This window comes from Ricinus communis, chromosome 5 (genome assembly GCF_019578655.1).
Source record: "Ricinus communis isolate WT05 ecotype wild-type chromosome 5, ASM1957865v1, whole genome shotgun sequence".
NCBI lineage: Eukaryota > Viridiplantae > Streptophyta > Magnoliopsida > Malpighiales > Euphorbiaceae > Ricinus > Ricinus communis.
This window is the reverse complement of record NC_063260.1, coordinates 20,340,880-20,397,892: the sequence shown is the minus strand read 5'-3', so window position 1 is coordinate 20,397,892 and position 57,013 is coordinate 20,340,880. Positions and strand designations below refer to the sequence as shown.

The 57,013-nt window shown below is 32.7% G+C and overlaps 3 protein-coding genes across 5 annotated transcripts; all 3 read left to right on the top strand.

Annotated features, from left to right (window-relative positions):
- The first annotated feature begins 19,922 nt into the window (after nucleotides 1-19,922).
- LOC8276585 (putative hydrolase C777.06c) lies at nucleotides 19,923-23,864 on the top strand. The gene is made up of 10 exons (XM_015727697.3): nucleotides 19,923-20,273; nucleotides 20,360-20,498; nucleotides 20,577-20,704; nucleotides 21,625-21,772; nucleotides 21,886-21,991; nucleotides 22,196-22,254; nucleotides 22,519-22,554; nucleotides 22,626-22,735; nucleotides 23,249-23,310; nucleotides 23,504-23,864. The coding sequence occupies exons 1-9, from the start codon at nucleotides 20,089-20,091 to the stop codon at nucleotides 23,304-23,306; spliced, it is 969 nt and encodes a 322-aa protein (XP_015583183.1). The 5' UTR covers nucleotides 19,923-20,088; the 3' UTR covers nucleotides 23,307-23,310; nucleotides 23,504-23,864.
- Nucleotides 23,865-34,507: 10,643 nt separating this feature from the next.
- LOC8276586 lies at nucleotides 34,508-36,101 on the top strand. Its single transcript, XM_015727699.3, has 3 exons — nucleotides 34,508-35,001; nucleotides 35,261-35,326; nucleotides 35,488-36,101. The coding sequence occupies exons 1-3, from the start codon at nucleotides 34,828-34,830 to the stop codon at nucleotides 36,004-36,006; spliced, it is 759 nt and encodes a 252-aa protein (XP_015583185.1). The 5' UTR covers nucleotides 34,508-34,827; the 3' UTR covers nucleotides 36,007-36,101.
- A 14,063-nt stretch (nucleotides 36,102-50,164) lies between these two features.
- LOC8276587 lies at nucleotides 50,165-54,213 on the top strand. Of its 3 annotated transcripts, none has more exons than XM_015727695.3 (6): nucleotides 50,165-50,609; nucleotides 51,174-51,336; nucleotides 51,543-52,217; nucleotides 52,906-53,350; nucleotides 53,469-53,550; nucleotides 53,823-54,213. In XM_015727695.3, the coding sequence occupies exons 1-6, from the start codon at nucleotides 50,580-50,582 to the stop codon at nucleotides 54,027-54,029; spliced, it is 1,602 nt and encodes a 533-aa protein (XP_015583181.1). In that variant the 5' UTR covers nucleotides 50,165-50,579; the 3' UTR covers nucleotides 54,030-54,213. The 3 variants fall into 3 exon arrangements, with proteins under 3 accessions (XP_015583181.1, XP_015583182.1, XP_002532982.1); XM_015727696.3 differs by having other exon boundaries at nucleotides 50,166-50,609; nucleotides 51,579-52,217; XM_002532936.4 differs by having other exon boundaries at nucleotides 50,166-50,609; nucleotides 51,537-52,217.
- The last annotated feature ends 2,800 nt before the right edge of the window (nucleotides 54,214-57,013 follow it).

Here is a 57,013-nt window from a genome sequence, read left to right as displayed (position 1 = left end):
AAATTAAAATATAAGTATTTATTTAGAAGTATAAAGTTGAGAATTTAATTAGTAATTAGATCTTTTATAAACTAAAGTTTATTTTTCTAAAAGCATATTTAAAATAATTATATTATTATGTAATCTATCACTACACTTTAAGAATAAAAATATTTATATTAAATTAAAAAATATACAAAATATTTCGAGCAATTATTGCTCGTTCAAATAATTAAATATGATATATTCAAAATAGTAAAAAACTTTTCAAATATTTCAAAAAATAATAACTAAAATATAAATATAAAGTCAACTCGAGCATAAAAAAAAATTAAAAAGTTTCCTTACACTTAGTCATAAGAAATTTATTAATCAAAATGCTCGTAAAATTGGTCCAAATATAACCTAATGTAATATCTTAAAAACCAGAAAGATTATTAAATTGTAGATTAAGAGTATTAGTTTAAGCAGATGGAGGATTTGATTTTCATGATCAATTTGAAAGCACATATGAAGTCCACTTTTAGACTCGGAAGGGGAAATAGTTGAAATGTTCCGAAAGCTATATAAAAAGAAATATGATGTTTTTCTTTTTTAAGATGAAATCAGAAAGTTTGTGAGCATAAGAGGGACGTCAGATGAAATGAGAAAAATCATGGAACGGTATTGGTGGAAAGGAAGAGTGTATAATAGATACAATACACTGAATCCTAAGTTAGAATGTATATTGAAAGAAGAGATGATGATGGTGAACGGAGTGGAAAATCATCATGAAAGTTGGCACTCCCATGCTTAACTGGAAAGCTTTTTTTGGATGGACGGAGGGATTTTAGTCCCCACAACAAAATTATTATGCTATATATATTCCTTTTTTTTTTTTTTTGGGCATTCATTCTATCCTTTGTATATATAAATTTTAATAAAAATATTTTGAAAAAAACAGTAATAAAAACTAATAATATTGACTGAAAAAATCTATATTTTCTAATCGCGTGAAGACTGAAAATGAACTGTTTTTTTTTTAAAAAACGGAGGGAATAGTTCACTTTGTTATTTTGCTAAAGATCATGAGGGGGAGGAAAAGTAAAAGAGAGAACAAAAGGAGGAAAAAAAAGATTTGATAAAAGTTGTAAAATCTGAAAAAGAAAATAAACATCAGTAAAAAGCAGAAGATTCATTGGTTAACTAAGGTTGTTGGATAAGTAACCCTTTATGATGATGAAGCCTGAGATTTAGATGATAATTAAGGTTGTAAACTGTGGAATTAACCAAGATGCCAACATACACTTGTATAATATAACATTAATAATTATGAGAGAGAAAGAGAGGTGGAGGAGTATTATTTAGTCCAAGACATCCAACTTACACAACAGTTAAGGTCTCTACTTATTTAGTGGATGGTAATGAAAAGATAAAAGACGAGAGAAAAAAGAAAGGAAGAAATAAATAGGGGAAAGGGATGTTTGATTAAAGTTGAAAAGGAAGTCAAGAAAGAAATTTCATGTCTTCTTCTTTATCCGTTTCAGCTTTTAACTTTTCTATATTATCCTTCGAATTCTTCCTTAAAATGATTTTTGTTTTCTCGTTTTATTCATTTTTATGTCAGGTTTGCATAAACATATTAACTCTACTTTCTTCTAAGAAATAAATAATTCTTATACTAAATTTTACTCTCTTTTTTTATTAGATAAGATCTTAACAATCATTCAACCAAAAAATTTAAATTATTAATTGAAATTTTAAAGTTAATTTTATATTTTTATAAACTGGTCGAAACAAGAAGTAATTATAAAAATATCATGTATAAGAAAAAAAAGCTATATGATATAAATATCCAGGAATTGAGATTAAGGGAATAGAAAACAGGGAGAAACAATAAAATCTGCAGAGACAAGACGACAATAAGTAGATCAATCTGCAAATCAAGCCGCTAAAATTTGGTTGCTTACTGCCAGTTTCCGCTGTAGAATTGGGCCCATGATTAATTCTAGGTCAAGAATGCGCCATTTGCTTGTGTTTTTCTATGCCTGTGACCTTCAATAGTATACATAATAATTGGAGCATGTTTTTTCCTTATGATATCCAGTTCTGTTAGTTCATTTCTTGGATGAGTCGAGTTCTGTACTACTTCAGAAAGAGGGCGAGTTGGATAAATTTGTTTCCCGGAGTTCCATAATTACCCTTGTTATTGTATCCGATATTAGTGGAAAGAGTTGGAAACGGTGGGTGCTAAAAGGAAATTTTTTTGTTTTATGAAACTATTTTAAGATGAATTGATTCAATATATCCATATACTAATTTCTGAGATATAAAATTCTTTTATATAGGTGTTTTTACTTTGATACGTATGTATATTTATTTTCAACACATGAAATTGAAATTTATGTGTAATTTTATGATTTTATTAATAAATAAATTATATTTCTAATTAAATAATATTCCGATACTAAAAAATAACATTTTAATTATATTTTAATACTATATACATTAATAGATCAATTTCCTAATCAGATAATGTTTTGAATTCTAAAAAATAAATATTTTTAATATTATAATTTTGAAATATAATAATATCAATTATACTGATAATATTAATTTATATAATATTAAAATCAATTAGTAATTATTTTAATTTTATATTATCACACTAATAAAATTTTGAAATATTAAAAATATTTTAAAATATTTAATCTTGAAATTATTCTAAAATATTATAAATAAATATTAAAAATTATTAAATTTTATCTATAAATTTAATTTTATAAATAAAATAACAGCAATGGTCATGTAACGCACGCAGAAATTACTAATTTTAAATAAATTTATCAACTAGAATAAAAGTATTTTAAGTTTCTACTATCCAATTCATTCCTGTAATATTGTATTTAAAATCAGTTGTGTAACATATCAAGATTCATACAAAAAATTATTTGTAATGAATGAAAAAAGGTATAAAAAGAGGAGATTCATGAGATGGAGGATATGGTTGATAACCGAAGAGGGGACAGTGCATGCCCTAAGTTGATTGTCAGCAAAAGCTTTATGCCTCACCCTTATACTTTCCAACAAAGATAATCATTAATAGCAAAGATTATCATCAATCAACATAAACACCAAGTCACTAACTCATGCCAAAGAAAAGGTGAGTGAATATAAAATCAACAAAAGGAAAGTGAGAGCATACCTTGTTAATGATTACAGATTAAGAGATAATCCACCATAAACATCTCTTAGTCTGTCAGGGCATTGTGGTCTATAAAACTAACCAAAGGCAATACATATGTGTTACTATGCTGCTTAATGTGGTAGGATTGGGGAACATTCTCAACTAAAAAATTAGTATGAAAAATCATAAAAGGAAGTAATAATCATTTTCTCTGGCCTCCAAATTCAATTTTAATGGATCTATGAAATACTTGTTCTGTTTCTGCACTACAATACAGACATCCAATCATTGGCCAGCTACATTCATAGTCAGACTTAATTTTAAGAATGTCAAAATACTTAAGTTACATTTTATCTACTTGTCCCTTCACATCATATAAATGTTTTTATGGTTGAAGAATAAATGCATAGTCATGCCTAATTTTTATATCTATTTTTTAATTTAAAATTTTATTTTTAATTTAGTTCAATAGATATCTGATTTTTATTTTTTTTTAAGGTTTAATTACTAATTTAATCTTTAACATTACACTTTTTAATATTTTTTATTTTAAAATTCTAAAATAAATATTCATGTTCTCAATTTATTCTTAAAGATACTTTTCGATAATAATTTTTAAAATTTTACAATAAGAAAAATCACATGGCAAGTCAATTTTTCTTATTAAAATAAAAATTAGTGAGTTAACAAAAGATTTATTGCGTTTCAAGGTAAGATGTGGGAAATGATACACATATGTGAGACTTTTAATGGCTATCTGGTTAAGTTTAGGATAAATTACTTTTACTGACTCACAATAATTATTCATTTACTAAGTGTAGTTAATTTTTCACGTCATCTTTTTACTGTAAAATTTAAAAAATTATTATAGTTAAAAATAAATTGAAAGCATAGGTATTTTTTAAAATAATTTTAAAACAATTAGATCAATTATTAAGAAGTGTAAAAATTTAGAATTCAATTGGCAATTAAGCGATTTTTTTAAATATTTAATAGCTTTAACTTTCATTTTAATCTAACATACTTGTGAAATTTATTATTTTGATATATTTAAACACTTTTATGCAATACAAGTTGATGTATTGAATGAAGACAAATATTAAAAAAATTTAAATATCGAAAACAATAAAAATAAAAAATAAATTTAAATATTTATTAAATTAAATTTAAAGTTAAAATGTTAAACCGATTAAATAGTCAAGTTCATTGTATAAATATATATATTTCATCATATTATATATATATATAAACTTATTTATTCATGTACAAGTGGAACATAATTGGTCATGTTTGTATAATCTTGATTATTGATTTAAAATTAATGGTTGAGATTTTTTATTTAATAAAAGAAGCTATCTATTTTCTAAATTTTAAACTCAAATTTTTTTAATAAAATTTGAACTGCTAGATTTCAAATGAAGATGTCATATCTAACTTGAGTATGAGAGGATCTCAATCCAAACTCAAATAATTAAAGTGTATTCTATTAATTCAATTAATTGTGGAAATTCAATATTAGTTCATCCAATATATTGTAAGGTCTATATAGAAGTTTCTTAATTTAGATCTAAAAGAGAGGATAGTTACAAAATGTGATGTACATCATCTATAATTGAGCTACACATATTCGGACAAGAATTTACAGTAACATGCATGTTTTTTAATTATCAAATCAAGACTACAATCTATAGCTACCATGTCTCGTATAAATTTACACTTTTTTTGGAATTGATTGAACTAATCATTTTGAAAAGGATTTAGAATGACTTTATATGTTTTTATCATAAAGACCTAATGTAGATACCATATCTTATATTTAAATATTTCTTATACTAATTGAATTGAGAACAACTCTTTATGATTGTCAAAGACTTTAACTCAAACAGGTAAAAAAAGTGTAATTTACTAATTCAATTGATTGTGAGAATTTAATATTATTAATTCTTCTATTATGTATAAAGTCTATCATGTGGAGTGGATCCACCCAAGAAATTCTTAATTTAGACGTAACAAAATGTGATATACAATGCATCAAAAGAAAAAAGTGACACTCAAATCATTTATAATTGAGGTATACATATTCAACCAAGAATTGGAAGTACCATGTTTATATCCAATTAATTGATTCAAGAAGGACAACAATAGATACCCATCTACCAAATGTTATTATTTTTGGCCTTATAAGGACAAAGATAGTTATCATGTCTCACGTAAATTACACTTAATTTTTGAAATTAATTGACCTAATCATTTTGAAAAGGATTTTAAAGGACTGTAGCAAATATGTTTTCATCCAGTTGTAATAAAACACTACTACTGTAGCTACCATGTTTTGTATTTAAATACTTATACTAATTTTCTTTCAGAAAAGAAATAGTCGAGCTAATCATTTTCAAAAATATTCTAAAAGAAAGAAGGCCTCCATTAACAAAGAGGGACAGGTGTACTACATTGGCCCAATAATGAAGGTTATGGGACGAAGAATGTCTATATATTATTTATGAAATGCACTGACAGTGATATGGAACATGAATTTGGACCTTTGCCCGTCGATAAAGATTCATGTACACTGTACATAAAATGAAACACAAAGACATCCATACGAGTTGAATCCAAACCGTTCATATACATGTTAAATGAACAATAACTTGTTCCCACTTTTATTTTATTTTATTTTTTTCTTTTCTTTTCTTCTTTGAAAAAGATGTTTAAGAAAGACTTAGAGGAAGACATCGATAATCTGCCAAAAAATTGCATTACTTGGAAGTCTCCCTTGTGTGAACAATATCATAGGAAGGTTTTATAGAGAGAACCATATACAATGAATCCATATATTTTTTGTTATTTATTGCGGGGTTCTTGCCACATATGATTTGTGAGCTTTTATATGAGAGAGTTCGTTCATGTGGTCATTATTAAGGCTCCTATTTTTAATACGTAATTCACTGTCTGTTTTTAGGATTTTTGCACCTTAACAAGCAAAGAAAATTGGTGGAAAAAGAAATGCACGTGACTAGTGATTATTATGTCCGTTAATTTATTTAGTATGGAAAGAAGAAATGCAATTCTGAAGAGGACATCAACGGTTACACTTGGAGATATTTACATGGAAATCACAATTATGAAATGGACATTTTATGTTTGCATAAAAGAGTTTATATAGTTAGGCAATGAACGATGTCTTCGATATATCAATGAAAAGAAAATATCTCTTTGCAAATCTGAGAGCCTGTAGTTGCTATAATTAGAGGTATTATTGTTAATATCTTTTAACACACTTTGCACTTAAATATTTATTAGACTTAAAAACACGAATTGTGCCGAAATGTTTAATTGATAAAAAGAGATTGACAAATTATCAGATTTTAAAATCTTATGATTATAAAAGCTAACTCTAATACCTTGTCAAAATATTATACCATCTAAAGACTTAAATTGTTAAATGGGACTCCTGAATAATCTTAATATCTCTAATTAGACATCACCAACAAATGGACTGACTACAATTTATGGGGATTCAACTAATTGAATTGTGTTTTGCTCTTTGGTGTATGATTTCACATAAGAAATAATATCAATAGAGATAAACAAAAGAATCCCCATAATGAAATTCATATATATCTTGCACCAAAAGAAATAATAATTGTAAATAATCAACATTACAATCTTTTGGCAATCGTCGGGTCGGCCATAAGGCAGACAAGGTTGAAGGTTTCTATATGTAACTTTCAATATAAGATACCCTTTCCTTTTCTATATCTTCAAAATTAAAAGCCAAAACAAGTAGAGAGCCCCAGCCAAGCCATTTCCTCATGCAAATTGCTCCACTTTCCCTTCCTCTTTTTTTCCTTTTCTCTCCAGATGATTCGACTCCTTTACACTTGTGAGTGCGTGAGTGAGTGAGTGAGATGCCTCTCTCATTATCAATAGGAAAGCGCTGCAGAAAATCTCATCGCAATATTACGGGACACTTCAAAGTGCTTTACATGGCCAAGTTAATTGATCTTGATTAGTGATTTTGGTTATTTTCATTGAATTTATCTGAATAATTAGTAGCAACAGCTAGAGAACATTCTCACTCAACATTAATTGTCAGTTGTTACAGAATTAAAAAACTCCAAAATAACAATTAACTACAAGAGATAAAATGAATATGCTTTATTTACAATCTCCATTATTGATTGAGAGAAAATTTTGAGCCTTTTAGACCTAATATCTTCATCTTGTCTGCCAGTGCTGATGCAGACCCTTTTCTTGAAAATCTTTAGCAGCTTTCCGTAACATGCAAAAAAGAACAAGAAATTTCTGGCACATTACTCCTTGTGTAGACCCAAAGCTCATGGAAAAGAGATTTATTCATAATCACATTATAGTTAAGTTTTGTTTGCAGACATGCTGGATTCCTGATCATGCAGAAACGTAGCTCAACTACCACTTTATCCTGTCATTCTATGCAAGGACACAAGTCTCTTCCTGCATGCCAAAATTCAATTTAATTACATGGAAGCAATCAGTTTTTGGTGATTAGCAGTCTGAAAAGAGACACAATTAATTCCCTCTGTCTCACCACGTTCAATTACATTGGAAGTTGATATTGTGTTTTCCTTTCTTACCAAGGACCCACAACATAAAGCAAAGCCGAAAGGTATCTGTTCCAATCTAAAGCATAACAATAATGGAGGGCTTGATGGAGTAAAACATGGAAGCAGCTGGAACCACGACGACTACCTTGACACTCATATATATTACAGATATATATTAGAACGATAACCTAAGAAAATGTGAAAGTTAACCTTTCTAAGCTCTCCATCATATCGAACCCGACAAGCTCAATCGCTGCTCTCAAATTATAGAAACCAGATGAGATGATTGCCTTCTAACGGTGTTGACTCTGTCAAAGAGGCCCCATCTTCTAATTCTCCAAGTAGATCAGAGAAACAATTAATCTACCTTATAACGTAAATAATTTTATGAATTTCTATTATCTATGTCATAAGCTAGCAATTTGCTCATATTATTACATGATTATTTTATTTATTTTATATTATATATAATTCAATTTATAGTAATATTAATATAGAATATAAATTTTATTTTTTTATCTTTCTGATATTTCTATTTTACATTTATATCAGTTATTTATAAAAATAAAAAATAATATAATCTTGTGAAATTCTTACAAAATTGATAAAAGAAATATTAGATAATGACACTATCTAAATGCTGTCATCCAGCGTTGTTAAAATTGATGAAAGATATTAGTTACAAAATCACTATCAAGTTACCAATTTGTAATGTCACGGAGTAGAAATATAAAGAAGGATAGAAACAAATACCAGTGAATTATCGTTCTAAACATCTATTTCACAATCACTTCATTCAATGTCAATATTCTACAATATCCCTAGCCACGTTTCAGGTTTCACTACATTTAGAAACCTACGATCATTATTTTCAGGGAACATAGAAAGCGACAGTGGCAGCGATCTATCATCAACCGCATCAATATAACTAATCTACCGAACGTCTGGCTGAATCTCTCGCTTCACCACATGCATCCTAAGAGGTAGAGTAGAGTGACAATTCAGAATGAACATAAAATCAAATGTATGGTGCGGAACTGGGCCATGCCTCAGAATATCAAAATTATGTGATATTAAAGCAACAAATATAAGCCTGATGATATTTATTGTACAATCGACATCCTAAAGCAGTAGCCATTAGGAGGCAAGACAAACTAGGCTTGAACACTAGTACTACAGGTCTATCTGCCATTACCAACAGGACCAACAGTGGAACTCGTACAAACTTATCAGATTGTTAATACGGATTCTTGTATAGTTGTCAAATTTTTTATCAGCATGTTATTTTAACATGAATGGGAGATGGAGACGGGCTTGAATATCATAAAAGCCCTTCAAAAGTTCAGGTGCATGTGGAGAAAAAGGATAAAGTTTAGATGGGTTATTGATGAAGAAAGGAAATTTTTAACGTCAAGTCTTTTCATAACTATCTATTCGAGAGACAAGAAAGCAAGAACAAATTCTTTTCCAAATGACAATTAGATATGAAGAAAAAAAATAGATGCATGTTTCAGAGCGCCAAAAAGAAGAAAAAAGAAAAAACAAAAGGAATAAGCTAATTGCTCGCTTCTATGTTGTGGCTAGGTATAAGAAAAGAAAAGTGAGTTCATGCAGAATGGAGAAGGAATTGGTAAAAATTCACACCAAATAGATAATACGATAGTAAAAGAGCCAAAAGCAATTGACTCCCTCTTTGCTTAAACATTATAATTGGATTAGAAAAAGCAAAACCTTGTCAACACTAAGGCTTCTCAGAAGTTTATTCCTTCTTCTTTAATATCACCATAAACATAACAAAAAAACAAAAAAACCATCTTTTGGGCTTTTATCTACTTCCCGATCACCAATTACCATTTAATAACTATGTGTTTAACTTTGTGTTTAACTTGTTAAAGATCCTCTTTTTCTCCCCCAAGGGCATGAAACTAGCACTTGAGTGATGATTGGAGTAGAATCTTTTGTTGAAGATGATGGAAATAAATGAGTGAAGTAGACATACAGAAAGAGGGACATGGAAGGCATGGCCTCAGAGACTGCACAAGCTGGATTACTTGTGCAGGCTTCTCATCACTGACCAAGGGTGAAAGGGAGCGACCTTTCTTGCAAAGCAAGAAAGGTCACTTCTACCTTTCCCCTCTCAGAAAAATAGTCGTTGGACATATACAAGCATCAATATAAACTCTTCATCAGTTGTAAATAAACTCAGAATTTGTAACATACTCATCACTGTTTTATCAATACAAATTTATACAAACTTCTTCATGGTATCAGAGCTGGTTTAAGCCAGTCATCACCTACCCAGCCACAAAAAAAAAAAAAAAAATCACAGCTCAACACTCAAATCATGGCTCACAATGAAACCACCAAAATCACCAATATTGTGCTGTAGGGCAGTCACAACTATTTTGAGTGGTCAAAATCCATCTTTATCGCCCTCAGTGCCAGAAAAAAAATTGGATTCATCACAGGCAACAAACAAAAGCCAAAGCCAGCAATTCCAGAAGCACCAACAAAAGAAGAATTAGAAAAACTAGAAGAGTGGCCATCATCTGACCATTTGGTCATGTCCATGCTCACCAACGCAATGGACAGCAAAATAGCTCGGTTATGTATCCTTATGGAGACATCGAGAGCAATATGGGAAAAAATAAAGACTCTCTACGGCCACCAAAACAACTTTGCACATATATTCAAATTAAAGCAAGAACTGTCTCAGATTGCTCAAGGGACCAAAAGCTCAACCGAATATTCAACAGAAATTCTAACCAGGTGGGAGGAGTTACAAAACTACCTCCCACCATCAAACGATTTGGAAGAACTACAGAGGAGAGCGGAACAAGATCTCATCTACACATACTTGAGGCGTCTGGATTCAAGCTTCGAGGGCTTGCGATCGCAGATCCTGCTCGCTCCTCAACTACCATCGATCGAAGCCATAATAGCCTCAATTCAGCGTGAGGAAACAAGAAGGAACTCTATGAACGAGATTCCAGAGACCACCGACAACAGAGCCTACTCCACGCGACCGATCGACGGAAGGGAGGTCGGCGCCATCGAGCCGCGACCAGCAGCAGCGGTCACCGGCGTGATGGTCTGGCACCTCCACCCTCAGCTGCGACCAGCACGGGGGTGGGAAGGCTCGGCGGCGTGGAGGAAAGGAGGCAGAAAATTTGGAGAGAAAGAAAACCCTAGGCGAAGAGGTGTGCGTGCGGGGGCGTCATATGCTGAAAGTTATATGACGCCCCGACCCGAGACCAGACCCGGACATATTGGGCTCCACCGACCCTACTCAGAAGTCCGGCCCAGTAGCTCAACCCGGCCCTATGCTGATCCAGGCCCGCTCCTCTCTTCTGGGCTCGGCCCAGGCCTGGCTTATATGTCCTCAAGGGCGGCCCCATCTGCCTCAGGCCCATCTACCCTCCTCTCAGCAGGCCCGCCAAGCCCAAATTCAAGACATTGTGGCCCAGCTCCAAGCCTTGGCCCAGCAACCCCACGAGTTTGGATTTTCTCAACCCGATGGGTCAGGTTCGGTTCAATTTAATTCTCAGTCACTTAAAAATAATACTGCATCTAATCAACATGACTGGATTATTGACTCAGGTGCTACTGATCACATGACTTGGAATCCTGCAAAATTAAAGAAAATTTACGAGCGAGATTCGAGCATGTGATGTGCCAATGGAAATCAAGTTAAAATTCAGGGTTTTGGCACCTCAAACTTATTTAATTCATCTCTTTCGAATATTTTATTCTTACCAGAATTTAAATCTAACATGTTATCTGTTGGAAAAATCACTCGCGATTTAAATTGTAATGTTATTTTCTCACCATCCTCAGTGTTTTTTCAGGATCGAATTTCCGGGAAGACGATTGGTAAGGGACACCTAGAAAATGGCCTATACTGTCTTTCTGATCCTTCCAGCAATGTCTAGTGTCCAAAACCCCCCAAGACATGCTTATGCATCGAAGATTAGGGCATCCCTCCGACCATGTTCTCAATAAATTATTTTGTTTTAACTTGGATTCTAGCCACTGTGATGTATGTAAATTTTTCAAACACACACGGCTTCCTTTTTCATTATCTTCAAGCATGTCTGAAAAACCTTTTGAATTAATACATTCCGATGTTTGGGGACCTGCCCCCGTTACCTCATACAATCATTTTCGATATTTTATTACTTTTATTGATGATTATTCCCGAACTACATGACTCTATTTGTTAAAAGGCAAAAACGAAGTCTTCTCTCGATTCCAAGAATTTTACTATTTTATCAAAAATCAGTATAATGCTCATATAAAATTTTTTCGCTCCGATAATGGTACAGAGTACATCAATCAAAATTTTTCGACCTTTTTTAAACAACATGGCATTACTCACCAAACTACCTGTGTCAATACACCCGAACAAAACAGAGTCTCTGAGCGAAAGAATCGCCATCTCCTCAATGTCACCCGTACTCTCCTATTTCAACATAATGTTCCCTCATCTTTTTCGTCGGATGCCCTCCTGACTGCTACCTATCTTATTAATAGACTTCCCTCAGTCACCTTAAAAAATATGAGTCCCTTGGAAATTCTCAAAGGTCGGAAAATCGATTTAGGTCACCTTCGAGTCTTTGGATGCGTGTGCTATGTGCACGTCACTCGCCATCACAAACTAGACAAGTGCTCGGTCAGGACCTTTTTCCTCGGATATTCCTCCACCTAAAAAGGGTACAAGTGCTATGACCCGTTGACTCACAAGACCTATGTAACACCCGGAATTTTTTATATATTTAATAATGAGTTTTTATTTAAGTTAATTTTAGCTTCATTATTATTGGGTTTAATTTGAAATGATTTAATGAAAAATTTAATATTAATCAAATAAATGAGTTATTTTCTATACCCAATTAGTTTGAAATTTTAAGAAATTATTCAAGTAAATTATTTGAGAAATGATTATATTTTGGTTATCCAAATTTTCCCAAATGCATATTTATATAAGTAAAATTATATATTGGAAAATTTTGGAAGAAATTATAAAGGATGTTTTTATAAAAGAATTTTGGAAAAATTGGTATTATAATTGATTAGTAGTATTAAATTTTAAGTTGGAAATTGATTATTTAATTTAATTGTGTGTTAGGACTAAATTGGAAATTTATTTTGGAATAAGGATTGAAAGTATAATGTTATTTTTATGGGGTTTTAATGGAAATTTGTGAGCTTGGTATTTTTGTAAATAAATATGTCGGTCAGGGGTATTTTTGTAATTGTGTATTTTCAATAATTCGGATTTGGCCCAAATTAAATAGTTAGGGGCTTAATTGAAAGGCTAAAAAGAAGTTTGGGGGTTAAATTGCAATTCTGTAGGATGAAATTGTAAGTAATTAAGAAAGTTGAGGGACCAAATTGTAATAAGAAAAAGTTCAGGGGTCAAATGTCGATATTGAAGGGAAAGAAATCGGGGAAGAAGAGAGGAAGAGAGAGAAAAAGCGGGCGTCGCGCGAGAAGAAGGAGAGGCCGGGTCTTGCGTCGTCGGTAGTTGGCGTCGATCTGTAGAGCGGCTTCGGCAGCAGCAGCGGCGAGGCGGAATCGCGCGGCGTGTGGCGGCCGTCGTTCGACCGATCTCGGTGGCGATCAACTCCCCTTGGAGAGCTTCCTTTTGGCGGCCGGCCGGTTTTGGTGGTCGGAGGAGAGAGTTCACAAGTGGAGGCAGCCGCGTTTTTTGGCTTTTCCGGCGAGCTCCGGTGGAGGATGGATGATCGGAGGACGTATCCCGACTCTCCTCAGCTCAAGCTTCGCGATGGCACTGGTTTCGTGGCGATCGGGCTTCGTTTGCGAATCGACGGTCGAGATCGTCCGCAAATCTCTCCGGACGATCGAGTGTCAGATCGGAAAATCGAAAGCGAGGATCGTCGTCAGCGCGTCGTTGTGAGTCCGATGGTGTGTCCTGGTCGTCGATCGGACTCCGGCGGCCGGAGGCGAGTCGACCGAGCGATCGAGCGTCTCGGTAATTTTCTTTGGCCCGTTAATTTTAAAAAATTCTTGGTTTAATTGTGTCTAATGGTTTATATTGAGTATTTGATGATTTTTATGAGTCATAAATATTTGTCTGTCAGTTGGCCTGCCATAGTCGTATTTTGTGCTGTGTGGCGGAGTCGGGAAATAGTGAAGTTTGGGGACCCGACTCCCGTTGTTTGAATCGTTAAGTATTTGAAGTGTTCTTCTAGCAGGTCCTGGACCCGTTTTTACGAGGGGTAATGTTCATGTTGTAGGGGAGGTTCTGCCGGATTTTCGGTAGAATTCTCCCGAGTCGAGATTCTTAGACAGTCAGTCCTAGGAGTCTAGACCTAGGATTAATGATCGATTGTCTCAGCGTATTGATAAATTATTTTCCGTGATTAGATGATCTGTCTGTTCGGCTCGCTCCTACCGAGGCACCGGAGCAGAGCTAGGAGGTCGCCCAATTCTGTGAGTTAAAGTCATTTAATCATTGTACTATTGCTAAGTCTGATTTTAATATGCTATTTTGGAAGTTTATGTTTAACATGGTTACTAATTTCTCAACGTAATTAATTTTACTGGATTATTAATTATTGAAGATAATATGAGTATTATTATAGTAATGTTATAATAATTCCAAATATTATCGATTTTCCACCGAAATTTTCCGATGTTTTACTCTTAATTGTTAATCATTAATTTGATATGGTTGAATGACTTCATTATACAATGATATTTATTAAATGGATGATTGTGTCTTGGGAAACATGGCTTGTAGAACATGCCACTTTGATGGGTTACATCGGGACTAGCGTCTTGCCGGTAATGATCATGGATATAAGATTATTATGGATTTGTCGCCTGATCGAGCATTGCTCTGGGCCGAGTTCGATTGATTACTAGGAGTTAAGGTCCCCGATCGAGCGATGCTCTCTGGGCGGCTTATTTGGAATTCAAGTGTTCAGTCGGAGGTAAGGACCTGATCGAGCTTGCTCTCTGGGGCGCCGGACTGTTGGATTAAGAGAGCCGAAAGGCTATTAGAATTGGGGTTAGGGTTCTCTTGAGCCACTCGTCCCGTAAAAGTAAAAATATATTTTTATTTATTCATTTATTAATTTATTGTGGTATGATTATAATATGGATTGTATTTACGTGCATGGTTGATATTTTGATTCGAATCATTAATATTTTATGTGAAGGAAATAGTAGGGTATGATTATAGTATGGTTTGATATCGATTTGAATAATCTATGTTTTCCGAGAAGAAGCAATAGTCCCTAGATTATTTGATTTTAACTCACTCTAGACCGAGTCTCCATTTATATTTTTTTCGGATTCGTGACTCTTAGTTCTCCCGCGACTCTTATTCAAGAATCTGACCTTCATCATCGGGTGATGTATTTGATTTGGTATGTAAATTGGTAAATCTTAGATTCTCCGCAGTAGTAATAGTAGATGTATCAGTTGTAAATTTTCTGAGCTTCGGGTCTCGCCTAGTTTATCTGGCAGACCGAAGTATTTATGTAGAGTGTAACTATTAAGATAAATTGTGGCTTTAATAATATTAATTTGAGATGAGATTTGTTTAAATTAGTGAGTGTCAGGCTTACTACGGGTTTCGGTGGCCTTAAGCCTACCCATTCCCTAGTGCCGGTCACGGGCCCACGAGTGGGGTCGTGACAACCTATGTCTCTCGGGATGTCACTTTTCTCGAGAATGAGTCCTATTATACCAACCCTACCGGTGCTGAATTTCATTCTCTTTTTCCGCTTAACTCTGATATTTCTCTTAACAGCTTTGATCACAGTCCACTCCCAGAACAACCACCTGACATCTCAAGGCACATTCCTTCAGGGGGAGATAACCACTCACAAGAACAAGAAGCTTCATTTCACGAAGTCTCAGAGGAAGTAACTGCCTTGAGACGTTCCAGTCGACAAACCAGACCACCTGTGAAATTTAGAGACTATGTGTCTCATACGGTGACGTACCCCATTCAGAATTTTATTTCATATAATGTTGTGTCTAACCAATATCGCAATTATCTATCTCAGCTCTCCAATCATTTCAAACCTACAAACTTCTACGAAGCCAATGTCGATCCTAAATGGTGTAAAGCTATGGAAGAAGAACTTCTAGCCCTGGAAAAGAATGATACATGGAGCGTTGTCTCTCTTCCACCAAATAAAAAACCAGTGGGGTGCAAATGGGTATACAAGATCAAACACAATAGTGACGGAACTATTGACAGGTACAAGGCCAGACTCGTAGCCCGAGGCTTCACTCAAACTTACGGAGTTGATTATCAAGAGACCTTCGCTCCAGTGGCCAAGATTAACACGGTTAAGATCCTACTCTCAGTAGCAATTAATCAAGGTTGGAATCTATTCCAAATGGATGTCAAGAACGCCTTCCTTTAAGGAAACTTAGCAGAAGAAGTTTACATGGCCATTCCTCCTGGGTATAAGACAAACTCAGACTTATCTCTGGTATGTAAGCTCAAGAAAGCAATTTATGGTCTGAAACAATCTCCAAGGGCATGGTATGCTAAACTCAGCTATTTTCTATTAAGTATCAATTTCAATAAGTGTGATTCTGATTCTTCCATGTTCGTTAGACACACTCGCACACACACCATTATTATTTTGGTATATGTTGATGACATCATAATAACTGGGAGTGATAATCGAGAGATAGAAAATGTCAAACAATGTCTCAAAAGGGAATTTGACATTAAAAATCTAGGTCAGTTGTCATACTTTCTAGGCATAGAAATAGCAAAGTCCAGCAAAGGTTTATTTCTATCCCAAAGAAAATATACCCTTGATCTATTAAAGGAAACTGGCAAGATAGGAACCAAACCTGCTCTCTCTCCAATGGAAACTAAAACTAAACTCAATTTAGAAGACGAAGATCCTTTGACCAACATAGGACACTATCAGCGTTTAGTAGGGAAATTAATTTATTTAACTGTCACTAGACCTGACATTTCTTTTGCAGTTAGTGTGATAAGTCAGTTTATGCATGCTCCTCGTACCAGCCACCTTGAAGCCATTGATCGGATCCTCAGATATCTAAAAGGAACACCCGGACAGGGAATCTGGATGAAGAAAAATAGCTCCACTAATGTAGTTGGTTTCTCATATGCGGATTGGGCTGGAAGTTGTGATAGAAAGTCAACCACTGGATTCTGTATATTCGTCGGGGGAAACTTGGTGACATGGAAAAGCAAAAAACATAGCGTAGTTGCTAGATCAAGCGCCGAAGCAGAATATCGTGCGATGGCATCCACGGCTAGCGAACTCATTTGGGTAAAGCAAGTACTCAAGGACATGAAAGTAGAAACGATGGAGCCTATGAAAATGTTTTGTGACAATCACGCCGCTCGGCACATAGCATCAAACCCAGTGTTTCATGAAAGGACCAAGCACATCAAGTCAATCGCCATTTCATCCGAGAAAAGGTTCAAAAAGGAGAAATTGAAACTCCTTACGTCAAGAGTCAAGATCAATTGGCAGACATATTTACAAAAGCCCTGGACAAGCAGAGTCATAAGTCCATTCTCAGCAAGATGGGTTCAATAAATCTATATGAACCCAGCTTGAGAGGGAGTGTTAAAGAAAACAGAAAGAGGGACATGGAAGGCATGGCCTCAGAGACTGCACAAGCTGGATTGCTTGTGCAGGCTTCTCATCACTGACCAAGGGTGAAAGGGAGCAACCTTTCCTGTTCTACCTTTCCCCTCTCAGAAAAATAGCCGTTGGACATATACAAGCATCAATATAAACTCTTCATCAGTTGTAAATAAACTCAGAATTTGTAACATACTCATCATTGTTTTATCAATACAAATTTATACAAACTTCTTCACTTAAACATTATAATTGGATTAGAAAAAGCAAAACCTTGTCAACACTAAGGCTTCTCAGAAGTTTATTCCTTCTTCTTTAAGATCACCATAAACATAACCAAAAAAAAAAAAAAACCATCTTTTGGGCTTTTATCTACTTCCCGATCACCAATTACCATTTAATAACTATGTGTTTAACTTGTTAGAGATCCTCGTTTTCTCCCCCAAGGGCATGAAACTAGCACTTGAGTGATGATTGGAGTAGAATCTTTTGTTGAAGATGATGGAAATAAATGAGTGAAGTAGACATAATATTGATGCATGCGGTTCTAGAATTAATGCTATCTTATGACAGACAAACTAAAAAAAACTAAGAACACATGCATGCAGCTGAAAGAACTCAGCTAAATCAGCAACAATGGCTTTTCTAAATTCAGGGAACGAATTGGTAACGAAGAACATTGGTTCCATATGTATTACTTGTTGGATAGACAAAATAAATGGAACAATTACAAAGTAAAGCTTATGACTTTATAATCAGGCTGCTTATTGCTATTGTTCTTGAGTCTATGTCAGTATTAATCCACATGAGCATGTTGAATATTCTTCTCTTTCCACGTTTAAAGCCGGTTTACCATATATAATTTTTTTATTATTCTTTAACAAATTCACACATTCATTTGAAAAATTTTACAAAATATATTAGATTTTGACATATAAAAATATTTTGAAATTTGTCACTTTATTTTGACACATGATATTTTTTATCTTAATATGTATATTTAAATTTTACACATAAAATTTAAGTTTATGTGTAATTTTATAATTTTTTTATTATTTATTAATTAATAAATATATTTTCAATTAAATAATAATTCTAATCCTAAAATATTGTGTTTTAATTATATTTTTAAATATTATGTCAACTAATGAATTAGTCCTAATTAGACAATAATTTTAATTGTAAAAAATAACATTATAAGTAATATTTTTAATATTAAATTAACTAATAAATTAAATTTATAATTATACAACAATTTATAATATTAAGAAAATAACAATATCAATTAACATTTATAGTCTTAATTTATATAATATTATAAATCAATTAATAAATACTTTTAAATAACTTTTAGACTATTCCACTAATAAAATTGTAAGATATTAAAAATATTAACAAAACACTTAAAACTATTTAGTTTATTATTATATTTTAAAATATTATAATAATTATAAATATTAAAAAATATATTAAATTTTACCTACTGATTTAATTAATATTATTATTTATGATCAAAATAATTACAATAACTAAATTTTTAGTAATCTTTTAGAAAAATATACATTTTGGCCCCTAATGTTTATAGTGAGAAGCATGGGCCCTTAAACATCTTTTGGTTTAGTTAGGTACTTAATCAGTGAAAATGCCTTAATTTAAAGTGACGTGGCAATTTTGTGTTTGAATTTTTCTAGAAAGTGATATTCGCCGTACTGCCACATTATTCATCTTCTTTTCTTTCATTTTCTTTTTTCTATATATATATATATATATATATATATATATATATGCAAGTGTAGAGCATGAGAAGGGACCAAGGTCCTTAGGCAAAAGAAAGCTTGTTTATCAACACTTATCCAAGAACTTAAATAGTAAAAAAAAAAAATTGCCTATTTGCTAGTCGTTAATGTACTTTCATTCGCAGATGTCCAAGTGTAGAGCATGATAAGGGGAAAGATGTCATTCGCGCACCTCTTGTTCTATGCTAACCAACCATGTGGCATGCACCCATTTCTTTACTAAGGTTTCGCATATTTTGGATCTAAAAAGAAAAATCCATACCAGCAATACATTTCTACATACTATTATTCTAAATTTGGCATCACAAACATAAACTCAATAGTGTAGGATTAGCTTTAATATTAGAAACTGCAAAATTGAGTGTGTCCATAGCAATTGCTGAAGTTGTTACCATAGAGATGTTCTACTTTCAATGGTCTCCATAAGTTTATGGCTAATAAAGAGTGTTTGTTTTGTAAAAAAGCAAAAATGCATATATGTAAGAGAAAAGTAAGAGCACAGTAAAGAACAATGAGGATGGAAGATGACAGTAATGTGGCATTATTCTAGGTCCTATTTCTAGAAAAATTCAACAAAAATTGCCACTTTAACCTAATGGTGGTCTATTATTTTCATGTTGATGATGATCTGAGTTATGTTTTTTCATTGATTAAGTATTTAATTGGACCAAAAAGAATATATAGGGGTTTGAGTCGTTCTCCCTATAAACATTAAGGGCCAAAATGCACCTTTTCCCTAACCCCTTCAAATTTTTTAGGAGAATCAAAAGCAATCGCATTAAGTTGTTGCCACGTGAACGGAACAAAGACCACCAACCGCCAAAACCGTTAAGTTTCGCGGGCGGAGATCAACGCCCCGACCCACACTCGAGAGAAACTCGAGAGAAAGTATTCGTCTCTTTCTTTTCCTCTCTCTCTCAACTCACTCTCAATTTTTCGAACAAATGGCTCAAAACTGCACCGTTGAAAACGGCACAGATTATGACGGCAGATCGGCCGTCATCTTTCTCGGCACCGGATGCTCCAGCGCCGTCCCTAATGCAATGTGCTTGATCCAGCCGTCCGATCCTCCTTGCCACGTTTGCTCCCAGTCTCTCTCAATCCCGCCGGAGCAAAACCCTAATTACAGGTTGATTTTCCTATTTTTAATTGCTATTTCAATAAGATCTGTAATTTTCAATTGTATTTAATATGAACTGTAATATGTATATATAGGTGTAATACATCTCTGCTGATAGATTATTATAGCGAGAGCGATGAGAAACACAAGTATATATTAATTGATGTTGGAAAGACATTCAGAGAGCAAGTTCTTAGATGGTTTACTTTCCACAAGATTCCTCTAGTCGATTCTGTGAGTAACTTCTCTATCTTTTAATTTTCATAAAATAAAATTAACAAATGATTTCTTATTTTTGTAATTTAAATGCAGATTATTTTGACTCATGAGCATGCTGATGCAGTTCTTGGTCTTGATGATATCCGTGCCGTACAACCGTTTAGTCCTACTAATGATATTGATCCTACTTCAATTTATTTAAGTCAGTTCGCCATGGATAGGTACCCCTTGTTTCCTTTCCAGCTGTATATGTGCAGCTCTCTATCAAGTTAATGAATTGTCACTTATGTCTTCCATTATTAGACTGTGCATTGTAATGTGTGACAATTATGGACACATGATCTGCTTATGCTGTCTTGGTGATGAAATTTGCAATCTTATAAATATTGATACTTTAATATTGAAAATTAATGACCTAAGCCAAGGATTCAAGTATATTGAAGCTTTTATTTCAAATAGATCCATTATCTATAAAGATAAGCATTAGGACATTTTCCAAATTAACAGGAAGGGCAAAGCTATGCGTCCAACAAGCTTGAAATTCCCATCTTCTTGGAAATGTGTTACAACAATTAAAATTAGAATGTTGGTTTGTTTTGTTTGAACATGATGTCACTTAGAATTTGCTCTTAAAATTTGATAGGAAGTACTCGAAAAGTGAAAAGAAAGAACAAAATGAAGAGGATGACAACTCAACTCTTTTACCTCTAGTATTTCTGGAAGTCTATCCATTGTGGATATGATGATTATCTTTTTTCGTTTGCTTGATATATTTCCTTTTCTAATCAAAGACACTTCTAATCTTCTACATGAATATTTATCATCCTTAATGAACAACAGGAAAGTTTTAATGCCTACCTGTCAGGTGCCTCATTCACTGCTTTTATGCATAAATCTTAAACGACTGGAATCTTAGTTGTCTTACATGTTCTCTTTTACTTATTCCTGACTAATAATTACTAATACTGCATGAGATTTGAGTACTAGCATTATGCCTGATATGTAAAGATTCTGCTACCTTAACCCGATTACAGATAATTGTCAGAATTATGGAGATTTTTATTTTCTTTTACTTCTTGTTGTGCCAACTGGAATTTAACTTAACGTCATTAGCATTATGCTATGTTCACTTTTGAAACAGTATAGCAGTGAAATTTCCTTACCTGGTGAAGAAAAAATTAAAGGAAGGTCAAGAAGTAAGACGGGTAGCACAGCTGGATTGGCAGATAATTGAGGAAGACTCTCAGAGACCATTTGTTACATCAGGATTAAAATTTGTGCCTTTGCCAGTTACTTGCTCTGAACCTTTTCTTTTAGAGATTTATCATATTCGTTTGGACACACATACAAGCATGTGCTTCTTTCAGAGGCGTTTGTTTCTAATGATCTATTTTTAGTGCAGGTGATGCATGGAGAAGATTATATTTCTTTGGGTTTTCTCTTTGGTGAAAAAAGTAGAGTAGCTTATATATCTGATATTTCACGCTTCCCCGCAAGTACGGAGTATGGTGAGCTCTATTTCGTGCATCTTTTTTCATGCTGATTTAGTATATGCATTTTTATAATATTTCTGCTTTTAATTCCAGTGGAACAAGTAGAGATTGATTCATCTTTAATTAGTAGAGAAAGATTTGCTACTGTTTATGGATACACAAAAAGGAGGACTATATTCTAGATATCTATCATTATTTAGCAAATTCTTGATTTTTCAGTAATTTCAAAGGCTGGGGCTGGGCAGTTGGATCTTCTTATCTTGGACACTTTGTACAAGGTCAGTCATCAAAATATGGTTATTCGTGTTTTGTATCACCCTCAGTTGCTAACTTGTATTTCCATAAAATTTATTCACTAGCTATAAGTATGTAGACAAATAAGAATGATAAATTGTCATAGGAATGAGGTGCCTTCTTTATTATGTCAATTTCCTTTATTATGAGAAACCTAATTGTACAGTATGCTTGTTTATTTCTCTTCTGCTTTATTCTTTCTTTCGATGAGTTAAATATGTGATGTTCTCCTTGCCTCCTCTCTGCAGACTGGCTCCCATAATACTCACTTCTGCTTTCCTCAGGTTTGTTTGTAGTCCAGTCTTTTAGCCTTTATGGAATGTACTGTCACTTATATACTGCTGTATATATATAGACCCTTGAAGCTGTGAAGAGATTATGTCCTAAGCGAGCTCTTTTAATTGGAATGACTCATGAATTTGATCATCACAAGGACAATGATTTCCTAATGGAATGGTCTAAAAGGTTTGTAATGTACTTACCTTCATGATAAATATTTAATAGTCAATGACGAAGTGCATTGCTGGTCATGGTTGACATCTTCATGGTGCATGAGCACATGTAATTTAGTTTTCTTATTTAATTTGGTTTTAATATTCTTATAAAATTTGGTTCAAGTTTCTTTCAGTTTTCTTATTTAATATTTTAGGTTTCTTTTTTATCAATGTTGTTTGGGCTACTTTTTTCAAGTTTCTTTGGTTTAATATCTAGGTAGGTTATTCCCATTGAGTTCTTTATTATAGCCAGCACATAAAAGGATTACTAGACGACTATCTACCTTTGTATTTTGATTCTGAATTTTCTTTAAAATAAAGGGGGCTGTCTTTCCTTTTGTTTCAACCTCAAAGCCTAATTGATGAGAACTAATCGCCCATTAATTCCTTCAACCGCATGACTTTGGAAATTGACTAAAGCAACAGATGATGTCAGTATACTTTAGTAGGAATAAGAAACTAACAGCCATTGTTTACATTGCAGGGAAGGAATACCAGTGCAGCTTGCGCATGATGGTATGAGAGTGCCTATAGACTTATGATAAGGTAAACTGGTGTTCTAAGAAAGTGAATTTTTGTTAACTGTATTTCAAATTTTATGCATTTAATATATAAACAGCCCCGCTCACCCTTTCACTCTGAATTGGTACTGATGCATTACTACAGTGGGTACAACTAGCATCTGGGGATGATGTAAATGTTGAAATTAACGAACTGTTTATTCCATTTCTGTTTGTAGGTTGAGATAGGAGCTACCAACTATGGCAAGATACGAACACATAGTTTCCATCCCATTGTGATGGGAGGACTAAACGATATTGGTATTTTTTTATAGCTTCAGCAGATAACATTCAAATCGTCGAAGCAAATTTTTTGAACAAGCAGGGGCTATATATAACAAGGGCAGGGACGGTTGTAGCATGGTGGCAATGGTGGCACTTGCCCCCCAAAAGTTCCCGTAGTCTCTCTAAAGTTTTTTTTTTTTTTTTACTTTCAAAGAGAAAAGGAAAAACCTTTGTGATTAATTGTTTGCACTTTGCCCCATATTTAAAGTCCATATTTGGCCCCACTGAAAAAAAATCCCTAATAATTTAATTTTATTCCCGCATTTCAATTTAAAATCTTACTTATGTTTAATGATTTAAACCATTAGTTCCTAAGTAAATAAATGAATCATATACAACTTAATGATTTATTTTTATTTCGTAAATTTGTGGAGTAAATGTTTAAACAATCAAATGATGTTACTAACTAGATGTATTAGTTTTATGTCGTACTTTTCATTTATCCTTCAATTTATTATTGTAAACGTTATTCTTTAGGTCAATCAGGGTAATCTGAGAGGTATTTTTTTGTGTTATTGTTTTTGCGGAAAATTTTGTTGAATAATACTCTTAAAAGCAATTCTGACTGTATTAAGATCTTTTTTGAAAGAAAAAAAAATATCAAAATGGTTTTGGGATATCCAAGAAAATGAGGTTAATATAAATACAATATATAGTACTGTATTATTACAAATTTCTAAATGTGTTGTAAAGGTGTCCAACTTGTACTGGCGTCAGCTTCAACCTTTTGATTTTATTTACCCATTTTTGCGCAATTATCAAACCCTGTGTGCAAATTTTAGAAGATATATGGATGCTGGTGGCTTCGCATGAATGATGGTGATATTATATTTGTTTCATGGAAGGGCTTTGGTTTAAATTATAATATCATTGGCCATGGAAAAACTTTGATGTGTCAAAATTACAATTTGAGACGGCTGACCTTAACACATGTATTAAGTGTGTGTTTGCTTTAAGCGGGTGTTAAAAAATAGGTCTAAATCTTTTTAATTAAATATTTAAATTCTTTCATTTTTTCATTAACTGTGTTTTATCAAATCTGTTTTTATAATTTCAAAAATCTGAAAAATAAAATAAAATAAATCAAATATGTGATATTATAATTTCTAACTCATTTCTTGGTATCAGAGCCATGGTGACAGAGAAGAGAAATCCAACTATCATGACTTCAGAAATCATTACTCACACCTCTACCCTACAACTCTCTCCTTCCTGCAGAAAAACCATATCCAATAAGATTGATCATCTTGTGAAGATTTCTCATATTCCTGAGAATGTCCAAATTGAAAACACTCTTGTACGTATTATTAACCCATATAATATTTTCAAAAAACAGAATTTTGTCAGAAAAACCTTCAACTAAATCATCTACAAACAACCCTTATCCGTAAAAGAATATGTTCAATCTTCCTCTCTTTCACAATGTTCTCTTACTTCTACCACTAAAGAGCAGTATGTCACTCTTGAGATCCCAATTTCCTTCATAGAATAATGGAGGAAACAGGGATATACGCATCTCCATCTCGGAGCTGTCAAACTAGTCCTCTCATATCATGGCAGGATGGGTCTATCGGTTACGGCCCGTATGTCGCTGCTGGACACCAAATATCCTAAGTACGAACATGCAGTAATTGGCACGATAGTCACAACACTTAACACTGGGAGTGTTATTTTGACTTTCTTCCCCAATTTTAATCTATCTCTCCACGATCCCTATCTGTCAACTGCACTCAAGGTCCAAGTCCAGATCACGGGAGCAAATCAAGTGACCGATGCTCTCTCTGCGATCCTGCACCATCAGATAGTCTACAGATTACAAGATCATGCCTTTAATCTCCAAATTCCAGGCTTTCAAGCCTCCTCTGATGCTTTATTCATTATGGCTGACTCTGGCCAGATTCCTACAATAGTTCAGGCCCCAAGGCAGCTGGAAAAGGAAGATTTGCAGAAGCTGATCCTAACTGAATGGGTGACCAACTATGAAAAGCTTCAGGCATCTCGGGCGAAGCCTGTTCAAGCCACCGACCCTCTTTTTGTCAATCAAAAAGATGGTACGGTAAATACGATCTTTACAAAGACAGGAGAATCTTCTTCTGCACCTTCTATCTTCCAAGCATCAATGATACAGTCTGTATATAGACCTAGGGAGAAGATCCCTATCCACTCATTCCAGTCCTCTGGACATCAGATCTATGCTGCCAGAATAAAAGGACACTTCATCTGGGATGTTGACCCAGGAATGTGCCAATCAGGATGCACTTGTGGAGATGATCTCGATTTTGCTGAACCATGTTTTTAGCATTCTAGGAAAGATCCAAGAAATATGACTCCAGAGACTCCATGTTCAATCATGGACCCAAGGTCGGATGACCAGGATCCAGACGGTCCTCGGATTGGCATCCACAAGAGACAAAAAGAAAATCAGAGCAAAGCTCCTCTCCCAATATTTAAGGAAGCCTTAGATCTTCTTGCAAAAGAAGGAAAGACTGTCCTTGACATCACTTTTGATGAAATGAAGGCACTTTTGGCCCAATTGGGAGTTAAGTTTAAAAAAAGTTCTCCTGCAACTTGTAAAAAAGAAATTCAGTCTGATTTACCGGCAGTACAACCACCCCATACAATCCAAAGCTGTTTTATGTTCCAGCCAGAAGATTTTCCTCCTCTAGGGAAGACTGAGAATAAAAGATCGGAAATCCTTCCCTCAAGGATTACTCCTTCCGGATCTATAGAGCCCCTCACTCCACCAGAAGAGGTTCTGAATTGGCAGACCTCAAATTCTATAGTCCATAATTCCTATCTAAAGAAAATAGATGGAAAGCTGGATCAGGCTCTACACTTGGCTCACAAGCTGAACCAAAAGTTGGACACCTTCTCTCAGGAAGTACTCCAACTCTATTCATCTCTCACTGCCAGATATCAAGCTCTGGATAAAGAGCTTCGAGTTCCTCAGCCGATCACTCCAGCCTTCATCCAGAAGGAAAAGGAGATTACAAGGCTTAAAAGACAAATTGATCAGATTGAACATGATCTTCGAAGAGACCAGTCTTCTACAGTTTCATCTTTTACATCAGCAACCTCTACATCTTCTGTTATTGCTCCCTCATATTATTCTGCATTTTCTTTCCTCCCACAGCCAGAACAACAAGAAACTCTCTACCAACCTTTTGGCACTTTCTCTCATCTTTACCCAAAAGACTCCGTAACCCAGCAAAAGAAAATATCTCCTCCTCCAGTCTCTAAAGAAAAACTACCAGACCAATCACTCATCAGTCCTTATGATTCTGATTCTTCCTCAAACACCTCAGAGATTGTTGATATCACAGAAATTCTGATGAATACCTCTACCACTGAACCCAGCCCAGAAGTAGTGGAACCTAAGGATGAGGATACACAGTCATTTTTTGCTCCCACTAGAGCTCCATACCCAAGGTCAAAACCAACAACTGGCACGGGACCTTGGTTCTCCTTTGATAATCTGCCTCCATCAAAATGGAAAGATAAGCTTTCCGAGTTTTTAGCATGGATTGATCTCCAAATGACCCTTGATGGAGCTACACTCAAAAAAGTTCTTGCTGAATTTGTCACGAGATTCACAAGAAGTTTAAGAGATTGGTTTCAGTCACAGTCTGAGTACACCAGGCTCCAATTTGTGACACTACCAACTCCTTCAGCTGCGGTCACAGTCCTCCATAATCAATTCCTTGGAAGTTATGATCTTGTTATACGACAAAAAAAACAAGAATACTTTGACCGAAAATGTTGTTCGTTAAAAATAAAGGATCTGGAAAGACATTATTCTACTATGTCAAAACTGTATTATGTCATTGGAGGGCATGATGGTGATGATACGTTAAAGTATACTTTCATCACCTTATTACCAGATGAAATACAACCAAAGGTCAACAACATGATTGCTGCAACAAAGAAACCAGTCACCTCCATCACACTTGGAGAGATTTGGTAATTCACTCTCTCTTCCATTAAGAGATTATGTGATCAGCAAGAATTATTCAAAAGGTTATCTCAACGGGACTTGATTGTTCAAAAGGCCTATAACGAAAATCATCTCAAGATTAAATGCAAGGCCTCAAACTGCGTCTGCTCCAATCATAAAAAGAAGATCGGGCATCATTTTCAAAAATACCCGCGCAGAAACAAAGAATTCAGAGAAAGAAAGACGCGCTCAAAAGGGTTCATATATTTTCAAAAAAAAAGCGGAATCAAGGCCACAAATCTGACAGATGCTATATCTGCAGAAGAAAGGGACACTATGCTAAGAATTGTCCTCAGAATTCGGAAAAATCAGCAAGGATGATACAAGTCAGCATGTCTATGTCTCTTCCAGACTCATTTGAAGAGGATATAGAGTCGCTTCTATCAGAACAAGATAATCTTACTTCAGAGAGTCTCTTTAGGATCGAGGCAGAATATTCAGACTCCACTAAATCCTCAGAAGAGTCCTCTTCAGACTCGGTTGACAACGAGATCCCAATCTTAATGATCAGTCTCTCTTTGAGAGGAGAAAGAGAAGAAGATATCTTGAGAGATGTAATGCAGTATTCCTTCTCTCCATATCCATTTCCTGAGTTATCTCAGCTTGCAACCAAAATTCGTCCAGTCTCCTATGTTCCTATACAAGTTTTGCCTTCAAAATATGCAAAACCTGTTTCAGTTATAGCTTTCTTTGACACTGGAGCTCAAAGAAGCATGATGAATCCCGAAGTCCTTCCATCTGAATACTAGAAGCCTCATGATCAGTTTTTCAGAGCAGCAAATGGTCAAACCTTCAAGACTACTCTAATCATAAAGTAGAAAATCGGGATACAGTTTTTTTCTGATTGCGTGGTATGGACGCATATTATCGGTTCAGATCTTCCAAGCAAAGACCTCCTGATAGGGTTTGATGTTTATCATCAGGCTCAGAAGCTCCAGATTCTTCCCAATAGTATAAAATTCAAGAGGTAATTTCGTCCATACACAGAGACCTCTAATATGTTCACTATAGCAGATACAGGTCCACCATTTTTACAATACACAGAGAAATTCCTTCTCTTTTGTCCAGAATCCCATTCACATTTCCAACATCCTCTTCCCTTATGGAAAAATCTCCAGTTCTACATCAGCCTCCCTTTCAAACTCAATGAAGATATCAACCCTACAAAGGCCACACATCTAGGAATGTCTCCTACAGATCTAGCTCTTGCCAGATCAGAATGCTCGACTCTGTTACAATAAGGCCTTATTGAGCCCACAACCTCACAATGGGCCTGTCAAGCCTTTTATGTGGAAAAAAGCTCTGAGAAGTTACGAGAGAAAAAGAGACTTGTTATAGATTACAAGCCTTTAAACCATTTCTTTCAAGATAACAAATTCCCTCTCCCTCGAATTTCGAACCTTAAAGTCCATATCCAAAAGGCCCAGTTCTATTCCAAATTTGACCTCAAAGCGGGCTTTTGGCAATTAGGTATCCAGCCCTCAGAAAGATACAAAACATCCTTTTGTATCCCAAATGCCCAGTATCAATGGACAGTCATGCCTTTTGGGCTCAAAACGGCTCCTTCACAATTTCAAAAGACCATGATAGAAATCTTTGGGCCTATCCTTTACTCCTCTTTGATCTACATTGATGACATTCTACTATTCTCGAAAACAGCTGAGGAACATCATCAACTCCTAAAACAGTTCCTCGCTATTATTCAAAAATATAACATCACGCTGTCAGAGAAAAAGAGTCTTATTGGCCAACAAGAGATAGAGTTTCTTGGCATGCATTTCAAAAACGGCCAATACACGTATAGTCTGCATCTGACAAAGGAGCTTGATTACTTCCCAGAAGAGAATCTCTCAGTAAAGCAAATTCAACAGTTCCTTGGGATTCTCAATTATGTCATAGAAGCCATACCACACATGTCCAATTACACATGTCATATTTCTAAGATGCTCAAAAAGGACCCTCATCCTTGGGGAACAGAGCAGACTACAGCTGTCCGAAAACTAAAAGAGTTTGCCCACAATCCTCCATCTCTCACTATCCCATCCACAAGAGATCTTATCCTTCAGACAGATGCGTCTGATTATGGGTGGGGGGCCATCTTCCTTGAAAATCTCAATGGCAAAGAACAACTGTGTGGTTACTCATCAGGACAGTTTTCTTCTTCAGAAAAACATTACCACACAACCTACAAGGAGATCTTGGCAGTCAAATACGGGATAAAGAAGTTCAAGTTTTTTCTGATTAGACAGCACTTCCTGGTTCGGATGGATAATTCTTCTTTCCCAAAAATCCTTGAATCCCACCAAAAGACCTTACCAGAGCCTCAATTATTGAGGTTAAAATCATGGTTCAGCAGGTATGATTTTGAAGTCCAGCATATAAAAGGGATGAGAAATCTCATTCCAGATTTCTTATCCAGACTCTCAAAGTCACAAAATCAACCTATAGTCCTCCTCACCTCAACAATCAATCTCCCTATAATTTTCATGGCCTCTTCGTCCTCAAAACCAACTCTGCAACCTCCCTCTCCACCAGATCTTCCCGCCAACCTCACAACCAGACAAGTCACTGATTTTGCCAGAAATATGATGTTTCATTATTTGGCAACTTTCCAACAAACTTTCTCACTACCCATTCAACCCAACTTCTTTTACCCAGACTACCCTTGGTGTCTCCTTTATCACCTTTCTCCTACCCATCCACAGATTAAAAGTGAATTGTGGTTTTTATGGTGCCTTTCTACAGTTTGTTATCATGCTATTGAAATACCCATTATGGATCTTTTACACTTCTTCAATAATGAGACAAATTCTGGAACATATCCATGGAGATACCTTACTTGGTTCAAAACCCCGTACCAATGGAGAAGGGAACTTCTCAAGGTTATTCATGAGAACAGATTATTTACAGACAATAATCCCAAGGCTTCAGGATATCATGCCATTTTCATCCTCCACAGGCCTTACCTTCAGATCTCAAAAGACACTTATGCAACTCAAAACATCTGTCATTATTGGAGGTCGATTGAAGTGTCTTTGCATCTTGCTCCTCCAATAATTACAAGAGATCTAAAGCAGGCTCTGCACCTAAGAAATGAGTTAGGGACGACCGATGTCTCTACACCATTAGTCTGCACTTACAATGGACATCTATGGACTGAGACTGAACATCCCATTATTGAACATTCCATTTTTCCTATACTTCCAACTCCACTAGATGATTCGGATCTGACCAATGAACAGAAGGATGCCATCATGCAAGATTCTCAACCTATGGATGACGATGACTATGACAGTGTTTTCTAAATTAGTGGTGTGTGCGCTGGACGTGAAGACAAGCCTTCTCCTCAATAATAATATGTAATAAAAGATGAAGTGTCAAATTCATCTTTCGGTGCATTATTTTATGTCTTTCACATGTGTAAAGTAAGTGCATTATTAAGACTTGTCGTCTTAATATGCATGTGAGCTGTCGGTGAGCTGTCAGTATATTATTAGACTTATTTTTTGTAAGTGGAAAATCTCAACTCTTCCTCTAAGGAAAACATGTGTCAAAGATAAGATTCCCACCTTATCTTTTTCTGTCGTTTTGTATTTACACTCCTCTATAAGAGGAGAAGTCGATATGTAATGAAAGCAAGCAAGTTTTTCCTTTCATCTATGAGCATAATATTCTTCTCTCTCATGGCTTTCTAAATTTCCGCATTCTCTTCTTCTCGATCCATTGGCAATGAACTAATTGTCTGCACGATCTGTTCTTCTATGATCCGAAAGGGCTAACTCGGCTATCGAAATCCAAAAGAGCAGAAAGACCTCACATGGCGAGGTGCCTATATACGGTCTTAGCTTGAGGATCTCTCCTGCCTTGAGTTTACAGCATGAGGATTATGGAATGAACGGCTCTCGGCTTCCTTTGGTATCAGTCATGTTTGAGATTGAGTTTGAAGAAATCTATCTTTTTAAAAAAAAAAAAAAATCATCTCTTTTGAGTTCTAGAATTGTTTGAGAAATTTCTTATTTCTCTATCTTTTTCCTATTTCTCTTTACATATTTTTTTCCTTCTAGTAACAAAAAATAATTCTCTTTACATATTTTTTTTCTTTTTTTCTATTAATAAAAGATTAAAATAGAAGATAGAATAGAAAAAGTTGTTAAGAAACACATGAATATCAAAATTAATTTATATATATATATTTCTGTGACCTAAAGTATTTTTGATATGCATGTTTAATTTTTAATACATAAAATTTTTATTTTAACACGTGTACTTACTTTTAACATATGAAATTCAAGCTGATGTGTAATTTTGTGATTTATTTTTATTAAGTTATTAATTAATAAATTACATTTCTATTTAAACATTCATTCTAATCTTAAAAAATAACATATTAATAATACATTAATTTTTCAATTAGATAATGATTAGATTTTTAATTAGATAATTATTATTCTAAAAAATAGTATATTAATTATATTTTAATATTATATTAACTAACAAATTAATTTTTTAATTAGATAATAATTATAATTATAGAAAATAATATTTTTAAATATTATATTCACTACTAAATAACTTTTAATTATATAATAATTTTTAATTTTAAAAATAATAATATCAATTATATTGATAGTATTAATTTATATAATATTAGAATTAAAAAATAAATTTTATAATTTTTATTATTATACTAATAAAATTTTTAAAAAATTTAAAAAATTTAAAAATAGTTAGTTTATTATTATTTTTTAAAATATTAAATTATATTTATAAATTTAATTTTATAATTAAAATAAAATATACGGATAAACAAGTAATTATTTATAATTTAAATGCTATAAGCAGCAGTTCACCTATCCCTCTCGGATCCTCGTGGCTTTTGGAATGGCGATTTGGCATTGACCTCTTCTTCAATTGTACCTTCTTTTTCTCGTAATTTCTTTTCTGTTATTTATTTAAGGTCATACGTGGCTTCATCATACGAAAACAATAGTCGATTGCGTGTCAAAATGTAAAAGGTGCAATTTTCAACTTTACTAGCAAAGATAATGGAAGAGCTTTGGACTCCTACTTTAGTTGTGGTCGCTCGGAATATGCGGGGGTATTGCATATAATGTGCAGCTGTGTACGTGGTATGGCCACTAACAAATCAAATTCGTAATCAATCTAAAATTATTTTATTTAATGATTTGATTGATACTTCAATTAATATCAATTCCTTATTTAAAACAAAATAATTGGTAAAAGTGAAATCTCGATGCATGGGACATCAAAGTTGGCCTATAAACATCAATTTGGAAATTGATTAATTCAAACGGTTGAATATTTGGTTATTATTATTTAGATTTTTGGTTTACTTTTACTAGTAGACGTTTTGTAACGTATAGCCTGGATTAGGGGTTATAATCAGTTCAGTATTACTTTAGAAAATGTTGCTTTTGATTTATTTTTTTTTAGAAAAAAGAAGTATTTTATTTGTTACAGTCTAATTCTAACCACCTGCTTCGAGCAACGAGCTTAATTATTATATTATCAGAACTATTGATTTGAATACGGATTATAACAACTGATATCAACACCTTATATAGATTTTTTTACTTGCATTCTCTTATACTGTACTTGTGTTACTTCTTTTTACCACTTTGAGCCATGTAATAAGTTAAATATATATATATATATTTCTTACTATTTTACTTTCTAAATTGTATTACTAAAAAATATATAATTTACTTTATTTGTGAAAAATATATATATATAATTTTTTTATATTCATAAAAAAAAATTATTTAGTAATTTAGAATGCGTCGGAGGTTGATTATTATAGATAATAAAATACTATATAAGAGTTTTTGATGCAACTGTATATCCAAGACTTGATTTTAAAACTTTAATTAAGCTAAAAGAAATTTTTATCCTTTCACTCTTGGATCACAACGAAATAAATTAAAAAAAAATTCTTATTACATATAAAGTGTTTTATATTTTAATATTTAATAATTCATACATACTTTATTATTTATACATACTTTATTATGGTTAACTATAACTCACCTTGTCCAGTATGTTAGGCATCTATTTTCCAAATGTTGTTCTTGGTGTTAAAAGTAATTAGATATTATTATTGTTGTTGTTTTGTGACTGATATTCCAATCTATAATCTCCGTGAGTATCGAAGGTAAAGAAAAAATCATAATAATGTTTGCCAAACGATTTGATATTATCAGCTCCAAAGGCTTGAAAACTTTACTCCGGGGTCTAAAATTTCAATACATTTATTAATAACTCGGCCGACTGAGACGAGCTATTAATAAAAAAATTTAAAGGCTAATCTCAATTTTCAGAATACCTGTAAGGAAATGTTACAAGAATTTTTAAAAGCTAATTTCAATTTTCAGAGTATCTGCAAGGAAATGTTAGAAAGCGTCGGACGAAATTATCCGGTTATTCACTTTGACAATAAAGTTAATAATTTATGTAAGGGTGGTTGTGATGTCCCCTATTCTTTATATAAGTGTTGAAGGTGTTTTAGTCTATTTAAAAAAAAAAATCATATTTGTAGGTCGTCCTAATTGTATTAGGTACTTTTGTTCATCTTCAGAGTTCTAGATCGGATCGGCCTCTATGACTAGAGTCCTCACACATTCTCTTAGAATTTCAGTCATAGTAGACATGAATCTTTAGTGAATCCTCTCTTTTTTGGGTGAGACAAGCTAGTTTATGATTAATGAAAAATTATATATGATTTTTGTAAACAATTTTGCAATATATATTGTTCCAAAAAAGGAAATAGAAAAAAAAAGGTTTAAGCAAATAGGGATATTGACTAATTTCTTATGTTTAGCAATAACAAAAATTTGAATGTTCTGCTGTTCTAATAGATCCTGTAACCATCTAGAAACAGTCAAAATACAAGACTAATAGAACCTCCATTTCCAAAGTCTTCGAATCCCATGTTAGTTTTCTTCTCCTTGACCTTACAAAACAAATCTTAAAAATGACAGAAAATACTAATCACCTTGACCATTTGAATTCCTCTTTCAAAATTATGCCCTCCAATCTAATTCATAATTCACACCTTAAAAACATCTTTTCAATCTAGATTTTCAAGTACCTTTTGGCGATTTATTGACAGTTTCGTGATTCGTTTTTAGCAGACAAGAAGGAAAATAAAAAAGCAAGAAAGAAAGAAAAGAATTAAGGAAGGAAAGGTTTAAGGCAGAAAGAGAGATGGGATGCTTTGTACCTTTTAACAACAGGAATTTGGATATAAGCTTTTTTGTGCTCAGGCCAACAGCTGTGCTGGTTGATGAGATTGTTGGGTCTCTTAAGCAATTTTCTGGAAGCACTGAGAGTCTCGGTTGTGTGCAGAGTTCCATTTTCAAAAGCATCCATGGAAATATGGTTAGAATTTCTATTTATGTAAAAGTTTACTGTTTCCAGGTTTAAGTAATTAACTGGGTTAAGTTTCTATCATTCAGATATGATACTAGGGCAACCTATATATTATATATAATGTTTGTTTTTTTATTTCTTTTTCATTAGGGAGTTTTCTGTTTCTTTTCTTTCTTTTTCTCCAATTTGTTACTTTTTAAGTAATTTTGGTTGGATATATGATACCGGAAGTTGTTTTGAGATCTTAACTGGTTCAGTTTGCCTTCAGATCATATGGTATGGAGCATGGATCAAGAAATCCAGTCAAAACAAAGACTTATTGACTGCGGTCCTTGTAAGTTTGATGTCACTCTTTCTTAGGATTCTATATCACTACTATAATAACCTTATTGTAAAATCATTTATAATTCGAGTTTAAGCACTACTACATTCCATTAAATCTTAATTACTTCTCACTTCCTCTGTTGGGTTTTTCTTAAATTTTGTTTGCACTAGCTATCAATGCTGACAAAAGCAACATCAAGCATAGCAATCTTAAGCGAACATGGATTCTTCGATGCATACGCGGGAGAGTCGAGAGACGGCTCAGCTGCCGCAAAATTTTCAACAGGAGATACAATCTCCATGAACATAATATCACCCCACCAGTCCAGGAGCAACAATATCAACGACCTTTCCTATGCAAATTTAGCACTGTTCAAATCAAGATTCCTGAAGATGGAAGGTGCAAATGCAGGAGTTTGCTTGAACTGCCAAAGCATCCCAAGAGTGGCATGTCTTTATGTGTGGAGATCCCTCCATTTTTGTTACTCGTGGATCATAACTTCTGACCACAGGAAGACAGTGCTTCCATACCTCGAACGTTTCTCTCTTGATGTTAAGTATGACATCTTCAGGGTAGTTTTTGTTAGCAGTGACAATGTTGTAAGTTATCCACATCTTGCTTCTAATAATCAGATGCTACAAAATGGAGAGACTAGCAAAGAGAAAGGACAGGTAATTGTCCAAGATTGAACATATGTTTATTCCTACTGTTAACCCTTTTGTGAATAATGTCTCCTGATGTAAATTAATATTTTGTTTATATTAAGTAAAAATTCACGTGTTAATTTGTGGTTACACTAAACCATATGTTTACTGACATGCAAACTATGTGCATTCTATGCATTTTGCAATCCAACTATACTGAGTTGCATTACATTTACAGTTTCAATTTCTAGATTTTAGTTTTTTTCTAAGGCCAACTAAAAAATTAATTGGCATATCACTTACTATGTTACCTCAAACCATCATTTGCAATATTCTTCAACATATGTCTCAAAAAGAAACATTGTTTCTTTCTTGCTTTTTGATTGTCAAACGTTCAATAACTCTTGGGAGGATCATGTCGAAAGTAATTTCTCAAGCAATATTTGTGAATAAAAGAGATATTAACTATAAGCACATCATATTTTAAACTTAATTTGGCAAACCATATTGATTTAACAAGTAAAAGTTATAGCACAAAATTTCTTACCAAATAAAAATTAACAAATTCTAATAAACCAAGGAATTGCAATTACTCATGATTTATTCAAGCATCTTAAAAGTTATGATATCTTCAAAATCTTCTAGAAAATAGTCAAGTTCTGTTCCAAAATCATGTTTAGTGAGAAAATAGACGCATATTTTCGCTTTGGATCTAAGGGAAATTCAAGAATGTAAGGCTTGGGCTCCCATCAAAGGCCCATTTTAAACTTATACTTGCAATCTTCTTCTTCACTGTTACAGTGAATTAGCCTAAACAAGGTGCAGTTTTCAAATGCTATTCCACTTTCTTTCTTTTGTTGAATTTCATTTGAAATCTTGTCTTTTGAGAAAAATTATGGTCGTAGGAAGAAAATATAATAATTCTAGTATTAACAGCAGAGAAATGTAAATATTTAAGATTTTTCTATTAACTTAATTTCTTATGATCTTTAGCTATACCATAAGATTTTATTTTTTTTTGTCCGACTCTTTTTATCTATTAGTGATATCTCAATAAATTAGCATTAAATTATTAATATTGATGGGTTGGCAAAAAGAGTGTATAATGTAGGAGCTGCTGGATTGTGTATAGTGATAGGGCTTTTTAATTCTCTTGTCAAAAATCAATATTTATTTTTGTTTACTATTTTAGTAGAATATCTTGCGTATAGATCATAAAAATAGGTTGAAAAAACTGAATCACCTAAACAACATTGTTTTTTCTTCTACTAATATCTATTTTTCTCTTTATTCATTTATGAACCTTCTAAACTCGTAATATATATTATAGTCTTGGACGAAGTTTTAAGAGAATTCATAATTAAGGTTACTAAAGTTAAATGAGTTTTTGCCATCAATAATCATCTATGTAAAGGATCGTTTTGCTATGTTTTTATTTCTTATTTTTAAATTTTATGTTTTAAAGTTAAAATATTTATTATTGATAATAATAGAGCATTATAAGTGAACCTATAATATCTGAGAAAGAGAGGTTGACCAAGCTTGTATTCCACCACAACAGAAAGTCTAAAACATCATATCATTGATGAACTCTAGTCAGAGAATTCGACGCGGCATAGAATCCTTTAGACAACCAAGAGAACGAGTCATATTATAACTAAGCCGACCTACATTTACGGAGTTCTACTTCTAGTATGACAAGAAGACTATTAATGTCTATATAAGGAATGGGGATACCACACTTACAGGTTGATGCTATTTTACACCTTTATACAATTTAGCCACCCTCCAACAAACTACTGACTTTATCATTAGTGTAAGTGATCGGACAATCCCGTCTAGCGCTTTTTAATCCTTTTTGCAGATATTCCATTGGCTCTCGAAGATCTTTGTTGATAGCCCACATTTGATTGGCCGAGTTATTAATTCTTAAAAAGTAAATTGATTTATGAAAATTTATTTTAAGTTTTAAAGAATAAAAAATAAAAAAAAATAATTTATTAATATATTTTATTTTAAACATTGCGCAATAAAATCCAAAAACTAGAAAACAAAGTAATATCAATGAACTAAATTAGTCAATTAAACATGAAATAAACTGCCAATTGATTTTAGCCCTACTTCATGATTTACTAAAGAATAAACATAAGCTGCCAAATGTTTGTAGGCAATTAAGCAAACCTTTCAAATGGGTGATCATTACTTCATTAGCCCTACCCTAATGATATTGATGACCCACTTTGAAGTAATCAAGCTCCAAACTTTTTCTTAAATATATATATATACACAGCGGTTAAACAATAATACCCACCAGTATCAAATAATTTTTCGGTGAAAGATTTTTTTAAAAGAATATTCACAGACATGTCTGTTAATTAACTTATATATTTGAATAAGATGATTTTGATAAGAAAACTAATTCCTTTGGTTCTGATCGACAAGCACTATGCACGAGCCCACATTGAGATTTTAGGACTGCCACCTTCAACAACTGCTCTATCTAAATCCTTCCAAAAGGCAATGCACCATCATTGACCATAAAACCTTACCAGCATCACCATTGATTGAGAAAAGGAAAAAAGAAGAAAAAAAAAGGTGACTTTTTGCCTACCAAAACTTTCAGAGATTGGAGGGAAAGTTATAATCAAATGGACCCGTGAGAGAAATCTACAAGATTATAGTGCCCATTCCAGTCAAACTCCATGTGTTTTGAGATGAGTCCTAATTAACTTAGAATTCTTTCCAATTGCATGTCCCACATTTCTATTTCCTTCTATATAGGGTGGAATCTTAGAAGAAAAAATCTAATAGCTTTTAAATCTCTGGGATATGTTGTTTTCCACAAACCCCCCCAATTGTGTTACCTGCTCCGTATGCCATGTTCTTCAATTTCTTTGACAGTTGTTAAATGTTTGAATTTCTTTTGGAGGGACAAAATGAGATCAATGGAGTAAGAGGAAATAAAGAAAATATGCAAATCTGGGCAAAAAAGAAAAACTATCAATTATTAAGAAGATTATTCTTTATTAAAATCACAACTCACTCACTAATTTAGATATTAGTAAAATCTCAAAATAAATTAATTACTTTTTAAGTCGCTGGGTTTGTTCTTTTTTCGTTTTTGGTTTTTCTGTTTGCATGGTTTGTTGCTGTAAACAGGAAATGAGGGAAAGATGAGGGCATGTGCGGTGCAGGAATCTAAGTAGGGAAAATGGTACAACTTTTGTAAATATTGCCAGGATCACGATGGAATGGAGACAAATTTGTTCAAAACAAGAGACAAATATATGTATTTAGGATAGATACCTAACCATCCTCTTGAGGTAGACTGGAGACAATGCCCTCTAAGTTGTACTTTCTGATAACATTTTGAGATTCAAAGAAAAGGGAACCTTTTTTAGCTCCACTTCAGCCCCCTTTATTTTCAGTCCTCCCACCTCAACCTGGACTATTTTTTTCTTTAATAGGAGAATGAGGATATTGGAATTTCATTTGCATCATAAAGATACTTTTAACTCTGAATTGATCTTGTTAGATTCAGAGAATACACTTTTCTGCTAACCAAAAAGTTTCAAATTAATAGATAGATAGTAATAGTGAAAATATTTGATTCTAATATAATAATTTATTTTTTTTATTATTTTAAATTGTATAAAATAAGAGATATTTATTTCCAGATCACTCAAATTTAATATTTAAAAAGAAATTATATAATTAAAATTATATATGAGTACTCCTAATCAATTCTGAGAAGTTATTAGAAATGCGTTATAAATGCTTTTTGTCCAAAGGAAAGAGGAACAATTTCCATACATACAAGGCAACAAGGGAAGCTGAGAGTCAGTATAGTTGGAAGTCAAAAATTAAGCTGTACTAAAAATGAAAAGAAGAAGAATAATTAGGTGGCGCCGTGTAATCTTGCCATGTGGGGAATGTGGTCAAAGAAGTGGGCTAGTCAATGCGTTCATATTTTGATTTTGGTTGAAACTTGAAAGGAACAGGGTTAGCCAACCAGATGGTGGGTCAAAAATCCCAACCCACACCATTCATGTAAATCCAAACAAAAGGACATTGAACACTGACAAGGGGACAATACATGTGAGTAGGGCTCATCGCAAAATTCCATTTAATGATAGTTTCACATTATATTAGTATATAAAATTATAAAGAATGTTTTTGGACACACACACCAACCCTCAATATCTTAACTTCCGATTCACTGAAATTCTTTTTACTAGCCCTTTTATACAAACAATTGCTCCCCATTTCCCGTTTTCCTTTTTTTATATTTCTAAACTAGAGGACCCCATCAAAGCTTTTTTAATTATACTAACAATGGGGTGGGGGGGACCTCTTCCTTTTGCCTCCGGCTTTGAGTTACAATTTTTGGATAATGCTATTTAAAGTTAAGCTTCTCTTTAAAAAAAAAAAAAAAAAAAAATAAGGCATTTTTTACATTAAATTAAAAATAGTCTCCACCCAAAGTGGATTCTGAAAATATTAAATAAGGCATTTTTTTACCACTAAAAGGTAAAGGCATTGGGTGCATCGCCCTAAAAAATTAACAGTCATTTTATTAATGAAAAGACTCCTTGGATTCTGTCTTTCTTTATCAGCATATGTACGTGAGTATGGTTATCTTTTGACAAGGGTTGAGCTGCAATATACAACATTAGATGGACTTCCATGTTAAAAACTTAACTTCTTTTTATTATTGATTAAGTATTTAAATATTTAAGACACTTAAAAAAAATATTTAAAATATTTAAACTCAAAAGATTTAGGAGTTTCAAATTAAATTTTAGACATATTCAGTTAAAATTAAATAAGTCAGCATTCAGCTTGAATAATATTTATTGTTTAAACTATAAAACTTGAGTACTCAATTATCTAAAGAGCCACATTTTGATTTAACTCGTCACTCAAACTATTGCAATTTGATTTCAGTTTTATAAAAGTTTAGTAAATTTTAAAATGGATTGCTTACAAGGAGATTCGGTGGTTTATGTTTTCACCTATAAAAAGTTATTCTAGTTGGTATAAAGGAATGTGTCATTTTTCATGGTAAACGATGTCTAATTATTCAACTCTAAAATATTATTTAAATGCATCAAAAAATCAATATGAAGTACACCCTTAAAAAGTACACTCTTAAAATTGATTTGTCGGAAAAAATCAATTTCAATAGTATTTAATTTCATTGAAGAATATATATATATGTATGTTGAACGAAATTAAATATTTGTAAGTTTAACAAATAGAATCAATGATCATATATCAAGAGCAATACCATTCTAATCTCGTTATTTGTTTTCAAGAGAGCTAAATATGGAATTTCATTAAAAGAATTACTAGAAATATTAAATTAAATTATGAATAAAAATGTTTTAAATGTTTGGGAGGTTATGGTCCCATGTCTAACGAGATTCGTCTCTGTTGTTGGAAGAATTTTATTTGATTGGATGAGTTCAGATTTAGATTACTATCTCTTCATATATTTATCTAACTATTCCTTTTCCTTTTTCTGGAAAAAGAAAACAATATTTACGAATAAAACATGGTTTTAAATAGGCAACAATCTGGAAAAGATTATATGTATTAGTAAGATGCAACTTGTGAGACCATATGACAGAATTATGTAGTCTTGGAATGAAACAAATTCCTGAAATCATTAGAAAATACTACTTTCTCAAAGGTGCAAATTGATTATAGAATCCTATAAAGCTTCTTCCTTCTTTTTAACAAAAAGAAAACAGTATTCCTTATAATTTTTGGCATTGAGTTTTGCAACCCTAGAGATGAAAGTTTGTTCAGAGAATAAATTTGGCCCTCTATGTTCTGTGGGGGTTCAATAGATTTTTAGGTCTTTCTTTTAAAATTATGTGTAAATTCTTTTTATAATTATTCTTCATACCTTCCAAAATCATATCATGAAAATGATATAATACAATAAAAGTTTGTGTTCTTCTTAAAATATCTTTTGATTTATTCCATCTTACAATAGTTGTGTAACACCCGAAATTTTTTATATATTTAATAATGAGTTTTTATTTAAGTTAATTTTAGCTTTATTTTTATTCGGTTTAATTGGAATGATTTAAATACAAATTTTGAATGTTAATGTTAGACAAATAAATGAGTTATTTTTTCCTTATCCAATTAGTTTGCTTTTTAAGGAGTTAATTAAATAAATTATTTGAGGAATAAATTATATTTTTATTTAGTTATTCAAATTTTCTCCAAATGCATATTTATATAAATAAAATTATATATTGGAAAATTATGATAGAAATTGTAAGGGATGTTTTTATAAAAGAATTTTGAGAAAACTGATATTATAATTGATTAGTAGTATTAAATTTTAAGTTGGAAATTGATTATTTAATTTAATTGTGTGTAGGATTTAATTGAAAATTTATTTTGGAATAAGGATTGAAAGTATAATGTTATTTTTATGAGGGTTTAATGGAAATTTGTGAGTTTGGTATTTTTGTAAATAAATATGTCGGTCAGGGGTATTTATGTAATTGTGTATTTTCAATAATTCGGTTTTGGCCCAAATTAAATAGTTAAGGGCTTAATTGAAAGGCTAAAAAGAAGTTTAGGGATTAAATTGAAATTCTGCAGGATGAAATTGTAAGTAATTAAGAAAGTTGAGGGACTAAATTGTAATAAAGAAAAGTTCGGGGGCCTAATGTCGATATTGAAAGGAAAGAAAATCGGGGAGAGAGAAAAGAAAGAAGGAAAGGAAGAAAGGGAGGAGAGAGAGGGCGTCGGCGTCCATGGTGGATGAGGCCAGAGGCGGCGTTGGCGTCGGAAGGAGTGCACGCCACCCGATGGTGGCGATGGAGGCGGTGGCAGGCGTCGGCGGAAATGGCTTCCTACCTTTCCGGCCGATCTCGGTGGCGATCGGCTCCCTTGGAGAGTTTCCTTTGGCCGGCGTCGGTTTAGTGGCCGGAGGAGAGTTCGGCGAAGTGGTGGCAGTATTTTCTGATTTTTCCGGCGAGCTCCGGCGGAGGATGGACGATCGGAGGACGTATCCCGACTCTCCTCAGCTCAAGCTTCGAAATGGCACCGGTTTGGTGGCGATCGGGCTCCGTTTGCAAATCGACAGTCGAGATCGTCCGCAAATCTCTCCGGATGATCGGGTGTCAGATCAAAAAACGGAAGCAGGGATCGTCATTAGCGCGTCGTTGTGAGTCCGATGGTGTGTCCAGATCGTCGATCGGACTCCGGCGGCCGGAGGCGAGTCGACCGAGCGTCTCGATAATTTTCTCTGGCCGTTGATCTTGGAAATCCTTTGATTTTAAATTTGTGTCTATTGGGTTATATTGATTATTTAATGATATTTGTGAGTCAAAAATAATTGTCTGTCAGTTTGTCTGCCTCGTATTTTGTCTTTGTGTGGCGGTCGGAAATAGTGAAGTTTGGGGACCCGACTCCGTTGTTTAAATTGTTGGATATTTGGAGTGTTTTTCCGGCAGTCCTGGACCCGTTTTCACGGGGGGTAATGTTCGTGTTGTAGGGGAGGTTCTGCCGGATTTCGGTGAGAATTCTCTTGAGTCGAGATTCTTAGACAGTCGATCCTGCGGAGTCTAGACCTAGGATTAATGATCGATTGTTTGACGTTTTGATAAATTGTTTTCCGTGATTAGATGATCTGTCTGTTCGGCTCGCTCCAACCGAGGCACCGGAGTGAGCTAGGAGGTCGCGAGTTAAAGTCATTTAATCATTGCGCTATTGCTAAGTTTGATTTTAATATGCTATTTTGAAAGTTCGTGCTTAATATGGTTATTAGTATCGCAACATAAATAATTTCAATTTGAATTATTCATTATTAAAGGTAATATAAGTATTATTATAGTAATGTTATGATAATACCAAATATTATCGATTTTCCACATGAGTTGCCCGATGTCTTACTCTTAATTGTTAATTGTTATTTTGATATGGTTGAATGATTTCATTATACAATGATATTTATTATATGTGATGATTTCAATTTGGGGATGTGGCTTTCGTAGAACATGCCTTTGATGGGTTACATCGGGACGCGAATGATCATGGACATGTAATCGGATTTTTTTTATGGGTTTGCCACGGTCGAGCATGGCTCTCTGGGCTGATTTGTGTAAATTGCCGGAGGTAAGGTCCCTGGTCGAGCATTGCTCTCGGGGCGCCGACTTATTTGGATACTTAAGTGACCAGACTGGAAGTAAGGTCTCTGGTCGAGCTTTGCTCTCGGGGGCATGATCTTATTGGATTAAGAGAGCCAAAATGGTACGTTAGAATTTGGGGTTAGGGTTCTACTGAGCCACTCGTCCCGTAAAAGTAGAAATATATTTTTATTTATTCATTTATTTATTTATTATGGTATGATTATAATATGGATTGTATTTACGTGCATGGTTGATATATTGATTCGAATGATCAATATTTTTCTGTGAAGAAAGGTATTTATGTGCATGTTTGATATACTGATTTGAACAATCTATGTTTTCTGAGAAGAATGCAATAGTTCCCAGATTATTTGATTTTAACTCACTCTCGAGACTGACAGTCTCCATTTACTGTTTTTCAGATTCGTGACTGTTAGTCCTCTCGCGACTCTTATTCAGTAACCCGACTCCTTCATCATCGGGTGGTGTATTCGATTTGGTATGTTAATTTTTAAAATCTTAGATTCTCCGCAGTAGTAATAGTAGATGTATCAGTTATAAATTTTCTGAGTTTCGGGTCTCGCCTAGTTCTTCTGGCAGATCGATTAAATTATATAAAATGTAGCTATTAAGATAATTTGTGGCTTTAATAACATTAAATGAGATGAGATTTGTTTAAGTCAATGAGTGTCAGGCTTACTACGGGTTTCGGTGGCCTTACGCCTACCCATTCCCTAGTGCTGGTCACGGGCCCACGGATGGGGTCGTGACAAGTTTGTTCGATTAACAAGAATAGTAGAATAACATTGATGTATTTTTACCTAATAATAAAGATTTATTTATCATGAAAATTTAATTAACAATTGAAACTTAGTCCTGTAATCAACAATTTAATATTTATTTGTTCAATTATGGACCTATTACTGTAAAATAAGATGAAAGTGTATATATTTTTTAAATGGTATTATTTAAATTTATATAGATTTTTTAATGAATTACACCCTAATTGAGATATCTGAAAATACTTTAAAAAATCTTTGCAATTGTAACTTCCAATAATTTATTTGTAACAATTTAAAAGTGTAGCTTTTATCATATATTTCCTAAGGAAAAAGTTCATATCATACAGCATAATACTTGTACAGCACTTATTTTTCTTTTATATTGTTTGAGATGATAATTTTATGATTCCTCAATCCTCATTAGAAATGGAAATCTAAAAGCTCTTATTTTATATTCAAATACATCCTCCTTATTCTAAATTCTTCAGATAGGCGCACATGTCTCCAGATTTTTGCTTTAAAAAAAAGAAGTACCAGTAGTGGTTGAGCAGCCTTGGCAACGTTTGAGGAAGAAAGTTTGTAGGACAAACAAAATTAATTGCCTCCTCTTCAACCTGCTCAATCTATGGAAGCCTACTTACCCTAACAATTGATATCATAATAACAATAATAATAATAAATCTAACCTCTCTTTGAATATATGTTGTTAAAGGGTTAGCTAATACTTCTTAATAGTGTCAAGGGTATTTTTTCATTCACCCTATCAAATTTGTGTTTCAAAATGTTTATTTAGTTAAATATTTCGGGTATAATAACAGTTCTATTTTAAAGTTATAATAACATGATTTCAATTTTCGTAGAAGTTATAATTAAAAAAAAATACAAAAATAGTTTTGGTATGAAAAAAAAAAAAACGTAAAACTAACCGGCTCTCTGTATAATTTGTTACATTCAAATCATATTTAAGCATAGGTGTCGATTAATTTATTTTCTCAGGAAAAATTTAAATATAATGTTATAATTTTAATTATATTATTTTTTAAATTATAATTATAAAAGTGAAATATAATATTCTAAGAGCAATGCTATCAACGCTTACATATAGTGTAAGCAATTAGCACATACTTTTATTAATAATATTATTATAATAATATAATATTTAGTTATGTGTTTTATTATTCTAATAATCATTAAGAGTATTTTACTTATTTCTTTTCTTTTCTTTGAAAGTATCACATTTTATTTGTTTATATTTTTTTTATTATTATTATTATTAAGAGTTTAAATAAAATACCATATTTTAAAATAAATAAAAATAAAAATTAATTGAATAATTATTATAATTTAATAGAAAATATTATTAGGGTGAGCAATTAAAAAAATAGTAGGGTGCCCTTATGGAGTGATAGTAAAAGCTTCCCAAGGGAATAGGGGGCGTAGGTGGTTGGTTCAAGGGAAAGGGAAAGGGTCACATTACAGAATTCTGAAACCATTGTGGAGGAAGAGTCTGACACTCTTTCAAACCCATTTATTATCATTAATAAAGCTGATTTATTTTAAAATTCATTTTATGTTCTCTTTCAGCAGTATCTTTGACTAATAACTACTTTCATTTCTTTCTAATCACATTCCTTTCAATAACTCTTTTTTGATTTTCTGCTCTCATGTGTATATAGTTTTTCTTCTGTCTACTTTTTATATCATAAATTGAAGGCAAAGACACAGGCGTGATTATCGCTTCTAATTTTCCATTTTGTTAGGCTAAATTCTTTTGTCTTTTCAGCCTAAGTTTGCATAGGTTTTTCATTATCCGTCACTAATAAATAAGGGATACTTGTCAAGTTTGTAGCAATTTATACGTGTAATTATCTTTTTTTTATATAAATACTTGATAATAGATTATATCAATTTAAATAAAATTCTTAAATTTGAGTCTCTCTTTATTTATTTATAGCTAAAAAAAAAATAATATTAGTTGAAGATGAAAGATGCTGTGAGGAAATAAACAGGAAAGAAGCCAATAAAATCAAAATAGAAGATTCAAATGTAAGTCAATTTTTTGAGGAAAATCTCAACCACTTGTAAGAATATGTCAGAATAGTTTTTAACTTTGACGTCTGATTATGGATCAGAGGACACGGGCGAGAGTACTTTGCAATTCTGCAATTTACGCCCTCTTATATTATTTTAATTCAGAAAACAAAAGTACAGCTTTTTCATATCTTTCTCCTCCCTCCTCCACAAAACAGATTCTTCCTTCTTTCTAAATTAGAAACTGCACCGTCAACTAAAATTCTAGCGTTAATTTATCATGTAAATTTTCAACTACATAATTTTAATAAATTGAAATTTAACCTAAATTAATAAAACCAAATCACTAAATTAGCAACAAAAATATCTGTGAAAATTGAATATTTTTACCCAAAAACTAATATTTTCCTTAATAAGCTCGATAAACATATTTCTTGATATCAAAATCATGTATATTCTTTAGCTTTGCCATGTTTAAATAAAGTATTATTATTTCTTTTATTGTATTTGAAATCTAAGATTTTAAAATAATTTCTTAATTCTTTTTATTTCATGACATTCTTAAAATAAAATTATCTAGGCTAAATCATAGATTATTTCTTCATTGATCTCAAGAAAAATAATAAAGAATGCAAATTTTATATACTAATTCTGCTTCGTCTCTTTTTGAACCTTCCTCTTCTCTTTATGGTATATTGATCTCAATTTCAATAACAGTGACAAAGATAATTCTTTTAGTATTTAGTTGTTGTGATTACAGCAGCTGTGAGTATCTACTGTTAGTACATATAGGATAACGGCGATGATGCAGATTTTTGTTCATTATGAAGAGCTAAATAATGCAAAAAAGTTTGATTGATGAAGAAATAATAGAGATATAAAGATTTTTTTTAAAAAAAATTGTAATTTTGTTGAGAAAAAACGCAAAAATTGATTACAGAGTTGGTAATAGCTAGAGATTTAACAAAATTTTAATTTTGAATTGATGGGCGTTATTGTGCAAGAAAACAATTTTTGTTGTTTCCTTTCTTCTTTTTGTGGTGAAGTTTTGTTTCTGTTTTGTCTTTTTTCTTTTTCTAATTTGGATACATGAGCTTTGGGGATGGCGAGCATGATGACGAGCGGGAGTGGCGGTGGAGGTGGAAGACGTGTTAGTTCTTGCATGATGGTGGATATAGCAAACATACTCGGATAATTGATTTTAATTTAGATTTAAAATTGTGAGTTTTGTAATTAAATCTAAAACTCACTGTTTTAAGTTTATATTGTCGATTCTTTTTAAAACAATTATTAGTTGAAAGCTGCGGTTCTACATAAATACAAATTGTTGAATTTTTTGTATAAATTAATATTAAGAATAATAAAAGCTATAGTTATTATTTAAATAAAAAGTAACTTGTCAAGTAATACTTCTTAATATTAAAATTGTTATTTAACAAGAAAATAACACAATAATAATAAATCGAAATGGTCAAAGCGACAATAATGCAAAAGCGAAACAGTCAAACATGAAATCCAATAACAAAAAGGCTTTTAGTTTCTGAAGTGACAATTAAAGCAAAGAAAACAGAGCGTAAACAAAAATAAAGAAAATTCCATTATAACTTATTTTTGGTAACCTATTTTCTGATTGATGAAAAGATAATGACAACAACAAAACTTACTTAAAACAACAGCTTTACTATACAGAGCAAAGGGGGAACTCTTACTGTTTTTCCATCATTTCTGTACTGTTCCCTTTAAATCATTCCCCACAATTTTTACCCTTTGCCTTTGTTTGAATTCAAGAACTGTTACAGCAACTTACTTTTATTCTTTTTAATCAGTTACTTCTAATATTGGTTGGAAATTTATTAATCAATTTCTTTTATTTATAGATGAGTACTATATTAAATGTATCAAATAATAAATATAGAAGTTCATTTTAAATATAATATTAAATACCGTTATATTTTACTATTATATATGCTATAATGTTTGCAATTTAAGAATTAAAAATCTCGTGATGACACTTGGCGTTTTGGGAGAAACAAAAAGGCCTCTTCTGCTATAAGCTCTAATATCTAAAGCTTAAATATACTTCAATCCCTAAAACATATAAAAGGAGAGTTGAGAAAATGTCGGTGATTTCATTAATATTTAATTTTAGAAAAAAAGTATATAATTTGTATTTTTTATTATTTTATAATTTTAGGTATATCTTTTTAGATAAAAAAAATATAATTATAAATTGTGATAAGAAAATCTAGCCATTAAAACATTTTGATAGAAAGATTTAACAATTTAATCAATTATCATTATTATATTATTTATAATATGAATTTAAAATTTAACAATTTATAATTTTATATTGTGATCGTCAAATTAAAATTTAAAGGTTATTAATTAATTTAATGGCCAAATAACAAAAATAAGAGCTATCAAGCTCTAAACTCGCGTTTCAAACACGAACAATATTATAACGATGACTAATTCAAATAAAAATAATTAATTTTTTATAAATTAAAATTTTTAAAAAAAATTTATTATAATTTTTAATCATGTCTTTTTTTATCTGAAAAATATATATTCTTAAAGTAGTAAACTAGTAAAATCACAAAATATTATTTTTATATTTACTTTTTAATTTTAAGCGGATAATTTTTTCTTAACAAATTAATGTATTATTAATAGTATCATTAATTAATGTGGTATTTAGATGACATAAAAAATGTAAGTCAAAAAGAGAAAAAATCAACAAAATCTAGTAAATTAATAAAGTTATAAGTATTATAACGTTGTATTTAATTTTGTTAAGTACACTGAACCACATATATTAAGTATTATATCGCATTCTTAAAAGAAAAACAATTCACAGATATATTTTCTTTTATACTTCTACCAATTTTAGATATATAAAAAAATTACCAATATTAGTATTATCGAAAACTTTAATTCCTTCAACATTTTTCATTTAACAATGATAAAAGAATTTTAAAAAAATTCCTATCCATCACAAAGATAATATATTTATATAAATATATTTAGATTAATTATTAAATAATTAACATATATTTATTATTTAAGTATCAATTATATATCATTTAGTTATTAAGATCAGAAACATACATGTCGAGGAGTTGAATTTCTTTTTTACTTAAAAAGTGGCTAAAGTGCATGTTATGATAAACTTTCTAGGTGTAACAGTAATTAGCACATTTCTTTCTTTTAGAAAACCGGAAATTCCTCGGCTGGTCAAGGTAAAAAAAATCGCCGACCACCATTCTTGGTAGGATTGTTTATGTATAGAAATTTTGACCCATGGTGACGTGGCGAGTTCGAAGTGGGGTAGTGAAGAGAAAGGGAAGCTAAAGAAAGGTTGGATCTTTCTTTGATTAACAGGAATCAAGCTCAGTTCTTTTCTTTGCACACCTGTGACCTGTCCTGCTACAGAGAACAGCTCTTTCTTAACAGAGACACAGAGAGAGATAGAAAGAGAGAGAGAGAGAGAGAGAGAGAGAGAGAACGTAAGCTTGTAGCTTCCTTTCTCTTTGCTTCTTTATTAGAGAGCCAAATTTAGTTAAGCTAAAGAGAGAGAGAGAGAGACGTAAGCTTGTAGCTTCCTTTCTCTTTGCTTCTTTATTAGAGAGACAGAAAGATCTATCTAATGGAGTATGAAAGGATACACAAAGTTCAGGTAATAGGTTTGTTTGTGTTTGAACTCTGCTTTTATGAGTATATTCAAAGTCCCATTTCTTATTTTTGTTTGTTCTTGATTTTTTCTTTTTGTGACTTCCACAGTAATGCGTTTTTTTTTTTTTTCCCTCTCCATTCTTTCGTAGCTTGTGGATTTTGTGAGTAATTGTTATTCCTTTTTTTTTTGTTGTCTAAGCTGAGGCAGTAACGTTATTTGTTATTGCCAACTAACTCTTTTATGATCTGAGTTTTGCAAAGTTTTCGAGTTAGTAATTTTTTTCTCTTGTGCTCAGAATGCTTACTTTTGGCGTTTGGAAAAAAAGTTAAGAATTGCCTTAATTCTTCAACTTTCTTTTAAGTCTTAAGTTTTTAGTTGAGGTTAGAATTTTTGGAGTTTTTCTGATTATTGGCATTGAATTTTAAAAGGTCTAACTTTTGACGGCTATTTCTTTTGTTTCTTCAAGTTAATGCTAGTTAGCTGAATTTGAGAATAGTCTTCTATGATTTTGCAAAAGAAACGATTGTAGAAAAGCCTATTACTTAAGTTTTGATTTATCAATTGCAGACTGGTATGATATCCCCAACTAAGCTGAGGATGAAGCTTTTGGGACCTCACCATAATAGAAAGAAGGATGGATCAAACTGTAATTCTTCCAGAACATCACCTTCAAGGCTTGAGGATACTGAATTTGTCAAGAATAGCTTATTAGCCTCCAATGATGAGGAAGGTTGGTATTACTAGTCTTCATCTCCAAATTGATGTCATATAATTTGCATATAATGGATAGGTAATAACTTAATTCAATTTATTTATATTTTTTCCCCTCTGTTCTTTTAAGTCTTTAGTTAGATATTGGATTGCTTTTGCTCTAATTGATGCATGCTCTTAAATGAACTTTGAGTATTTATAACAAACTGTTATACCCAGTCGCAGCTCCCAGCTTAGATCTGAGTGTGCCGGATGGTGCAGTGGTTGACCCCAGCCAAGTTGACCAGACATCTTCCCAGCTGAAGGATACATTGTCAAAGGAAAATGGCAACATGGGTCGCTTTAAAATGCAGCAATTCACAAAGGGTGAAAGTGCTAATTCAAGTGCAGTTCACCCAATGAGATCACTAGAAGATGACAATCTTGATTACGATAGTAATGCTAGCTCATCTAGCTTTGAGTTCCACAAGGAGCGAGCAGCACATAATCAATTTACAAGATCATTTTCAAGGCCTATGCCATCTAAGTGGAATGATGCAGAGAAATGGATAATGAATAGGCAAAATATGCGCCCGAATTTTTCAAAGAAGAATGCTGTATACAATCAAGCTAATCGGATGCCAGGAACAAATATGGTTAGGGTTGCCCCAGAATCAGTTAATCATGATCTTAAGCTATCACTTAGCAGAGTCGTAGACACTAAACGTGTAGATTTCTGTCAGCCTGCTTCGCAAATGGCATTAGAAAAGTTCTCTTTTATTTCCCCTGGAACTCCCTCCGTTTCTGGTCAAGCATATGGGGGGAATGTTCTCATTGATCAGTGCACTCAAAGTAAGGATTTAAGAGAAGTGGATCAAAGAGAACTAGCTATTACTAGAAGTTCAGTAGAAGACACAGCAGGTAAAGTGTGCTTATTTGTGATTTAGCTGATGTTTAAGTTAAGAACTGCGTCTGACTTAATCTGAGATAAATAAGTGCTAATATTAACTGATAAATATCAAAGTTCTTTTATAATGAAATACCTTTTTGTACGGACATGCATTTCTTCTCTAAGAACTAAATTTGGGAAAACCAACTTTGCACTGATGCATCCTGACATTTAGTACTGGTTTGTTCTGACATTTGGCCCCCTTTAACAAAATAATCAACAAAAAACACTTTGTTCCCATTCTTGACTTTTTTTTGCCCATTCATTGTCATTGTGCTATTAGAAAGGCCAATATAATTGGCATGGAAACACAACAATGTCTATTTCAGCACCTAATAGGCATATATTAGTATATACCTCTGAACCAAACATTTTAGAGTCTAGGTGGTTTGTTAATTGATTCTGCATGATTATCTTACTTTATGCACTTGGAGGGGAAACAATCAACCTATTGATATAGGAATATACCAAAAGGATTTTGAAATGAAATTCATAGGTGTCGGAAAAAGCCTTGGCACATTGAGATTCTCTCATTTGACCATCTTTTAATACGGTATAATTCTAGGCATGTTGGAATGATGATGTCAAATATTTATTATGAACCGCGTTGTTGTTCCCTGCCTAATGGAATGGAGATGATGATGTTGATATATTTTGCAGTTCTTCCTGTCATAAGATCCGTCTGCATGAGAGACATGGGAACTGAAATGACGCCAATTGCAAGTCAAGAGCCTTCAAGGACTGGTACACCAGTGGGTTCAACAACTCCTCACGATCTCCGCAGCCCAACTTCTTCAATCCCATCTACTCCTCGAAGAGGGGCTCCGGCACCAACACCTATGGAGCATGGCACTGATGAGGATGCAGAAAGTACTTGTGAAAATGGCAAAAAGGAGTTGACTGAGCAAGAATTCAAACTAAAGACTAGAAGAGAGATCGTAGCCCTAGGTGTCCAGCTTGGCAAGATGAATATTGCTGCTTGGGCAAGTAAAGAAGATCAGGACAAGAATACATCGTCAGTCGATGCAGAAGAGCTTGAGCGGATTGAATTTGAAAAACGTGCAGCTGCATGGGAAGAAGCTGAAAAATCTAAACATACAGCAAGGTTATTTTCCATAAGCCCAATAGTAGTTGGATTAGTATTCTCACAATATAAGTAGCACATGATGAAGTTTACATTTTTCTGTATGTTTTTTCTGACAAAAAGCATGTCTGAAACTCAGATATAAACGTGAAGAAATCAAAATTCAAGCTTGGGAAAGTCAGCAGAAAGCTAAACTAGAAGCAGAGATGAGGAGAATAGAGGTATGTAAATGTCGAATTGATTGCCAACATTTTTGGAGCAATAAAAGTTACAATTGCATTCTCGTCTAATAGAATAAGTATTACCTATTCCATAATTTTATCAGTTGAAAATTTGAAGAGAGCTGGACAGTGCCCAGCTACTCATTAGTTCAAAACCAGGCATCATAATGATAACGGGGTAGAGCGTCATAAAAGTAATGCTGAAGAAATTGCCAAGACTCTGTAGAAAGCTAATATCACTACAAATTACATCTCTCTCTCTCTTTTCTCAGGCCAGAGTCGAACAAATGCGAGCCCAGGCTCAAGCAAAGATGGTAAAGAAGATTGCTATGGCGAGGCAAAAATCAGAAGAAAAACGAGCTACAGCAGAAGCCAGAAAAAATAGAGATGCAGAAAGAACTGCAGCTCAAGCAGAGTATATCCGACAAACAGGACGGATGCCATCATCCCATTACATCTGTTGTGGCTGGTTATCATAATATTTTTTTTCATAATTATCAAATATTCAAGTGGAAGGAAGTTGCTCATACTCAAAGTGGCTAGTCTTGTACTTCGTTTCTTCTTTCAAAATTCAGCTTGAGTGTTTGTTCCTTTGTATCTAATGGAGTACCCGAATTTGCAAGTGAAGTTTATTAAAAGGGGTTCCCGCTTTTGTAGTGAGCAGATTAACTTCATTCACACATGCATCGGAATATGATCCTCAAAAACATTCCGGTTGATAAACGAACCAATGCAAAGAACCAACTGCTTAAAAAACTCCCAAGATGAGATCTTCTGTTACGCAACATTGTATGTGCAAACTGGATTGGCTAAGGGATTAGAGTATAGAGAATGTACTTTGACATAGGACGTGGAAATAGGGATGGTAATGGATAGGATATTCGTCTGTTTAATGCTATCCGAACTCAAATCCGTTTAAACTATAATTATTCGAACTCATTCCAAATCCGTTTAAAAAGTTATTTTTGTCACTTGAATTATTTCCAAATCCTAATAGGATTAATCGCAAACTACCTGAATCCGATTAAAATTTATTTAGATTAAATGATTATTAAATAAATTTTATGGGTATTTAAATGGGTAGCGGGTATCAATATCCGTTAAAATCCGTTTATATAGATATTTAAATAATTAAATGAGTACCCGTTTATAAAATCCGTTTACAATAATTTGAATCAATAAAAAAAATAAAAATTATAAAATATAAACTAATCAAGTCTAAATATTCAACATCAAATGTTTGATATATTAATAAGACCAAGCATAAATTTAATAAAATCTAAAACAATTTTATAAATAATAAAAACTAAATAAATGCAATATTTATTACAATTTGTGCAACTCTATATTCAAAGTACAATTTGATACTAGGTGTAATTGGAGCATTTGAATACTTTCGAAAGCTTGAAAATGTATACTAACTATTTATACATTTAAAAGTATTTTTTGTATTTGACATGTTACAATCTAAATAAAATAAAATTACAATCAACAAATTAGATTTAAATATATCCCATATATTTAGCAAACATTAATACACTTAACATTACAAAATTACTAATTTATTTCCAACACTTTGGGATTCAATACACTTAACATTTAGCAAATATCAATACACTTAACATTCAATTTTAATAAAGGTTATATATCAATACACTTGTCATATTTACTAGTAACTGTCCTATTGTTGTAATATGGTTAAAATTAAAATTAAAAGCTTAAGGTTAAAATTTAAAATTTCAGGTTAAAATTTAAATTATACTATATAACAATATGGTATAAAATTATTTAATATCATATTAATTATTTAAAAAACATAAATTGGTCAAGATTTTTTAATAAACATGATCAATTTCATACTAGCACTACATAATCATAAGTTAATAACGTTAATATGTTAGGTCGAGCATTATAATAATTTTTAACGTGATTTAGTCTAATGTTCTTTTATATCTTAGTATAACAGTACTCTATGTATACATTGTTCTCAGTTATATTGATTGATGACGTAGTGTTGATTTTACTAAAAGAGATTAATAAAAGAATATATATATATATATATATATATATGTGTGTGTGTGTGTGTATATGTATTATATATATGTACATATATACGTATTGTATATATATATAATGTGTATCTTTTCGGAAAAAATTAAATGGCTTAATTATAAAATGATTTTGTTTTTGTTATAAGATCTAAGATTCAATACACACGGAGAACAAAATGATAAAAAAAAATTCTTATGAGTCTAATAGAATAGAGCACCCACGGATATCCTATAAGATACCCATTTAAATAAATGAATAGCGGATAGCGGGTTTGGGTACCTTGTATCTGTATCCGTGTATATAAATGGGTTGGGAAAGCATATATCCGTACTGTCGAATCCAAACTCGACACAGATAATAAACTTATATTTTAAATTCCTTTGTCACTATTTAAATATGTTGCAATATAATTTGATTGAATCCGGTATCCAAAAATACTAGCTCGACTGCCATACCTACTGGAAAACACTAACGAATTGCAGCACGCTCGTTAATAGGGCCAACACCAGAAACTGGGCCCAGTTGGATACATCTTATTATGACTCTTTTAGTAGGAAATAGGAATAAGGACCGAGGACAAGAGAGGGCTTGGTGCTCAATTATGATGGCACGCACTTTAATAGGAACGAAGTTGCAGTCCAATCCCCAATTCGCTACATATCTTAATCTTATGGTGCAGAAATCTGTTTTCATAATGTAGTGATTTCAAGGATACCATCTTCACACTTAAACCAAAACGACTCCTAAACAAATTTTTAATCTTCCACTCAGCTTTTTGGCTGTTAGCACTAATACGATAGGGAATGACGGTTTATTCTATTGGACCTTGGCAAGGAAGAGAATTTTTACTAAATTTCATCTTAATCAAATATAATTTATTTAATGATGTAGGATATGGATATTCGTAGATATATATGGTTTTTTATATTATCATGGCATAGATAAAGAAAAAGATTAGATCACAATACAAGAATATGAAGAATTTCTAACGGTTCAATTTATACGAGAAACTCTTTAAATTTTTTTAGACGGCATTAATATATATTTTTTATTCAATTTTCACTTCCATTTTGATACATAGTTAGACCTTCTAACCATTGGTTTCAAGATGACAACTAAAGACTAAAGGCCGATCTGAGCAAGATCGTCGAGACGTCTACGCATGGGGTCATTGCTGACGGCCCTTATATTCCAAACAACTGCAATTGTGGAAATTTTGAGATCTAACTGTAGAAGTTAATTCTTGGTTACTGTCGTCACTTGGATTAAAAAATATTAATTTTAATATTACTACTCCTTTAGAACTTGTCCCACAAAGAATCAAGACAGAATCAATTTGGTCTTAATTAAATAGATTATATTCTTTTATCTTTTTCCTAATAGACGATTAATTTTTTGCCGTTACGTAATA

What these genes read in the sequence shown, in the direction of transcription:
- LOC8276585 (XM_015727697.3), top strand. Translation starts at nt 20,089, where the DNA reads ATGGCTCAAAACTGCACCGTTGAAAACGGCACAGATTATGACGGCAGA. An exon ending in AGTCAGTTCGCCATGGATAG is followed by an intron (nt 20,705 to 21,624) that starts GTACCCCTTGTT and finishes CTTTTGAAACAG; the next exon opens with TATAGCAGTGAAATTTCCTT. An exon ending in TAAAATTTGTGCCTTTGCCA is followed by an intron (nt 21,773 to 21,885) that starts GTTACTTGCTCT and finishes TTTTTAGTGCAG; the next exon opens with GTGATGCATGGAGAAGATTA.
- LOC8276586 (XM_015727699.3), top strand. Translation starts at nt 34,828, where the DNA reads ATGGGATGCTTTGTACCTTTTAACAACAGGAATTTGGATATAAGCTTT. An exon ending in AAAGCATCCATGGAAATATG is followed by an intron (nt 35,002 to 35,260) that starts GTTAGAATTTCT and finishes GTTTGCCTTCAG; the next exon opens with ATCATATGGTATGGAGCATG. An exon ending in ACTTATTGACTGCGGTCCTT is followed by an intron (nt 35,327 to 35,487) that starts GTAAGTTTGATG and finishes TGTTTGCACTAG; the next exon opens with CTATCAATGCTGACAAAAGC.
- LOC8276587 (XM_002532936.4), top strand. Translation starts at nt 50,580, where the DNA reads ATGGAGTATGAAAGGATACACAAAGTTCAG. An exon ending in AAAGGATACACAAAGTTCAG is followed by an intron (nt 50,610 to 51,173) that starts GTAATAGGTTTG and finishes TATCAATTGCAG; the next exon opens with ACTGGTATGATATCCCCAAC. An exon ending in TTCAGTAGAAGACACAGCAG is followed by an intron (nt 52,218 to 52,905) that starts GTAAAGTGTGCT and finishes TATATTTTGCAG; the next exon opens with TTCTTCCTGTCATAAGATCC.